Below are 72,089 nucleotides of genomic sequence, written 5' to 3'. Positions count from 1 at the left end.
CAGGTTTTTATATCGCTAGGTACCCCGATATACTACCCAATAATGGTTTTAACCCCCTGATTTCCGCTAGTTAACCCTTTCACCCCTTTTGCCAGTGTCACTAAGCGATCGTTTTTCTGATCGCTGCATTAGTGTCGCTACAGTCGCTAGGTAGCTAGTTATTTTTTTAGGTTCACCGCCAGGTTTTTATAGCGCTAGGTACCCAGATATACTACCCAATAATGGTTTTAACCCCCTGATTTCCGCTAGTTAACCCTTTCACCCCCTTTTGCCAGTGTCACTAAGCGATAATTTTTCTGATCGCTGCATCAGTGTCGCTAGTGTCGCTAGGTAGCTAGTTATTTTTTTAGGTTCACCGCCAGGTTTTTATAGCGCTAGGTACCCCGATATACTACCCAATAATGGTTTTAACCCCCTGATTGCTGCTAGTTAACCCTTTCACCCCCTTTCACCAGCGATCACAGTATAAGTGTCACTGGTGACGCTGGTTAGCCAGTTAGTTATTTAGGTTCCCCGTCAGGTTTTTATATAGCGCCAGGGACCCCCATATACTACCTAATAAAAATTTGAACCCCCTGATTGCCCCTAGTTAACCCTTTCACCACTGATCACCGTATAAGTGTTACGGGTGACTCTGGTTAGTTTGTTTTTTATAGCATCAGGGCACCCACCATTTATTACCCAATAAAGGTTTAACCCCCTGATCACCCGGCGGGTGATATCAATTAGGTTTTAGGGTCAGGGTCTGCGTCGCCCCAGGCAGCGCTAGGTTAGTGCCAGTACCGCTAACACCCACACGCAAAGCATACACCTCCCGTAGTGGTATAGAATCTGAACAGATCAATATCTGATCTGATCAGATCTATACTAGCGTCCCCAGCAGTTTAGGGTTCCAAAAAAACGCATTGTTAGCGGGATCAGCCCAGATACCTGCTAGCACCTGCGTTTTGCCCCTCTGCCCAGCCCACCCAAGTGCAGTATCGATCGATCACTGTCACTTACAAAACACTAAACACATAACTGCAGCGATCGCAGAGTCAGGCCTGATCCCTGCCATCGCTAACAGGTTTTTTGGTAGCATTTTATATTTAAATCCGGAAGGCAGTGCTTGGTTTTCGGGGTCCCGTACGTGGCTAGGCTCCCAAAAAGTCCCCCACATGTGGTATCCCCGTACTCGGGAGAAGCAGCAGAATTTATTTTGGGGCGTAATTTGACTTCTGCCCATAGCATGTGTGAGCAATATATCATTTAGTGACAACTTTGTGCAAAAAAAAAAAAGGTTTGTAATATTCCCGCAACTTCTGGCAAAATATAAAATATTCCATGGACTCAACATGCCTCTCAGTAAATAGCTTGGGGTGTCTACTTTCCAAAATGGGGTAATTTGGGGGGGTTTTGTGCTATTTTGGCATTTTATGGCCTTCGAAACTGTGATAGGTAGTGAGGAGTTAAATCAAAAATTTGCACCCTTAGAAATCCTGAAGGTGGTGATTGGTTTTTGGGGTGCCGTGCGCGACTAGACTCCCAAAAAGTCCCACACATGTGGTATCCCCGTACTCAGGAGAAGCAGCAGAATGTATTTTGGGGTGTCATTTCACATATGCCCATAGCATGTGTGAGCAATATATCATTTAGTGACAACTTGGTGCAAAAAAAAAAAAGTTTGTAATATTCCCGCAACTTGTGGCAAAATATAAAATATTCCATGGACTCAACATGCCTCTCAGTAAATAGCTTGGGGTGTCTACTTTCCAAAATGGGGTCATTTTGGGGGGTTTTGTGCTATTTTGGCATTTTATGGCCTTCGAAATTGTGATAGGTAGTGAGGAGTTAAATCAAAAATTTGCACCCTTAGAAATCCTGAAGGTGGTGATTGGTTTTCGGGGTGCCGTGCGCGACTAGACTCCCAAAAAGTCCCACACATGTGGTATCCCCATACTCGGGAGAAGTAGCGGAATATATTTTGGGGTGCAATTCCACATATAACCATGGCATGTGTGAGCAATATATCATTTAGTGACAACTTTTTGTAAAAAAAATTTTTTTTTTTTTTTTTTTGTCATTATTCAATCCCTTAGGACAAAAAAAATAAATATTCAATGGGCTCAACATACCCATCAGCAATTTCCTTGGGGTGTCTACTTTCCAAAATGGGGTCATTTGGGGGGGATTCGTACTGCCCTGCCATTTTAGCACCTCAAGAAATGAGATCGGCAGTCATAAATTAAAAGCTGTGTAAATTCCAGAAAATGTACTCTAGTTTGTAGACGCTATAACTTTTGCGCAAACCAAAAAATGTACGCTTATTGACATTTTTTTTACTAAAGACATGTGGCTGAATAAATTTTGCCCTCAATGTATGACTAAAATTTAGTTTATTCGATTTTTCTTATAACAAAAGGAAGAAAATATCTTTTTTTTTCAAAATTTTCGCTCTTTTTCCATTTATATCGCAAAAAAAAAAAATCGCAGAGGCAATCAAATACCATCAAAAGAAAGCTCTATTTGTGGGAAGAAAAGGACGCAAATTTCGTTTGGGTGCAATATTGCATGACCGCGCAATTACCAGTTAAAGCAGCGCAGTGCGAAATTGCAAAAAGACCTCTGGTCCTTAAGGTGTTTATTGGTCCGGGGGTGAAGTGGTTAAACAAAATATATACATATAGTAGTAAACGCACTACAGAGCCGGCTGTAGCATACGTTATATCAGAATGAATCCGGCCTCTATAGATTAAATATACATATTGAAATCCATCAAAAAAATAAAATAAAAAAATATATAAATATTCAAGTCCATAAATAAACAACAGTCTCCTTTAAGTGCAAGTGCTTTGTGCAAACTTGTGTAAATTCAACTGAGGTGTGGATCTCCCAGTGCTTAATCCCGCTGTGATCACACTTTAGTGGGCAGTGGCCCCTTACCTATAGCAAGGAGGGATTCGCATAGAAGTATATAGATTTCTTTATATGTCTTCTCTCCTGGTAAATTCGGTCACCTTCTCCTTTAAATTTTATTCTTATTGCTCCAGAGGACCCAATAGCTTAATAGAGAGGGAATACCATAGTGTAGTATTTCACAAATAGCATTTATTAAAATTTTTCATACACAGGGTACTCACACATTAATAGATAGAAAAAAGCCTTTTTCTAGTAATCAGCAGAAAGTGCATCCACAGTCAGCTTCCTTCCCATCCCTACGCGTGCTATCACATCGCGTGACTTCATCAGGGGAAAGATCCTGCAACCTCTCCCAGATACTCTAGTTCGAGTGCAAGAATGAGCCCTGCTGCAAAGCAGTGCATTAAAAATTGTAATTATATGTCCCTGCTAAACAGGGGCTGAAAAATTGGGCCTTAGCCACTGGTGACGTCACCCAGAACCAAAAATGTTCTTCCAAGCTATCAGCAGGATCATTGAGGAGGAAGAGGATAGTCACTCAACATACCAGGACAGTCACTCAGCATCAGCATAGGCAGTCTTGAAGGGATGTGACATTTCAAAAAAAAAATCTTCGGTTACATCAGCTTCAGGTGCTTGGTAGCTGGTGGTGATCCAAGACTGATTTATCTTTATTAAGGTCAGTCGATCAACTGAGTCGGTGGATAGACGCACCCTGTGATTAGAAAGGTTACAAAGCCTCCAGCAGCACTGAAGGTACGTTCCGAAAGAACGCTGGATGCAGGACAGGCCAGTAGCTCAATTGCATACTGTGCAAGCTCTGGCCAGTGATTCATCCTCAAGACCCAGTAAGCCAGAGGATTTTTGGTGGGAAAGGTGTCCAAGTCTGACCTTGCCCCTAGGTATTCCTGCACCATGTAAATCAGACGCTGGCGATGGTTGCTGGAACCGATTTTACCTTGGGGCTGCGGACTAAAAAATTGTCTGAACGCATCGGTTAGACGGCCACCTTCTCCACCGCTCCTTCTGTGACTGACCGAAGCCTCAGCAACACGTTGTCCAGGACCAGGAGTTTGTAACCTCCCAGTCTCTGGGAACGCGTTGCACAGACCTTTCTCATCCTCTACTCCCTCTGTGACAGAAAGATAAGGTCCGCAACCTTACCCTTGTACCGTGGATCAAGGAGAGTGGCTAGCCAGTAATGGTCCCTCTCCTTGATCCGAAGACTAAGAAGATCCTTCCACAGGCTTTGCAGGATCAGGGAGGCCATGCAGCGTAGGTTAGCTGAGGCATTCGGTCCGGAGTCCTCTGGGTCACTAAGGACAACATGATCCACAGCCACCTCCTCCCAGCCACGTACAAGTCCACGGGTTTCTTGGGACTGTAAATCATCCCTAAATGACTGCTAATACTGAGTGCCAGGCTCCACCTCCATGCTGACACAAGCCTCCTCCTCGTCCTTCATCCTTCACAGCTGCCAGAAGAGTGATCCAATGGGCCATGAAAAATAGGTAACGTCCCTGTCCATGCCTGCTGAACCACGAGTCAGCGGTAATATGCACCTTACCACTGACCGCCCTGTCCAGCAAGGCAAGGACATTACCTTCCACATGCCGGTAGAGAGCCGGAATCGCCTTCCGTGAGAAAAAGTGGCGTTTGGGGACCTGCCACTGAGGAACCGCACATTGCACAAACTCACGGAAGGAGGCTGAGTCTACCAACTGAAAAGGCAGCAGCTGAAGTTCTAGCAATTTAGCCAAGCTAGCATTCAACCGCAGGGCATGTGGATGGCTGGGTGTGAACTTCTTTCGACGGTCCAGCAGCTGGGGCAGGGAAATTTCCCTGGTACAATCGGAAGTCGGTGTACTGCTGGCAGAGTGCCCGCAAGTACTTGGCTGTGACACACCTAATTCTACACCTTCATTCCTCTCAGTGCAGGTTTCAGAGAGGACTGAAGGTCTAGTGGGGTTGGAGATCCCAGCTGATGAGGAGCAAGGGGAAGTCCACTTTGTTTGGTGTGGGTCTTTAAGGTACGCTTGCCAACGAGCTGCATGGCAGGTCAACATATGTCTGGTGAAGCATGTGGTGCCCAAGCGGCTGATGTTTTGGCCATGCGAGATACGCTTGAGACATATGTTGCCGATAGCAGCGGTGCGATCTGATGCACTCGTCTCAAAAAAGGCCCACACCAAAGAACTTTTGGAATAACGCGCAGAGGCAGCGCCCTGCACAGGCGAAGCTCTGCGGTGTGATTCAGTCGGTGTGCTGCCCCTAAGCTGGCCCCCGGAGGGCATCCCGCCTCGTTGGAGATGTGCCTCCTCCTCCTCTCTCCTATCAGGCACCCACGTGGAGTCAGTGACCTCATCATCCCCTCCCTCTTCATCACTGGAGCTGATGGAACATGACTGCCAGATTGCTGTCCTTCTTGAGCATCCCCTCTCTCTGCGCTCACGCTAATGCCTTCCTCTAGCTGGGTATCATCATCAGAGCCTTCAAAACATTGGGCATCCTCCTGGAGCATGTACCCAACACTGTGCTCAAACAGTTCGGGGGACTCCTCAGGAGGACATGGTGGGTCTAGGGAAGGATTGACAGATGACATTGAGATGAGGGAAGAGGATGCGTTGGCAGCTGCTTTGCTAGTACCCTGAGCCTGGACGAGAGAGGATGAGGAGTCTACAAAGTCTTCGGCATGATGCGGTTCAACACGTCCAGCTGCCAAAAATAAGGACAAGCATGTCCTATGGCCACGTGCTGATGACGATGCACCGTGTCCATGACCAGCACTGTTGTCTCTAGACACAGAGCCTGCTTGCCCTCGTGACTGTCTGTCTCTCCTTGTTGGCCTTCCAGACATAGTAATGGCCTGCAGGGAGATGGGAAAACCAGCAATTGGGTAGCTTTAGGTGCACACTGAGCAGATGAAACAGTAATTACTGCAGCTGCCTGCCTGTGTTACAGAAACCGAAAAACACCAGCAATAAGTTGTAGCTTCAGGTGTATACTGTGTAGGAGGCACACAACACCCACTGTAAATGCTGCAGATGCCTGTATTACAGAACAACAGTAATAAAGGTTATCTTCAGGTGTATACTGTGCTGGAGGCACACAACACCCACTTTAACTGCTGCAGATGCCTGTATTACAGAACACCAGCAATGAGGGGTATCTTCAGGTGTATACTGTGCTGGAGGCACACAACACCCACTTTAACTGCTGCAGATGCCTGTATTACAGAACACCAGCAATAAAGGGTAGCATCAGGTGTATATTGTGCTGGAGGCACACAACACCCAATTTAACTGCTGTAGCTGCCTGTATTACAGAACATCAGCAATAAGGGGTATCTTCAGGTGTATACTGTGCAGGAGGCACACAACACCCACTTTAACTGCTGTAGATGCCTGTATTACAGAACATCAGCAATAAGGGGTATCTTCAGGTGTATACTGTGCAGGAGGCACACAACACCCACTTTAACAGCTCTAGGTTCACAAGAAAAGAACACACTGTCCCTGCCTATCCTGCTCTCTCCCTGAACGCCGCAACACACTACTCAAGGCCACCGAGCTGGCGGCCTTATATAGTGTTGGGCGTGTACTAAACCCCCTGAACTATAATTGGCCACAGGGATCCTGCCTGTGGCCAATTATGGCTCTCCTCGCTGCCGGCGCTGTGATTGGCCAAGCATGCGGGGTCACAGTGCATGCTTGGCCAATCATGAGCCAGCAATGCACTGCGATGGTGCAGTGCATTGTGGGCCGTGAGCGCCACACAAATATGGTGCGAACGGTCAACAGAGTTCTGGCTTCACCAAACGGGTGAACAGCCGGTCGAACACTGAGCTCATCCATACTCATCAAAATTAAAAGAAAGAAATGCTTGAAATATATCACTCGGTGTGTAATGAATTTATATAATATATGAGTTTCACGTTTTTAATTGAATTACTGAAATAAATAATCTTTTTTGATGATTTTCAATTTTTTTTAGATGCACCTTTATATGAATGGTTATCATTGGAAAACATGGGGACCGACCTGTCAAGCAACTTTGATGTCCTTTAATTTGTCAACAACTGTTTTCAAGGATGAAGCACACAAAAGGCAAACTTAGAACCAAAATATCTGATGACCTTGAGAATTAATTTAGAATTTCTACTACATCCATCAAACCAAAAATTGATGCATTCAATTATTAAAAACAGTGTCAAATATCATACTAGTTTTATGTTGCCCTCTTTTACTTTTATAATAAAAAAATATTACAAAATAATAAATAAAGTTTTATTGTTTAGAACTTGTGATCTGCTCATCAGCTATCCTTATTGTTAGTTCATTTTATGTGTGACCCAAGACAATTTCTCTTCTTTCAATGTGGCCCACAAAGGGCAAAAGGTTGGACACTCCTGCTCAAGATAAATGCCAGCTTGATTGGCTGGGGAGGGATCCTAAACACCTTGACTGCAGGAGATTTTGTTGCCAGCAGAAGTTCGTCTCCCCATTAACCTAATGGAGCTCCAAGAAATTTGTCAGCACCTTCACCAATGGATTTCTTTACTGCATTGTCATCCAATCATGATATTGTTGGACAATGTAACAGCAGTGGCATGCATCAATCGGCAGGGAGAATCCGGAAGTCTTTCTGTGGAAAAATAAGTGGAACTGATACTCTACTTGGGTGAAACTTCACATTTCAGCTTGATCCATCATCCATCATCCAAATTCTAGGCGTGGACAATGGACAAATGGATTACCTCAGCTGTCAGTGCCTGGAATCAAGGGAATGATCTCTTCACCTAGAGATGTTCCAGAAGCTCTGTCTTTGGTGGGGGGCACTGGATGTGGACCTCTAGGCCTGGTTCAACAACAGACTGAACGGGTTAGTCTCCAGATGCTAGGATTCCATGGCTGAAGTAACCTATACAGTGATGGATCCATGGGATCAGTACAACCTGATCTATGACTTTCTCCTCTTAAACTCCTTCCTGGTCTTCTCCACCAGATCGGAAAATGTTTAGATTTACAATATGCTTTCACAGGGTGACACTATGAATGCACAGGATACTAATGTGCCAATGTCCCGATATTCCTTATGAAAGGAAAATGACTTAATTGTTTGGACTTTTAGAGGCACATGGATAAATACACTAAAAATGATCTAAAAAATAGTTGAATTTATTTAGACAAATGTATATAAAAACAGTTACAAATAAACAATCAATAAAATTGATATTGGTACACCCTTGCACAACAGGTTTGACACTATAGAATAATGACAATAACACAATACAAAACCAAATCCACAGAGAGTGGTGAGAATGGATTTAGCGGTATGGTCTCCAGATAGAGGTATAAGTATTATGAGGATATTGGGTCAGAGATGTGAGTCTGGAGCGTAAATAGTTCAGTCAGACTCCCAGATCGAAATAGAGGGCATTCTGGAGATTCTCAATGTCCTAACTGTAGTATGTAATATTCTGACCTTATCAGGCTCCTAGCAGCCACTTCATAGATGCTTCCAGATTGCCCAGATTTTCTATCCCAAAGTTCAGTTTACCACCCTGCTTCACATTTGCTGGTACTGCTGAACAGGGCCGGGACAAGGAGTGGGCAGGAGGGGCGGCTGCCCCTGGCGCAATGGTTTATTGCAGGGGTAGGGGGCACCCTGACCCTAACCCTAAGGGAAAGGGGGGGTGCAATTTGGCATCTTTGCCCTGGGCGCTGAATGACCTTGTCCCGGCACTGCTGCTGAAGCACTGGTCCTAAGTGATAGGGATCTATCTGACTTGGCCACACACACAGACACACACAAGATCTGCCATCTCAGATGGAAGACTTAGTTTGTCTGGTGTGGGGCAGGGAAATTTCATCCCAGGAATTACTCTGTTGGACTAATAGTGACTTTTCTACAATCCAGACTAAATCAACATCTGGATGAGTACCATCAAAAGACAAATTCCAGCTCTCTCAATTTTGTTCCACAGACCTATCGCTTCTCATTTCATTGTCAAAGCCTTTGTGCAGATTTCTGTCCCAGTGACAGCAGAAATAGGAACAGGCAGGAAAGTTCTGACCACAATAAATCACTGTCATATGTTGTAACCCTTGTTCGCTAAACTAAAAAATACACTCACCGGCCACTTTATTAGGTACACCTTGCTAGGACCCCCTTTTGCCTTCAGAACTGTCTTAATTCTTCGTGGCATAGATTCAACAACGTACATATTGACCTGATAGCGTCACGCAGTTGCTGCAGATTTGTCGTCTGCACATCGATGATGCAAACCTCCAGTTCCACCACATCTCAAAGTTGCTCTATTGGATTGAGATCTGGTGACTGTGGATGCCATTGAAGTATAATGAGCTCATTGTCATGTTAAAGAAACCAGTTTGAGATGATTTGAGCTTTATGACATGGTGCATTATGCTGCTGGAAGTAGCCATCAGAAGATGAATACACTGTAGTCATAAAGGGATGGACATGGTCAGCAACAATACTCATGTAGGCCGCGGCATTTAAACAATGCTCAATCGATACTAAGGTGATGAAGCTCTCCTCCCTTACAGAGAAATAATGTGCTTCAGTAGTTTTATTTTACTTAAAATACTCTCATTCCTCAATCAACTCCCTGTTGTCTTCTAATTCAACAATAGAAGTGGTGCATTCAGATCGGAGCAACCTTTAGGCATTGGATCCTACTTGGGCGCTCACCTCAGCACTTGGTGCAATGTGTATCGTGTGCTATACAGATCCAGGGCTGTGGTCCATTTTTATAAAACCCAGACCCTGAAGATCTCTTTGGGGGTATGTCCACTGTGATGGGCAAGGCCTGGACCCTGATTAGGGGCCAGAAACATGAACAGGAGAGACTGGAGTACCATGCACTGGACCGCTACTGTAACCTCCCCATTCATAGGTTTCCAAAATAGTATTTGTTCTACCATAAAACTGTAAGGAAACCAGAAATTGTATTTGAAATGTATTCATTGTATAGTATTAAACTTTTCAGACTTCAGCGTTGGAGAGATTTCCCACCACTTCCTGATCTCCCAGGAAGTAAGGGAATCTCCCTAATGGGTTGGCAGAAGAACCTGCCAAGAGCCCTACTCTACACTATCAAGAAGGGTTGAAATGTGCATATTATGATACCCCTGGATCTGAGACATTAAATAAGGTACAGTATGCGCAAACACCAGTAGGGGCCTGCATTGTAGGACTGTGACTTTTACAGTACTATTAGAGTATGGTAGGGTTTCTATAAGGTATGCTAAAGTGAAAAAATTGCTAATTGGTCATTTTAACAAACCTTATGTGCTATTAAGGGTAAAGTGACCCGAACAATGTTGGAACTTACAGAGAGCAATGCTGTCACCCTCTCCATCATGTGTTTGGGCCTAGCAATTTCAGCTAGGCCCAAGCTCTGCATTAGGGATGAAGCCGTATGGTTGCCACCTCATCCCTTTAAAACCGAACACAAATTAAGTACATAGGTTCTGTGGCTGATTAAGGCGGTAATTAAACTCACTCAGTGCCTTATCTAAAATAAATTGGCCTCAGAACCCGTGTAATTCATATGTGCTTGGGTTTAAAGGGGAATAGGTGGCAACCCTGGGTTAAGGTCACATTCTTCCACTTACCTAGACTGGGTATTTTGCAGCAGCTGTGGCAAGGGAGCACAGTGAAAGTAAATATAACTGGGAGAGGAGACCCTTTTAAAGAGAACCTGTCACTTTACACTGAATAGCAAAACAACAATCTCGATTGATTTGTTTTTTTATAAATAATTTGTTTTTTTAAATATAGCACTCTACTTTTAGCAGTCTGGCTGAATAATATGCTGAGTCCCTCCATTTACTTTTATTATAATGCTCAGTCAATATATTTTCATTAACTCTGCACACCAGCTGACATTTTACATCACGATAACAATGGGAATGACTGCTTAAAAATAAATTACTCAGTAATTTAGAAGCAGCAGCAGGGAGATTCTTCTTGGACACTTTGGTAGGAAAGAGTGAACAACATGCAACTCAGCGGAATAACGTTGGCAGGCTGTCTTACAGCGTTAACCCCTTCCACAGCATAGCGGTGGAAAATGGGCGAAATGTGGTGCCCTGTGGCAAATAAAAAAATTAGGGGTGTCCTGGTGCGTGGTTCCAATTTCCTATTCACTGAGTCTTCAGAGACAGGGCAGCGCAACACAATACTAGTGGCTTTGGACCCGAAGAGCACTCCACAGCCAACTTAACCATTAGCACTGGTTCATTTAGCTTTGGAGCTCTTGCACAGAGGAACCCAGTGCATGAAGGTCACCTTTAGGCTCATCCTGTCCAAAAGGCAGACTGAGGATGACTGCCAGATAGCTGTGAGTTTGTGGGAAAACCACTTGCAGCTGTCCCAAGAAGAGTCTTGATTGAATAGAGAAGACAATTTCTGGGAAAAATAATCACAGGTTACTCTTTAAAACAGCAGGGCTGAATAAAAGATGTCCATCCTCCCAGGACACTAGAAAAACAACTCAAGGCATTTGGTTAACAGGAGGGGGTTATACCCATGGCTGGCCTACATTTTTTTTGTCATTGTGCCATCCTCCTGTAGGTGACAGTAACCTCAAGGTTTAAGACTTCCTGTGCCCCTCATTGGATTTTTCAGAGTACAAAAATTCAATTTGCTATGCTCTCAGGTTTGTCAGTTTTAAGTACACTTGTATAGTTTATACCCATTTTTATTTTTTCACCTTTTTGGTGGATAAGGGTTTCAACATCTGTTTTATTTTTTCTTTTGATTCCCATTCACTTTTCTTTTTTTTAACACGAGTACAATGGCTTTTTGTATCTTAACTGGACACACTAAGATGTTTAATAAGTATAAGCTTTTATTTGTAAAAACTGTTTTCATAATTGACATGAATTCACATGAACCTCAAAAAACCTTAAATAGTGCAAAGCTCCACACTCATACATTACTCACATATTGCACATTGATGCATACAGCTTGTTCCTGCTGTTCTATATGGTTTCACAGTGCACCTTACAGGTGGAGCTCAAGCCCTGCATATTTGCTATGCTTCTTATAGGTGGAGCTCCTACCCTAAACATTCATTCATCACAATGCTCCGCAAGGGTGGGGCTTGTCAGTGGAATGTTTCCACCTCCACTACTGTCCAGTCGCCTTGTGAGGACACATCACCTTCAGGAGAAAAGCTGGTGACAGATGTGATGCTAGCACGTGATTCATCCAGGGGAGACAACAGTTCTGCCCACTTTCCCAGTTCAACCTGACCCTTGATTCCTCCCTTTAACCCTCCTTCTGAGGCAGCCAGGAACAAAGTTCTTCCAATGATATGCTCCACCAGCCCCAGTTCCGCCCCTCTGGGACTGCGCTCCTGAGGTCCTTGGTCGGTCTCGTAGATAGTGTATAACCCGTCTGCAGGAGAGGGAATAGGGATGGGTTCACCTAGAAAAAATGGTCGTGAAAGCCAAACATCACTTGTAGTATTTTGTATGCGATTGTATTTGTAAAAATGGTAATGAAAGCTAAATATCGCTAGTAGTATTTTGTATGTGATTGTATTTGTAAAGAGCATTTTGTATTTGTTATAGTATGCAGTGCATTGTAAGTTCCTACAAGGTTGCCAGGCACAAGGAGCTCTCTATCAAGCAATGCAGGAAGAGGTCATTGATACAGGAGAATAGAAAAACTGAAGAAAGGTGCTGGGAAAGTTCACAAATCGTTGATCCTGGGCAGAACGGGATTCAATCGGATCAAATTATTCATCCCTGCCACCAGGAGAGCTATCTCTGTAAATGTCATTATCCCATGTGATGTGATATTGTTAAGTTTTGTCCTTTTTACTTCTGTATATTAGTAATTTGCAACTTTTATGTTTAATAATCCATCTGCAGATCCAGTGATGTCATCTATTACACCAATTATATCAATGCTAATCTAAAACAATTATGCCAAATCTAAATAGGCAAGTAACCTCCTGCCACGGAGCTATTTAGCTTTTTGTTGCCATTCGCCTAACTTTCAGCACATTGATTTCAGTGTTCCAGCTAATGAGGTGTTTACCAACAAAAGGTTGAATTGATCACAAGGATGACATTGAAGTGAGGCTCTTTCGCCATCAAATAATAGTAAGGGCTCATGCACATATACAGCATTTGCTAGTCTGTGCTCTGAAGGGAGTAGTGTCAATGCAGTGTAAATAATCACTTTTTTTTTTAACTTTGAAAACATTTGAACTATCTTTATTCACCACATTGAGAATTTCCTACTTTTTTTCCATGCACAAGGTAGCGCAGTGGTGTTCTCTGAAGTCTTAGGACTCAATGCAGATTGACTTGTCTGTGTGTTGGGACTTTGTTGAGCAGGGCTACCCAATGCAAATGTTGTGAATGTGCCCTTAAAGTAGAACTATAGGCAAAACTTTTTTTTTTTCATTTTGGATAGAACAAGGGAGGGTTATAATCCCTGTCAGATTTTTCTTTCGCCGTCTGTGTCCCATTGCAGAGATTTTCCTTCACTTCCTGTCCCATAGCCAAACAGGAAGTGAGAGGAAATCCCTGTAAATTAAGGAAATTCCTTGGGAACCCCCGGGTCACCAGAACTAGTGTCCCCAATGGAAGATTTCCACTCTCACTTTTCTGGGGACAACCCAAAATTTGGGATTTTCATTTACTTTCACTTTCAACGATAATGGTAAACAGGACAAATAGGGAGAGTAAATCTCCCTAACGACAAGTGTTCTAATCCCTCTCCCTTCTATCCAAAATAATAAAAAAAAAGTTTTGCCTTTAGTTATACTTTAAGTATATAGAGGACTGTGTCTGTACAGCTGGCACCATACCAGGCACATCATACTTCATCCCTAAGGCTGGATTCACACTAAAGATTGCAGCGGTTCACAGCAGTCCAGTGCATCTCCGTTCACCATTTCAGCCTGAATTTTGGGCTGAATTCGGACCTGAAACAAACCAAAAGATGCACAGGGCTCCTAGGCAATTCGCACCAGAGCCGCTGCAGAGATGTGTGAACTGGCTCCATAGAGAGTCGGGAACAATCTCCTGCTATGCAACTTGGATGCAGAGAAATCCACATCCAGTTTGCATAGGTGTGAACCCAGCCTTAAGGGAAGGTCAGCTTGTCTGCCTCCTCCCCCTTCCTCTTCAACTTTTGGACAATTTTTCTTTTCAGGGGGAGGAGCAAGTTAAGCCTCCCCCTCTTTGCCCACAGCCTCTTGGGGCACATTACATGTCCTAGACAGCTGTGGAACCATTCACAGGGCACAACGCAGTTTGCACATGTGCAATGGGGTGCCAGCTGTGATGCCGCAAGGAGTCACAGCCAGCTTCTCACAGTTAGCATGGAGGTGGCAGGTACCCAAAGAACTGGCCCGGGTGAGGACACTACTGGTTCCCTGGACAGGTAAGCGTCTTTTATAAAAATTCAGCAGCAACAGTATTTGTAGCCCACCAAAACCAGCGTTGCTCTGTAATAACTCCTGTTTTACAGTTGCTCACCCTGTCTCGTCCCACCATCTTCCTCTGTTACATCATCAGAGGACTGGCTGTCTCTTCCTGCGTGTGGAACCAGAGAGAGAGACAGACTCCCCTTCCTCACGATGTACCACTGTGCATGTGCTATAGATTGCCCCTAAGCCTTCTGGCATGTGTGATGTGGTATCTGAGGAGGCTGCCGGAAGTACGGAGCCAGGTCCCTCCAAAAAGTTATTTTAAAAGCTGATTTTCTCTTTTACTGTCACCTGTAACTAGTTTTTTGGCCAAACTGGCCCAAACAATTTTTTACACTAACAGGTGCGCTCGCTGGATGCGCTGTATAAACTGTAGCCTCACCTACACACAGTATACAGCAGTGAGATGGAAACTTCATCCCACACCGGAACAAAATTGCAGGGCTAAGTGCTGCTCCAAATGAATACAAAGCTTCCTCTGATTGGTTTAGGCAGAGACGTGATGGTACTTGCCTGCCTCTCTACTTCAGCCAATTAGAGGAAGCTTTGGATTTATTCAGAGAATACAAAGCTGCCTATGAATGGCTGAGCAGCACTTAGCCCAATTCAATTTTGTTCCGGGTGTGGGACAGTTCCCATGTGACAGTAGGAACACAGATCTTTATACTGTATATAGCTGAGGCTGCATAAAGTTTATACAATGTGCCCAGTGGGTGCACCTTTTAGTGTAGAAAAAGTTTCTTTGGGGCTAGTTAAAGTGAAAGTAAACCTGGAGACAGGCTTTAAATAATAAGGCAATGCTGCCTGCTTTCATTTTGTCTGTTACCCTGCCGCATATTTTCCTCCTATTCCTGTTTGGAAAACAGTTGTCCTCCAGAACAGAAGGTGGGGGGGGGGATCTCTCTAATGGAGCCCTGGATAGCCAAAAAACCTGACAAGAGTTCTAATCCTTTCTAACCCATTCTATCTATTCTATCAAAATAAAAATACATGTTTTGGTTATAGACACACTTTAGCAGGTTGAATCTGACTGGATAGTTCTTTATGATGACACTAGTGTCATTTCAGACTTCTGAGCTGCAGTGAAACACACATTAACTATTGCTGTTTTGCAGTTGCCATTTTAGTCCCCAATCGTCAATTCATATTTTTTTGAATATTGTATATACTGTAATTACTGCAAAAAAAAAATGGCTCAGGGAAACCAATTACCATCTTTATGGAGAGCGTGAATGCAGACCAGTGAGTGGCTACTGCGAATAGAAGCCTATGAATCACAATTGGTTGGCCACTAATGGGGGCATAGAGTACCAGGTGTGAAAGTGAGAGGGTCATGGGTGACTTGGGTGAATGCTTTCTGTAGAAGCAAATGATTGGTAAAAAAATAAATTGCTGTGAGGAAGACTGACCCCCCTCGGGGTTCTTTGAAGGTTTATCCATGTTTGGAAAATGGCTAAAGATAATCCCTGTTACTTTTTGTGTATGTGCAAAAAGCACACACTAAAAGGCATTTGCACATAAATGCAGTGTGCCAAAATTTATGCAACTGAAGTTCCCCTCCCAGAAATGGGATTCTTATTTTTATAAAGACTAAAACAACCCTGTACACACTTAGGGGCTGATTTACTACAGTAAAATCAGGACTTTACACTTAGCAAGGGGAATGTACACCGAGTTTAGTGTGCTGTGTTTATTTCAATCAACAAACGGTGCACATTGTAGCATGCATTACTGCGACACACAGTAACACATGACCCATGGTGTGTTGCTGTGCCTTTTACAGTGGGCCGCCTTTCACTAAATTGACTCAAAGCTAGCCTTACATGGCCAACTCCTGCTGTATTGACCAAAGTTCAATCCATGGGTTGCCCTGTCAGCACCATCGGGCTCGACAGTAGTTGGGTGAAAAATTCTCGAACGGTGAGTGCATCCTATCAGATGCAGTCACTGCTTTGGTATTTAGGCTGCTCTGGGTGTTTTGCGGCTACAAAAGCCAGCAGGGGAGATTTCTCAAGCCATGCTGTTTAATGTGGATGGGGAAATCAAGTGATTGAGAAAAATCTATGGGGGTTATTTACTAAAACGGCAGAGTGCAAAATCTGGTGAAGCTCTGTATAGAAACCAATCAGCTTCCAGGTTTTCTTGCCAAATCTTAATTGAACAAGCTGAAGTTAGATGCCGATTGGCTACCATGCACAGCTGCACCAGATTCTAAGTGCTCCAGTTTTAGTAAATCTCCCCCTATATGTCTACACGTTGTCTAAGAACCCATATGTACCCCAATAAGAAGGATATCCAGAACATTAAACTAGGGATGGCTATTCACATACAGACTTGGTGGTTTAGCCTTATCAGATATGGGCATACATTGTGATGGTTAAAGGATATTTAGTTTCTAACTAAAGACCCCCTAAACTACCCTAAGCTGAAACTATAAGACCCAGATGCCTACTTGCCTATTCCTCCAATGGCAGCATACAAGCACTTGGGTAAGGGAGAGGGGTTCAGCATAGGACAGTTTAGTGGGCTGGGGAGTTTAGTTAAAGTATAACTGGATGGATTTAATGTTCTGGATAGAGAGGGGAGGGATTAGAACACCTGTCAGGTTATTATTGCTGTCTGTGTCCCCTTTGGGTTGGGTCATCTTTCCTATTTGTCCTGGGGACCAATATCACTGAAAATTAAAGAAAACCACAACATTTTGAGTGGGTACCAGAACAGGAATAGAGGGGGAGATTTTCCATATGGGCACACTAGTTCAAGAGGGACTAGCTACATTTTGATCCATGTATGGGCAGGCTGGTTGTACAGAAGGCAATCTACTGATCAACCAACAAAAATGTTGTGTTTTTCCGAATCAATCTATGCTGCTGGCTCGGTGTTTACAATGGATAAGTCTCCCAACTGTCAGAATACAACAGCTCAATGGGAGTGATTCCCCATCTACATACAGTGTGTGGATGGGGGAATCAGGTCTTTTTATTTTTTTGTTCAACCCCCTGATTGGACGGGGAAAAAAGGTAGCATGTATGGGCTGCATTACTCCTAGTGATCCTAATCACTGAAACTGAAAAAAAAGGGGGAAATCCAAAATTTTTGAATTGTCCATTCTGGTTGGGTCTTGAAAATTGTGAATTTCAGTTTATGGTGTTATTTCCCTCTCCGTTGATGTAAGTTGGTGTCCTTGAATTGTATTAATGTCACAATGAAGTAAAAAAAGAAAAGAAAAAACAATGGCAAGCAAACTTAGGTAGAATGATGCAGAAAAACTTAAAAAGGAGAGACAGGATGGAAAAACGATAAAAATATGAACACGTTTTCAGGGAACAATGGGGAAGGGGTGGGGATTGTTGAACTTATTTTACTTACAGAGACTCTACTATAAGGTTACACTTCTAATTGTAAACCCCTTTATTAATTACTGTAACAATACATACTTGTGTACCCAACTGTTTTATATGCTCTATTTGGGAGCACTGCAGAGCTAATCGAGATCCGACAATTCTGGGAATGGTGGATCCTTGTATATGCCGCAGCCGGCCCCAAACTCTTGAAGACAGCTGTAATGAAAGTACTGCCATCCTACAGCCCGACATCTTCAGAGAGACTTTTTTCCAGAGCGGTCAAGTTGCAGAACACAAAGCTTTTGCTCCCACTGTCAGAAGCTTCTGCTTCCTGTCATCTCATTGCTCTACTACTACTGAGGCTCCATCCCATTCCCACTAAATTACTCTGAAAAGCAGACATTGAGTGGCTCAACTTAATCAAATTTTAATGACTTTTGCAGAGTCCATCACTTGACCACAGAGCCCCAGAGAGACTCTTGGTCACTGTAGAAACTTTAGCTCACAGTTGATACTGGTGCAGCTTAGGGCTGACAGTGGGACCTTGTTGATTATAGCTGTAATGGTTCTCTCTGAAGCTGTCAGAGCTGCATAATGACAGTCACTTTCATTACAGCTGTCTACAAATTGCCTCCCACTATTCGCCTTAAGCTGACTATATATCATACAATGTTCTTGTACAATCTTCCTTTAGATTTACCAAAACCATATAATACAAAGTCAAACCCAGGCCCTTGCACTACATAGTTGAAGGTAATTCTAAAGGAAATTGAATAGGAAAATTGCGTATGGCATGGCCAGCTTTAAAGTGGTAATAAACACATTTTCTTAATTTGTATCTATCGGAAAGCTTATAATAAAGCTTCCCGGTGGATACAAGGAATACCTCCTAAATGTGCATTGTTTAGAAGTTATTCAATAGCTCTGCTGTGTCACCAGCGCATGCTCACTGCGTTCTGAAAGGATGGCATATTGAGTATGTTGTCCCTTCAGAGCGTTGTGCTGTGATCGTGGCTCCCTTGTGCGGTAGTCATTTCGGCTCAACCATTTAAACGGCCACAGCCTGAGAACCCAGAGGGAAGACAAGGTGAAGATGGAAGCTCTGACAGCAGTGACAAGGGTCATTTTGGGGTTAGTCTTTCACAATGTGCTAGTATGCATACTATCACATTTTTTTTTTTTTAAATCAGCCTTTACTATCGCTTTAATACTTTGCTGGAAGCTGTGAAATGACGCTAGGGCATATAGTAGGATCCTACATTTTGGGAAGTGTCAGATGCCTTTTTACCTTTGCATTGCTCCTAGGAATGCTCAAATAATAAAAATGTGTACGCAAGTATGTTTATTAAAGTATTGAGATTTACAACATCTTAGATTTAGAAGTTTAACCTGGTCGCAGGTCTGCATACAAAAATGCATGAGGAACATTCAGGCCATAAAATAATAAACGCAAACAGAAGATTTACAGTACACATACCACATTACTGCACAGCACTCCAGTTACACACAAGGGACACATTAATTAAACAAGTCACGGCACTGAAATAAAGGACACACAAATGGCACATGCTTAAATAAAAACAGGTCACCGATTGTACAAAATAAATCAATGTTTATTATAAAATTTTTAGATAAAAAAAAAAAGAAAAACAGATAAACTGTGTACTGAATGAAAACATTAAGAGCTAATGGGGATAAGTTATGAAAGGTACTGGAAGGAAAGAGAAAAGGGATTCTGGGGAATGGGAAAAAGAGACACCAGGCAACAGACAGATGACGTGATATGTGGCTTTATTGATCTATTATACTGGATGCTTGGTTGCTAGACTGAAACCACCCTCTTGTCAGATTTATGGTATCCCACCCTCCTACAATCACCCCCTGGTCTTCTTAGAATTGTAGTAGATCGTTACTCCACACATTACACAGTCAGTCATCATTACCTCTCAGGGGACCTCTTTCTTCTGCTCTCTCTTCATATCCTTGTTCTCTGGAAACTGATGAAACCTGGGGGCACGTAAAACAAGTCATATCCATTTTATGGGCTATAGTGTTATCCTCTGAGGGTTTAATGACACTAGAGAGAGAAGTCCCTTCAGAGAGCTCCTCAAGGCTGGCATTCTGGAGAGGATGGGGTGCCCGATTGCTCTTTGAGGCTGGAGTTCCTGCCGGTGTGTCTGAACCTTCTTCCTGGCCCATGTGGATTCCTAGATCTGGGTCAGGTGTTAGTGTGATTTGTGGTGATGTGGCCACATCATCTGAGTGGGATTCCACTCCAGAACTAGAATCTTCATAAGTTCTAAGTTCTTCAGGGGTACTGGTCTCACTACTACTTTTTCCTGCCAGTTGTGGGTCACTCAAAGTGCTGCACACCGAAGCCCTTTCTCCTGCTTCCTCCTCTGCCTTAGGTTCCTCTTGGTTATCTCCCTCTTGATTTAGGCTGGCTGGCCTTTGTGGCTTATCATCTTCCTCTTCTTTGAAATCAGCAAGTTCCTCTTTCTCCACAAGCTCCCACTGTTCTTTTGCTGACTCCTGACAGGATAACCAGGAATCTACTGTCTTTATAGGGCTTGTAAGCAAATCAGGTTTGTCATTAACCTCACATTGGTTTTCGCTTGATAAAGGCTGAATGGTTCCTTTGATTCCTTCATCTGAAAATGTTATTGCCTCTGCAGTAATTCCTGTGGCTTCTGCTGTGTTCACAGTTTGCTCTGAAAGATAATCAGCAATGACATTCTTGTGTTGTAGATGATCATCAGCTGGCAATGAAAGAGGCTTAGTTGATGCTTCTGTAATGGCTGTTGAAGAATTGTCAAATTCGGTGTTATTTGTAGAGAGGCTCCATGTTGTTTCTGTTGGATGTGAAACACCTGGGGACTCTGTCTCAGCCAATGGTATAAGTGGTAATTGTTCTGACTCTATAGTATGAGAGATTGGCTCCACTTCTAGTGTCTGCTGTTTTTCTATGCCCAGGTCTACTAAAGTTGCTAGTGGTTTTTCTGTTAGATCTAATGGGTAACACTTTTCCATTTGTGTTGCCGGAAGACCAGTTATTAAATCATCAGGTTTGTTTTGCTCTACCAGAGGCATCGTTTTTAAATCAATAGGTTCCTTTTGCTCAACCACAGGCACAGGTACTACATTGTTGAGTTTCTTTCCCTCTTCCATAGACATTGGTATATCAATAGGTTCCATTTCCACAGCCATAGTTATATCAATAGGTTCCTTTTCCTCTTCCATAGGCATAGTTATCATGTCAGTAGGTTCCCTTTCCTCTTCCACAGGTAGAGTTAATAAATCATTGGGTTCCTTTTCCTCTTCCACAGGCATAGTTATATCAATAGGTTCCTTTTCTTCTTCCACAGGCATAGTTATATCAATAGGTTCCTTTTCTTCTTCCACAGGCATAGTTATATCAATAGGTTCCTTTTCTTCTTCCACAGGCATAGTTATATCAATAGGTTCCTTTTCTTCTTCCACAGACATAGTTATTACGTCAGTAGGTTCACTTTCTTCTTCCAAAGGCACAGTTAAATCATTGGGTTCCTTTTCCGCTTCCACAGTCATAAATATATCAATAGGTTCCCTTATCTCTTCCACAGGCACAGTTATTATATCATTGGGTTCCTCTTCCTCCTCTACAGGCAAAGTTATTAAATCAGCAGATTCCTTTTGCTCTATCACAGGCATAGTTATTAAATTGATAGGCTCATTTTGTTCTTCCACAGGTATGGTTATTAAATCATTAGGTTCCTTTTCCTCTTCCACAGGCATAGTTATTAAATGCATAAGTTGCTTCTGCCCTGCAAAGTCTAGAGAGTTTGTTGTTTCTCCTGAGGGCTGTATTGTGGCGGTATCCGCAGCTTCCTGCATACTGATATCTGGTTCCTTCCCTGATGGCTTTGATTTCTTTGCAGTCTCCATGATGGTAATTAGCTCAGCAGATTCCAATAGAACATCACTTGGGTGACTTGGCAAAGTATTTGTTGTAGAGATGCTATGTACTGGCCCTGTTTCTGCACATTCTGAATATTCTGCGAATTGAGATGCTGTTTTGTCTGCCGCTTGCCACACTGCTGTAACTGGTACAGTTACTAGATCCTCAGGTGATCCCATTAATTCACATATTGATGAAGCCATAGCCTCTACTGCATGATTTGCATGTTTCAGTGGCTCTAATGAAGATTTTGGTGTTTCCACTAAATAGCTAGCTGTTTCCAATAAGGCAATTTCAGACTGCTTTAGACATGTTAATGGTTCCTCTGGGAACAATACAATGTTGAGGTCAGGTTTCTCTGGATTTATTGGAGAATGCACATAGTCCATTTCAGTCTCTGCTGAGTCTAGTTGTTTTTCCTCTGTAATGAGAGGCTTTGTTGGCTCTTTTGCTGATGTGTCTGTCAAATTTTCTTGTTTTTCAAACACGTTCAAGTCAGTTGAGTTGTTATCTGTTTCTGCTTCACTCTTTATGGTTTCAAACAATGTCTCCCCTGAAAGTTGTTCGAAATCCTGGATGGTTGTATTACCTTGTTCTAAGCGTTCCTCTAATTCCACCACAAAGTCACTGGCACGTTCTGATTCATACCCAACTGGCTCTGTTAAAGAATTAGACTGATCAACTGGATAGTTTGTCATGGATGATTTGAAAATTGTTGTCTCCTCGTGCTCCTTTGTAGACTCAAATGATTGAATGAGTTCTGCTTCTGTGTCTTCTATGGGACTTTCTGATATTAATTGTCCCTTTGTAAGCTGTTGTGTATCATCTTTAGAGCCATCTGTACCCTCTAGATATGTAACTGGCTCTGGTAACATTAAAATAGAGTTTGACACTTCTGGAAATGTTGTGTTGCCTGTTACACATTTTACACTTTCACATTTTTTTTCAACATTATCTGCCGGTTCAGCTGGAGATTGTAGCCGTTCATCTAATGATTTGTCAGATTCTCCTGGAAGGGTCACAATTATCTGTTCAGGTTCTCCTGCTGTTTTTATCTCTTCCTGTATGTCTTCATCTGCTTCTACTGAATCAGTCATTACTTCTTCTGTTGCCTTATATAGGTCAGTTGAACATTTACTGTCTTCTATATCTGGTTTTTCTGAGCTTTTATTTTTTTCCTGTAAAGTTGCATCTTCTGCCCTTGAAAGTTCAATTTCTTCATCTGATGGAGTAACCTCCTCCATGGATGAGGTCTCCTGGATTTCTATTGGTTTGCAGAAATCTGCGGGTAATGTTACAGATTCTTCTGCGTGTCTTAGCGAAATGCTACCTATTTCTTTTAAAGTATTTGGTTCATCTACAAATACTACTTCATCCTCTGATAGCTCTACTCCTTCCTCTAAAGGTGTGACCTGCTCCAAGGATGATGTCTGAACTTCCTCTGATGGTTCAGCTTGCTCCACTGGGGAATATATTTCTTCCTCTGAAGCAGAAGAGGTGTGTCTGCAAAAACCTTTAAAGGCTTTGTCTTCATGCACATGAGGTGTTGCTTTTTCTAGAAGCTCCACTTCTTCATTTGAGTGATGGGAAAGCTCCACTGGGTCATTCAATTCTTCTTTTAAAAGGATAGCTCTTTCACATAAAGATGTTTGTTGAATATGTAAAGGTTCAGTCAATTCGACTGGGGATGGCACTTCTTCTGGAATCAACACCTTGTCACAGAAATTACTGCCCGACTCAGCTGGGCTCTTTACAGTTTGCTCAAAAGGTCTCACTGGTGTTTCTACCATTTCATCTAATGGTGCATTTGATTCTCCTTGTGATAACTCTACAGGGATTTTCACATTAACCTCTGACAATTTATTCTGATCCATCAACATTTCTGAAAATTCCAAAGGAGAACTCAATTCATTCTCTACAGGTTCAACTGGAGGTATCACTTCTTCCTCTAAAGGGCTCGTTGTTTCTATAAGTGTTTTTGTTAGTTCCAGAGGAGCTGATATTTCTTCTAGAAGACAACTGAGTGTAGAACTGATCCCTACTTCTAGGGAGTTGATTGGTTCCTCTGTTGGTTCTAGAGATGGTTTCAGAGCTCCATGTGAAATTTCAGTTGTTGAAGTAGTCGTTTGTTCTGCTGATGCTACCCTCTCTTCACCTTCATTTGTTTTTATGTGGTTATTGAGATCCCCCAGAGACTTTTCACATTGATCCAACGATCCTGACTGTTGCATTTCTGAATCTACAGGACATGATTCAGTTGATAATTCAGTAGACACAATGCAAGGCTGAGGCTCTAATGCTGATTGAGCATCACATAATAGTCCATCTGCAGATTCAACAATATTTTCTGGGGCCATGCTCTCATTAACTGGCTCTGGACATGTATTTGTTTGTTCTGTATGAGAATGGACCACTTCAACAGCCTCAGCCTTTACATTCATTTCAGAACTGTCCAGCTTTTGTTGATTAATGATTTGCTTGGACTCCCCACTCTTTACTGGCTTGGGTACAGGACGCTTTTCATTCATAGCTTTACCAGTCACTGGGACTGATTTAGATGTTACAGGAGAGTGGTTTGTTGGTTTATTTAGAACAGAAGACTGTTTAGACGTTGCACCTGTTTGTTTTGCCAGTTTAACTTGGTTAGATGTAGATATGGTGTTCATCGGTTTAACCAGCGGGCTCTTGCCTGACTTTGCTGGAGATGATGCGGCATTAATTTGATTGACTGCTGAAGTAGGAGTTGATGCTTTGGTTGGCACTGAAGTCAGTCTTGGGGTCTTAACTAAGGGAGAGGCCGTTTTAAATGTTTTAGTAGTAGATGAGGTTGTGTTAGTTAATTTGGGCGATGAAGATGGGATTTTAGCAGCTTTAGCTGGTAATGGTGAAGTGTTAGCAGGCTTATTTGGTGCAGGCACGCTCTTCGCTGGTTTATTCAGGGTTAATGGCATCTTTACAGGCTTGGCTGGGCTGGATGAAGATGCTAGAGGTTTTGTTGGCCCAGACCCACTAATTCCTGGTTGAAGGCACAATGTCTTATCTTTTGGCACTATCCCATGCTGCGTCAGTCTTCCCACATCCTTTTTAGCAGCTCCATTCTGCTTTGTGGGTGTAGAGTTTCCTCCTTCAGCTTTAGGTTTGGAGGACTGAGCACCCGCAACACACTTCTTGACAGCTTCAGCTTTTGACACCGCTAGCAATGAAGACGGCTGAGTCCCCTTGTCCCTGGTCTGCTGGCGAGTTATTTGGCTGGCAGGAGGTTTGACTGGAGATGCTGGATCTGAAAGAAAATAAGAGCACTTACAAAGGGGATTTGCAATGCAGTAAGAAAGAAAAGGCCAAGTATTAAGCTGGGCTCTGAAACAATAAATTTGCACTGCCTATAGTTAGCAGAATTCCCTTTTCCATCTCGTCTTGTAATAGAAAAATTGCATGAGCTGATACCTATGGTAATTATAAAATCTGATGAATACAGTAGTTTAACATCTGCACCAAAGCCTTTCAAATTGTAGGGGTACATTATCATTTATCTTCCTTTGTTACAATATTTTGGCTCAATACAAGGAGTGTGAAGGCCCTGTCACTCCAATGTGACCCATAGCCAAGTAGGCGAGAAACCCTTGTTTTCTGGTGCTTGGCTGCAAAAATGAAACATAGGGGTACTGCAGGCCAGAAGTGTTTTTGAATCCTCATGTGTTCCCAGCATTTTTGAAAAATGTTATCAAATGGTAGGAGAGCATGTGCTACAGGATCAGCAGCTGGCATGGTCATGACCCCACCATTACCCCACTATTACCCAGCGTATCGGGGAAGATAAAGGAAAGCAGAAATGATAAATGCTTACCTTTTTGTGTTACTGATTTGAGTTTGTTGGGGGAGGCAGCTGCTGTCCTGTAAAAGAAATACACATTACACAATAAATAAAAATAAAAAAATAACCAGAGAATTGGCCTACAAAAGAATCATTTTTGTACAGCCTAATGCAAAGGAGTAGCTACACAATCGGCTGTAGGTAAATCTCACTTTTGGAGTTTCTGCTACATAAATAAAGCCCATCCAATGGTAAGATATTAATTTGAGGTGCGGTTTTAACTCTTTTTAATGGCAATTTTGCACATTGGTGCAAATATAACAAATTATTACTACATTCTTAGTAACGTTTTTTTACCATATTTCCCAGCAGACTTACCTGACCATGCTATTCTTTGCATTAGTTACTTCTTTTGCTCCAGAGGTCACTTTGGCACTTGCAGATTTGGAAGGCGGCCCTTTATGTGCAATAAAAAAAGTTGAAAGTCACAGAATAATACAATCATGTTGTACATATGGTGTGGTGTTTGATTTCTTGATGGAAAAAAAAGAAATGTGAGTGTACATAGAAGGGGGTCTTTTGCTGACCTAGTGTAACCTCTGAAAGCCATCCCTGCATGACACCAAAAAAATCAATTACATCCAATAAAATGTCACAGATTATTAATGTCCTCGTGTCATACACTGTATTTCACATAGCCATAGAAGACTTTGGCAAGTAAGAAGGATTATAAGGTAAGCAAAATAATTAAAGGTAAGAATGTACTCAGGATGTTATAGAGTCCATAGGATATACAGGAGCTGTGTTGCAATAATATGCTGCAGTGGAAAGCTGGGTAACCCATATGATTTTACTGGAGTAATAATACCCACAGGGGTTGGGTTAATGTAATATAATGCTACAGGGGTAATAGAACTCATAGGAGATGGGTTACTGTAATTTGATGTTACTAGGGTAACATCAAAAACTAGGGTAACATCAAAAACTAGGGTAACATCAAACATACTACTAATATATGAATTTACAGGGGCAATAAAACACTCAAGAATTGAGTTTCTGTGATGTGATATCAAAAAGATAGAGGGTTGCCTGGTCAGAGAAGACACCACATCCCATTTTTTTATGAAGAATACATGAAAAAAAAACAGCCAACTGTGGGACTTTAAAGGTGTCAGTAAATAAAGACGATATTATTTTTAATTATGAAAATATTTTATTAATGTCATTAAAAATATTTCATTAAAAAAATCCCTCATTTGCATGTCAAGTTCAAATCATATATCTATACAGACACTACCACTCTACATGTTTCGCTTCAAATGAGCTTCTTCAGGTGATTCTAGAGTGCTGTACGAAATGATTACTAAAAAAGTAAAGCAACAAACAATATTGGGATTAATTACTACAAAAATTCATAATGTGATAATCAATAGAGGTACACAAAAAATACACACACTTGATTACAAATAAGTATATCATGAACACAAACATTTTTTTTAACAATCAAACATTATTTATTGAAGCATTATAAATGTGTATTTTTTTGTGCACCTCTATTGATTAATTATCAAATTATGATTTTTTGTGGTAATTAATCCTAATTTTGTTTGTTGCTTTACTTTTTTTTAGTAATGGTTTCATACAGCACTCTATAATCTCCCGAAGAAGCTAATTTGAAGCAAAACATGTAGAGTGGTAGTGTCTGTACAGATATATAATTTGAACTTGACATGCAAATGAGGGATTTTTTTATGAAATGTTTTTAATCACATTAATAAAATATTTTTATAATTAAAAATAAGATATTCTTTATTTACTGACACATTTAAAGTCCCATAGTTGACTGTTTTTTCATGTATTCTACTGTGATATGATGTTACAAAGTAATAAGACACTTGGGAGTTGGGTTACTGAAATACAATGTTACATGAGTAATAGGACACTTGGAAGCCGGGGTAACTGTAATATGACCCTGGAAAGCTTTCTTACTGTAATATATTTTTACAGGAGAAATAAAGCATTACTGTGATATGATGTTACAAAATAATAAGACACTTGGGAGTTGGGTTACTGAAATAGAATATTACAGGGTAAATAGGACCCTTGGAAGCCTGGTTACCACAATATGACACTGGAAAACTTTGTTACTGTAATATGATTTTACAGGAGTAATAAAGCATTACTGTGATATGATGTTACAATAGTAATAAGACATCTTGGGAGTTGGGTTGTTGTAATTTGAACTTAACGCTCATAGAAGCTGTGTTTCTGTTATAGGATATCAAAGGGGTATGACACCTTTGAAGATGGATTACTGTACAGTAATGAGACACTCAGGAGCTGTTTTACTGTTGTATGATATCACAGTGGTAGGTCACTTTGAAGCTGAATTACTATAAGTATTAAGACATTCAGGATCTGGGTTTCTGTTATGTGATATTAAAGAGGCGTTATGCTATGGTGATGACTTTCTGCAGAGTAATAGGACAATTAGGAGCTAGGACAAGTCCATGATTTGAAAGAATGTGGACCGCTCAAGAGCTGAACCCTCACCCTGCTCCTCCAACCTCTATCTTGTGTAGTGGATGCGGCCCTTGCTGCAAGCAGAAAGCTATGACTAAGCACCCGATTGGTGTGAAACGCGTCAGTTGATTATTGTAGTTCACCGTGTGCTGTATTTGCAACCTGAAATAAAGTTATTTGCACAGGAGTGTGGCCATTAATTCCTCCTTTGTCTTTCGTAGGAATAAGGACACTTGGGAGCTGGGTTGTTATATGATATCGCAGGAGTATGTTCCTTTGTAACTGAATTACTATAGTGTAATAGGTTATATGGGAGCTGTGTTACTGTTATATGATATCACAGACATTTCTGGGCCCTTTACAAAGCTTTAGGTCTGCCCCCCAGGCATGACCACCAACATTCTCCAGAATCTGCCCACTGCCTGTCCCATCCCATGTCCTCCTCCATCTCCATCCCATGTCCTCCTCCTCCTCCAGCCCCATCTCCAACATTCCATTTCCTCCTCTTCCAGTCTCATCTCCCCCATCCCATGTCTTCTTTCTCCTGCATCCCATGTTGTCTTCCTTCTCCAGTCCCATCGACTGCATCCCATGTCTTCTTCCCCCTTCCAGTCCCATCTCCTCCATCCCATGTCCTCCTCCAGTCCCATCTCCTCCATCCTACATCCTCCTCCTCCTTCAGTCTCATCTTCTCCATCCCACATCCTCCTCCTCCTCCTCCAGTGCCATCTTCTCCATTCCACCTCCTCCTTCTGCAATCCCATCTCTTCCATCCTGTGTCATCCTCCTCCAGTCCCATCTGTTTTATCCCATGTCCTCTTCCTCCTCCAGTCCCATCTCCTCCCCCCACAGGAGAGGGGCAGGGGGAGAAAAGGGTGGGGGTGTCACAGGAGTTTGGCAGTGTTACTCTGATAAACACACCTTGGGAAGCACCAGTCCTTCCAGCTATCACCTGTCCTTCAGCAGCTCGTCCAAATGGCGTCAGTGAAGAAAATCTGGTGCTAAGAGGGATAGCTGAAGCTGTGTCCCATTTCCATCAGGATCTCTGGTGGCAGTCTCCTCCTCTTCCTCCACGGAGCCCTCTGCTCGCACCCCTTGGCCTGCCCCAGCCCATACAGCCGAGAGCACACTGCTGTTTCTGACTGGAGCCTGCCTGACAGTGGGCCCCAACCGTGCCCTGCACAAACCCAGGATCCGTCCACCACGACACCCTCCTCTGCCTCTTGGCAGGCCCCCTCTGACAGCAGCTGCCCCATGTTAAAGGCCCTAGTTGGAGCCTGGGCTGTGTATGGGCTGTCCTCCCCCCTGATGGCAGCCCTGCAGCAGTATATTGATTTGGACGTAAATTACTATGGGGCAGCTTTTCTCAACCTTTTTATCCCAGAGGAACTCCTATAATAACTTTCAGGTCTCAGAGAAGCCTTGCTACAATTAATTCATGGGGGTCAGTGACAATATTGCCCCCTACATTGGTGGTCAGGGAAGAATGTCCCTCTTGTATTGACAGTGAGTAAACCACCCTTACAGGCCACTCAAAGTTTTTGTGCTCTGCCAAGTGTCATTGGTTCTAGAATTATCCAGCTGCCATCAGATGGGAGGTAAATCAGCCACAGCTGATGGAACCCCTGGCAACCTCTGGAGCAACCCTAGAGTTCCACGGAACCCTGGTTGGGAATGACTGCATTAGACATTTGGGAGCTGTGTTAGTGCTAAATATCACAGTGTAATATCACTTTGTAGTTGAATTTCTGTGGGGTAATAAGGCACTTGGGATCTATGTTACTGTTACATTATATTGCAGTGATATGTTGCTTTGGAACTGAATTACTATAGGGTAATAAGACTCCTGAGGGCTCGGTTACAGACATGTGATATCACAACAGTATGACGCTCAAGCTGTGTTACTGTTATATGATATTGCAGTAGTATGTGTTATATTGCTTTGGAGCTGTATTTTTGGGGGGGTAAGTCAACAGTTAAGAGCCAGTGATATGATTTTGTAATAAGACACTCGGGGCCAGGTCTCTAATATACATGAATAAACCATACCATTATGACCACGCACAGATAAAGTGAATAACACTGATTATCTTATTACAATGGCATCTGAAAATGTGTGGGATAGATTAGGCACCAAATGAACATATTGTCCCTGAAGTTGATGCGTTGAAAGCAGAAATAATAGCCAAGCCGAAGGATTTGAATGACTTTGAAAAAGGGCCAACTTGTAATGGCTAGACGACCTGGTCAGCGCAACTCTAAAACTGCAGCTCTTGTGGGATTCTCCTAGTTCGCAGTGGTCAGGACCTACCAAAAGTGGTCCAAGGAAGGAAAACCGGTGACCCGCCGACAGGGTCATGGGTGGCTAAAGCTCACTGGTGCACATGGGGAGCGAAAGCTGGCCCATGTAGTCTGACATAATAAGAAAGCTATTGTAGCTCAAATTACTGAAAAAGTTAATACTAGTCCGATAGAAAGGTGTCAGAACACACAGTGCATCGCAATTTGTTGTGTATGAGGTTGCAGACCAGTCAGGGTACCCATGCTGACCCGTGTCCACAGCCAAAAGCACCTACAATGCGCACATGAGCATTAGAACTGGACCACAGAGCAATGAAAGAAGGTGACCTGGTCTGATGAATTCAAAAGTGGTTTGAGAAACACAATAAGTTCAAGGTGTTGACTTGGCCTCCACAATCTCCAGATTGAGCATCTGTGGGATTTGCTGGAAAAACAAGTTTGATCACAATTTACAGGACTTAAAGGATCTGCTACTGAAGGCTTGGTGCCATATACCACAGCATACCTTTAGAGGTCTAGTGGTGTCCATGCCTCAATGGGTTAGGATAGATGGTCATAATGTTATGGCTGATTGGTGTATAAATATGACATTACATTAACAAGACATTCAGTAAATCATTTGTTCAACGGGGGTGATGAAACTTCAATGGCACACTATAATGTATCTACAGTAAGCTCTAATGAACGGATTTGCTGATACTGGCCATCAAATCTTGTCCTTTCATTATATTACAAAAAATGCCTCAAGGAGAATTCTATCTTTTCTGTGTGCAGCTTATGCCGCGTACACACGATCAAACAATCCGGTGGAAAAGTCCGGCAAACTCAAGTCCGCCAAACAATCCCCCCGTGTGTAGCCTCCGGCATACTTTTTTGACCCGACAGTACGGCGGACTTAGAATTTCGGTTTGCACAACAATCTGCCCGCCGTACTCGCATTTCGGCGGACAATCCGGCCGTGTGTATGCCAGTCCGCCGTACTTTTGAAATGAGCGGACTTTTCCCGCCCGGAGAAAAGTCCGCTCATTTCGAGCGCGTCTCCAGGTAGGCGGGGCCCGCGAAGGAGACGTTGCTGGCCCCGCCGCCTGGTATGGACTTAAAGGGGAACCCCAACGCCGAAAAAATCGGCGTGGGGGTCCCCCCCAAGTCAACGACAGACCCTTGTCCGAGCACGCTACCCGGCCGGCCAGGAAAGGGGGGCGAGCGAGCGCCCCCCCCCCCTCCTGAGCCGTACCAGGCTGCGTGCCCTCAACATGGGGGGTGCCTTGGGGAAGGGGGGGGCGCGCGGCCCCCCCACCCCAAAGCACCTTGTCCCCATGGCTTTATGTCACATGGGTTGGTGTCACATGGTGACCCCGCCCCCTTACGATGTCACAGTCCCCATGTGACATCAACCCGTGTGACCAACCCATGTGACATAAAGCCATGTGACACCGCCCCTTGTCCCTATATAAGTGGGCGCGCAGCGCGTCCCTGGCATTGTGGCCGGAGAGAGCGTCGAGTCAACATCTCCAGGAGAAGAAGGAGAAGAAGAAGAAGAAGAAGAAGAACGGAAGGCGGCGGCGGCGGCGACAGAAGACCGGGCCACCGCCTGTAAAAGAGCTATAAGAAAGCGCGGTGGCCCGGCAGAAGAACCGAAGAGGGGGACAAGACCCCCGAAGTCGGGAGAAGAGGCTGGCGGCGAGGAAGAAAGCCGGACTCCTCCGCTAGCAAAAGAGCTACAAGAAGATAGCGGAGGAGTCCGGCGAGAAGACCCCCGAAGACGGAAGACCCCCGGAGCTGTGCAATAAAGTATTTTATCTCGTGTGTTGTGTTTTTTTTTGTACTTTTATTTTACAGGTGAATGGGTAGGGGTACATTGTACCCCATACTCATTCACATAGGGTGGGGGGCCGGTATCCGGGGGCCCCCTTATTAAAGGGGGCTCCCGGATTCCGATAAGCCCCCCGCCCGCAGACCCCGACAACCAACGGCCAGGGTTGTCGGGAAGAGGCCCTTGTCCTCATCAACATGGGGACAAGGTGCTTTGGGGTGGGGGGGCCGCGCGGCCCCCCCTTCCCCAAGGCACCCCCATTGTTGAGGGCATGCAGCCTGGTACGGCTAAGGAGGGGGGGGGGGCGCTCGCTCGCCCCCCTTTCCTGGCCGGCCGGGCAGCGTGCTCGGACAAGGGTCTGTTGTAGACTTGGGGGGGACCCCCACGCCGATTTTTTTCGGCGTTGGGGTTCCCCTTTAAGTCCATACCAGGCGGCGGGGCCAGCGACGTCTCCTTCGTGGGCCCCGCCTACCTGGAGATGCGCTCAAAATGAGCGGACTTTCCTCCGCGTGTGTGGGCGAGTCCGTTCATTTCGAAAGTACGTCGGACTTAGTACGGCGGACTTAGTACGCCGTATTAGTCCGCTGAAAAAGTGCCGTGTGTGGGCAAGTAGCCAGTTAGAAAATTCCGACGGACAGTTTGGCGGGACGTCCGCCAGACTAAGTACGTCGGACAGACGGCTACGTGTGTACGCGGCTTTACTTAAACTTATTTAAGTCTATCCTAAGCCAAAATATATTTTATTTTTGGTTAGAGTAATGAGGTTTGATGACCTGTTATGTTCATGGTAATCTCTATTCCTGGGGAAATTCACGCTCTCTTAATTGTCCTGGTGACCATCATCAGAACAGAAAGTGGTGGAAAGATTTGAATTGTCATTGAAACAGGAAAATCTTTCATTTGGGACACTTGTTCTGATGACAACTATCAGAGAGAAGATTTCCCTTACATTGGAGAGAAATCCTCTCACTTCCTGTTGTGTCTTGGAACAGGAAGTGAAGGAAAAAGCTCCCCAATGGGACACACACACGTCTGTGGGAATTCTAAACATGCTTGAAGCAGATCAGAAGGAGGTCAACTGCAGTATAATTGTACCAGTCAATGAATTTTGAATGATCTCAGAAACGTCTTAAATGAATGCCTTTAGCAGAAGCCAAGAGTCTGTCAACACATCTACAGGCTAAAAAAAAACAGAAACAAACAGAAATCTAGTCCTCTATAGAATGGGTAATAATGGAGCAAAAAGGGTACTTACCTGCATTTCTAGAGGTTGCTGGTCGGGGACTATCTGTAGCTGTTTTAGGAGACTGAGATGGGCTTGCAGTTTTCATGTTTCTGGTTGCAATGGGTCTAGAATTCACAGGTTTATTTGTAGGCACCACCTTGACATGTCCATTGGTGGAGGAGTCCATTTTGACTGAACCTATGGTGATGAAGAACACGGCATTAGCAAATGATCCAGATAACCCAGATTCTGCAGCTTCCTCTCAGGTTTACCCCGATCTTACTCCTTTCCTCCTTAAGCTGGATATACACTTATAATTTTTTTTTTTTTTTAAGCATGGGGATGTACCAATCCTCCATGCTAATCAATGACAGCCAGAACTCACAGCTTTTAGAATGGCCAAATAGTGCCTGAATCTTCTTGGGTGCAGGAGCTGTTTGCCCGACATTTTTCCACCCCTAGAAGGGGTGCTTAAATTTCTTACGATTCATAATGAAGAAGTTGCGCCATGTATGGTGGCTTTAACAGCTCTGTCCATGTATGGAGCCCTTAACAGCTCTGTCCATGTATGGAGCCCTTAACAGCTCTGTCCATGTATGGTGGCCTTAACAGCTCTGTCCATGTATGGTGGCCTTAACAGCTCTGTCCATGTATGGTGGCCTTAACAGCTCTGTCCATGTATGGTGCCCTTAACAGCTCTGTCCATGTATGGTGGCCTTAACAGCTCTGTCCATGTATGGTGGCCTTAACAGCTCTGTCCATGTATGGTGGCCTTAACAGCTCTGTCCATGTATGGTGCCCTTAACAGCTCTGTCCATGTATGGTGCCCTTAACAGCTCTGTCCATGTATGGTGGCCTTAACAGCTCTGTCCATGTATGGTGGCCTTAACAGCTCTGTCCATGTATGGAGCCCTTAACAGCTCTGTCCATGTATGGTGCCCTTAACAGCTCTGTCCATGTATGGTGCCCTTAACAGCTCTGTCCATGTATGGAGCCCTTAACAGCTCTGTCCATGTATGGTGCCCTTAACAGCTCTGTCCATGTATGGTGCCCTTAACAGCTCTGTCCTTAGTCATAAGCTTCTGATAGAATCAGTTGGATGTGCCCAAAAAGCCTGAATGCTTTTGTCTAATCATCCCCATCCTCACCTGCAATGCTCTGTACAGTAGAACTATGATCAAAGGAAAAACTGACCTTTTATGATAGAGTTTGTCAATAGTAATAACAAAAATATTGTTTATCTGTGTTCCCTTTAACATACAGTATGGTGTTACAATATCCGTTAACTCGGGTAGGAATGCCTGTACCCCCTGCTGTAGTCAGTAGTGCAGATGCACTTTCTCTGTGTAAAAGTGCAGCCTGGTTGTCAGTTTTGCCACATACACTACAATTATTGTTTGACTAGCTCAAAATCAACATAATCTACCATATAGACATACAGTACACTATATTACCAAAAGTATTGGGACACCTGCCTTTACACGCACATGAACTTTAATGACATCCCAGTCTTAGTCCGTAGGGTTCAATATTGAGGTGGCCCACCCTTTGCAGCTATAACAGCTTCAGCTCTTCTGGGAAGGCTGTCCACAAGGTTTAGGAGTGTGTCTATGGGAATGTTTGACCATTCTTCCAGAATTGCATTTGTGAGGTTAGGCACTGATGTGGATAAGAAGGCCTGGCTCGCAGTCTCTGCTCGAATTCATCCCAAAGGTGTTTTATCGGGTTGATGTCAAGACTCTGTGCAGGCCAGTCAAGTTCCTCCACCCCAAACTTGCTCATCCATGTCTTTATGGACCGTGCTTTGTGCACTGGTCCTAATCATTTGGTGGAGGGGGGATTATGGTGTGGAGCTGTTTTTCAGGGGTTGGGCTTGGCCTCCTAGTTCCAGTGAATGGAACTCTTAAGGCATCAGCATACCAAGACATTTCAGACAATTTCATGTTCCCAACTTTGTGAGAACAGTTTGGGGATGGCCCCTTCCTGTTCCAACATGACTACGCACCAGTGCACAAAGCAAGGCCCATAAAGACATTGATGAGCGAGTTTGAGGTGGAGGAACTTGACTGGCCTGCAGAAAGTCCTGACATCAACCCGCTAAAACACCTTTGGGATGAATTAGAGTGGAGACTGTGAGCCAGGCCTTCTTGTTCAAATTAGACTGACCTCACAAATGTGCTCTTTGAAAAATGGTCAAACATTCCCATAGACACACTCCTAAACCTTGTGGACAGCCTTCCCAGAAGAGCTGAAGCTGTTATAGCTGCAAAGGGTGGGCCAACTCAATATTGAACCCTACAGACTAAGGCTGGGCATTCACTATACAATCTGCTTGTTCAACTTTCCTTTAGATTTACCAAAACCATACAATATGAGGTCAAACCTAAAGCCTTTCAATTTGTATGCAATCAGGCAGGCCCTTGCTCTACATATTTGAAGAAAAATTTTAAAGAAATTGAATAAGAAAATTGCATAGTGTAGGGCCAGGCTAAGACTGCCATTAAAAGTCATGAGCGTGTAAAGGCAGGCATCCCAATACTTTTGGTAATATAGTGTGTATATGTATATATATATATATATATATATATATATATATATATATATATAAAACTAAACTGAGGGAAAACATTTTTTTGTTTTATTTTTATTGGGATATTTATTATAGCAAAAAAGTAATAAATATATATGTATATATATATTTTTTTTTTTTCTAAATTGTCGCTCTTTTTTTGTTTATAGCGCAAAAAATAAAAAACCACAGAGGTTATCAAATACCAGCAAAAGAAAGCTCTATTTGTGGGGGGGAAAAAATGATCAAAATTAATTTGAGTACAATGTTGCATGACCGCACAATTCTCATTCAAAATGTGACAGCGCTGAAAGCTGAATATTGGCCTGGGCAGGAAGGGGGTGAAAATGGCCAGTATGGAATTGGTTAATAGTCAATGTTTAAAATCAGCTATTTAAAATATATATATATGAAAAATAGACTCTACAATTTGCTAAAAAAAAAAATCTGTCATTTTACAGATCACATCTGCATACATTGAAGTACATATACTTGATTCAAATGAGTCATTTTGACTTCAAAGAGATTTATGTACAATCCAGGCTTGCAATATACGTCTATCAGAATGTTGTATTTGTTGTTCTCTCACTAAATGGATAAAGCAGTATAGTGGTGGGGTATCCCCTCTCCTTTGTTTTATAAATGATGTGATCTCTTTGAATGGTAATGGAAATGTTGGTACCATTTGTACTATACATGCAGAGTTCAAATTCATGGAAGCAAGACTGGTGAGCCCCAATGTATTTTATTCCTTGCAAGCTGGTATGCAGTTTTTATGTGATAAATATTCCTTAACCGTGAAGTAGATGAAAAATTATATGAAGGCATGATATAAAAATAAAAAATAAAATATAAAAATGTGTATACAATTTTCCAAAAAAAAATACCAGCTGCTGTGCACCATAGGATACTTATACATATCATTACCCAAGTAAATATTAAAACAACGTGCTGTGCTAGTATCTATATAAATGTCCTTTCATCAAACATACATGAGTCTCTGGTCACCTTCAATTGTGAAGTTTCATAAATAAATATAAAATTCTATATACACATGCATGCAATATATTAATGTCCTTAAATCAGAAATAAACATTCAAAAACAGTCTTTTGTGAATCCTGAAAATATATCCCTAGATATGTTATCCCCAGGGTAGAGCCCGATGAGCCCCGTTCACACGTGAGCGTTTTGTAGCTTTAGCTCAAAGCTGAAGAATGCTCAACAAGCAAAAACCTATTGTTTCCAGTAGCCCTTGTTCACATGTGAGCGTCAAAATGCCTGTCCTTCAAAAAAGTACATGAGCTACTCGGCAGAACTTTTTTTTGTCCCCACAGACTTCAATGGAACACCTCAGGAGTTTTGTCATGCATTTTCTGCCTAAACAGCAGCTTTCCATCCCTTCCTCAGCAGCCCTCCACATCTTTTAGTTGAAAAACACCTAAAAAAAACGTCTGACAAAAGCTGCAAAAATGAGCAATTCTGCTCCAAAACATGCTTAAAAATAAAACACTTGAAAACGTGACACTTAGGTGTGAATGTAGAAGACTCTTTTTTTGTTCCATGCAACGTTTAAAAAAAATTCATTTGGATGGTGACAGAACTCGTTAAAGGGTACATAAACCCTAACAATGATCTCCTGTTTGGTACTATTTGGGCTGATAAATTTACACTAAAAATGTTTGCTAGGTCTGCGTACCTGGGAACTACTGAGTAGAGGGCAGGACTATTAGTGGAGCGACAAATGATAGGTGTGGGAAAATTGCACTAACAGTGTGAGATGCTTAAAATTTGAGCCTACGTACAGAGTCCAGGAGTCAGAATTATATAACATATACTGAATAGTGCAGGGGTGTGGGGTAAGTAACATGCAAGGGTCTGGGGTGGGTAAAGTACACAGTGCAGGGGTCTGGGTGGGTAACGTACATTGTTCAAGGGCCTGGGGTGGGTAACGTAAATAGTGCAGGGGTCATGGGTGGGTAACGTACATAGTTCGGGGGTCTGGGGTGGGTAACGTACATAGTGCAGGGGTCTGGGGTGGGTAACGTACATAGTGCGGGGTCTGGGTTGGGTAACAAACATAGTGCAGGGGTCTGGGGTGGGTAGAGTACATAGTGAAGGGGTCTGGGTGGGTAATGTACATAGTGAAGGGGTGTGGGGTCGGTAACATGCCAGGGTCTGGGGTGGGTAAAGTACACAGTGCAGGGGTCTGGGTGGGTAATGTACATTGTTCAAGGGTCTGGGGTGGGTAACGTAAATAGTGCGGGGGTCAGGGGTGGGTAATGTGCATAGTTCGGGAGTCTGGGGTAGGTAATGTACATAGTTCGGGGGTCTGGGGTGGGTAACGTACATAGTGTGGGGGTCAGGGGTGGGTAATGTACATAGTTCGGGGGTCTGGGGTGGGTAATGTACATAGTGCGGGGGTCTGGGGTGGATAACATACATAGTTCAGGGGTCTGGGTTAAGTAACGTGCATAGTGCAAGGGTCGGGGGTGGGTAACTACATAGTGCGGGGTGTAGGGTGGACAACATACATATTGCGGGGGTCTGTGGTGGGTAACGTACATAGTTCGGGGGTCTGGGGTGGGTAGCGTACATACTGTAGTGAAAGGGTCTGGGGTGGGTAACGTACATAGTGCAGGGGTCTGGGGTGGGTAACGTACATAGTGCAGGTGTCTGGGGTGAGTAGCGTACATACTGTAGTGCAAGGGTCTGCGTTGGGTAATGTACATAGTGCAGGGGTCTGGGTTGGGTAACATACATAGTGCAGGGGTCTGGGGTGGGTAGAGTACATAGTGAAGGGGTCTGGGTGGGTAATGTACATAGTGAAGGGGTGTGGGGTCGGTAACATGCCAGGGTCTGGGGTGGGTAAAGTACACAGTGCAGGGGTCTGGGTGGGTAATGTACATTGTTCAAGGGTCTGGGGTGGGTAACGTAAATAGTGCGGGGGTCAGGGGTGGGTAATGTGCATAGTTCGGGAGTCTGGGGTGGGTAATGTACATATTTCGGGGGTCTGGGGTGGGTAACATACATAGTGTGGGGGTCAGGGGTGGGTAATGTACATAGTTTGGGGGTCTGGGGTGGGTAATGTACATAGTGCGGGGGTCTGGGGTGGATAACATACATAGTTCAGGGGTCTGGGTTAAGTAACGTGCATAGTGCAAGGGTCGGGGGTGGGTAACTACATAGTGCGGGGTGTAGGGTGGACAACATACATATTGCGGGGGTCTGTGGTGGGTAACGTACATAGTTCGGGGGTCTGGGGTGGGTAGCGTACATACTGTAGTGAAAGGGTCTGGGGTGGGTAACGTACATAATGCAGGGGTCTGGGGTGGGTAACGTACATAGTGCAGGGGTCTGGGGTGAGTAGCGTACATACTGTAGTGCAAGGGTCTGCGTTGGGTAATGTACATAGTGCAGGGGTCTGGGGTGGGTAATGTACATAGTGCAGGGGTCTGGGGTGGGTAACGTACATAGTGCAGGGGTCTGGGGTGGGTAATGTACATAGTGCAGGGGCCTGGGGTTTAAGATGCCCTGCATTTAGGATGCCATTGAGAAACAATGACATTGCAAACACATTATGCATTTTGCCACGATTCTGAATCGCATGCTGATACTAGGCGATTCCGCTTGTGATTCAAATCGCCCAGGTGTTAATGGACCCTTAGAATGATTAAAGTTCTGGAATAAAGGTTCACTTTAAGTTCAGCAAAGATCGACTGCAACATCATCTGTATGGGCAAGTATTATAAATTTACTTTGAGAAACTCTTTGCATAATGTTTTATCATAAATAGGAAAACACTCATCTAAATCTGAACACGTAGTCTTAAACAAATCCTCTAATACACAAAATCTAGGCATACAGGAATTTATTTGATAACTTCATTTTTATTCCTATTAATTTAGGTAAATAATTGTGATGCCCCTTGGCCTCTGTCCATTGTCCTTAGTTTGGCTGCCTTTTTGATTAGCGCTAGACATGCCAGCTGTATGTGGTGTCCAGTATATGGGCCCCTCTCTTCCATAGACAGCTCCTTTGTGGTGGCCCAGCCAAGCCCTCCTCCCCATTTCCTGAGGCTTTACAGCCAAAGCCGAGACAAGCGTGAATCCAGAAAATGGTGATCTCATTTGTCTGAATAGCCCAGGTTTCTGTATTTTGGGCTCTGTGGTCCTTGAGGTATTAATTATGCAAAGAACGCCAGCTGCTGCCTACACCTCCTACCCACCACCCACACCGTGATTCCTTCACAAATGTGCCGTGCCTCGCCTCCACTCCTACATGCTCATCGCCACGGAGGTACAAGGAGACACAAGATGTACAAAGACACAAGACAAAACAATGGCAAACACAGAAAGCCTTATATACTGTAAGTGAGAAGAGAACATTGGGTGTGGGCATGCACCTGATGCTCCTCTGTTGGCGAATGTTTTAACAATGAACCCAGTAGAAGGCCAACTAAGGAGCTAATGAAAGAATAGATCGCTGTAGTGTTGATGTGAGTCATCTACAAAACAGCAAAAATTTTATAATTTGTTGAAGATCTGTCCATATTAAAGGGTTAGTTCACATTTTCCAATGCAAGTAAGGAACGCCTGTAGATAAAAACAAACTGTGCAACTTTGACCAAGGTTGGGTAATGCCCTTGCTATAGGTGTAGGACATGTATGTACCTCCTTAAAGAGATTGTACCTATAAGTAAGCCTAGAATAAGGTAACGTACTAGCACATTATGCCTTTACTTTGCAGAGAAAAAGAAAGGAAGGAAAACCTATCAGGTATGGTTTACTTCCTCTTTAAGCCCGGCTAAAAAAAACTCCCGAAGATGGCGCCATCCCATCCTGCCTTGTTATTAGAATGTTGCTAAGACACTGGCAGCCATTACTGCTCACCCTCAAACTCACACTAGGTGTAGGCCATTTATGTAGCTCAAAGCATGGCTGAAAAACTCCCAGAGATTACATCATTTCTTCTTGCCTTGTTGCTAGGACAATGCTAAGACACTCCCAGCCATTACTGTTCACCTCCATCATCATAGGAGTGAGCTATCAACCCCCTCCCCCCCCATGTGTGTGGTTCACGGTCTCCTCCATTGCAGCATCACTGAGCTTAGAGCTACTGCGAAAGGGAAAAGAGAGTGCATGCAAGGGGGGGGCTAGGAGTGCAACAAGGCAGGACAGGAACTTGCTTTGAGTTTTTCAACCAGGCTTCATTAGGTACCTAAATAGCCTACCCCTATAGCAAGGGCATTATTTAAAGGGGTTTGTAAACCCTTGTGTTTTTTCACCTTACTGCATCCTATGCAGTAAGGTGAAAAAACACCTGGCAGTGACCGGCCGCCCAGCCCCTCCGTTTTACTTACCTGAGCCCTGGAACTTCATCCGGCGGGCACGCGCTCTTCCTCTGCCCGGGGTTCTCAGCTGTTGATTGGATAGATTGATAGAAGCACAGCCATTGGCTCCCGCTGCTGTCAATCAAATCCAATGACGTGGGCACCGGGGCTGGCTGAGTCCGGAATTCATATCTGTGGACGCAAATGCTGGACTCGGGAGAGCGCTTCTCCTAGGGGGTTATCTGATGCAGGGAGGAGCCGCGAGAGCCGCCGGGGGGGACCCCAGAAGATGATGTTCGGAGAGATAAGTATATGTTTGTTATTTAAAAGAAAACAAAAAACTATCTTTACAATCACTTTAAGTTTGGTCAAGGCTGCGCAGTTTGTGTTTATCTATAGGCTACCTTTGCCTCTATAAGCATTTTTTTGGTAAAGATGATCTTGCCATTTAAGCTGCTGGTGCAGGAGCAGGGTTTAAAGCAAATGCAACCAATGGGTATGAGGGGGAGAGGGGGTTCTAGCCACCCTATCGGTGCCGGGACAAGGTCATCTAAAGCCCAGGGCGAACATGCCAAACTGTGCCCCCCCCCCCCAAGTTGTAGCAGTATTATGTGTCAGCAAAAATCTCCAACAAAAACACTGAGCACTAATCTGCATGCTTACCCCCTGAGTTTAAATTCCCCCTCCTCCCTGTACAAATCTGCCCTCCTGCTGAAATCCGCCATCTCAGCACAAATCTTTGTTCCCCCTCCCCCCAAAAAATTCACCCCCTCCTAGCACAAATTCTCTACCCCTAAAAGTTCCCCTTCTAGTACAAATCTTCTCTCCCACTTCAACCCCGCCAGCACAAATTGCCCCCAAATCCCCCACCTAGCACAAATCTTCTTCCCCCACCCCCCTCCCAACACAAATCTCCCTAAATCACCACTGTTAGCACCTTCTCCAAATTTCCTCTCCTAGAAGAATGCTTGCCCCCTGCAGTCCCCCAAATTCCCCCTCCTAACACAAATCCCCTCTCCCTCAATGTTATTGTGGTGCCCCCCCACCTCACATGATACTACAGTGCCCAGGGCAGCCTCCCCCTGCCCACCCCTTGTCCCAGGCCTTCACCTTATACCGACAGAGCATCAAACAGTTATCATCAGCAGGGGCAGCCCGCCAATTAAGGGCACATGGGCGCCGCCCCTTCTCTCCAGCTACCCCCTATATGCATAATGGATAGATTCATGCATTGCATGAATCTATCCATGGCTGTCGCTGCCACCCCATATTCAGGCGTTCGGACCCTTTTCCGATCCCGGGTGACTGAATTACAGCAGTGGGGGTATTTTTAAGCACATGATTAGAGCCATAGGCTCTAAAAGGCTTTAAAAAAGTTGGAATTAGAGCGCAAAGCATTGCGCTCGAAGTCCACCTGGATGTGTTAGAAAAGCAAATGACTATTTGCATTTCTAACACTGAACCGCCTCTCCGCCAATCAGGAAGCGCGGGCCTGTTACCCATTTCCCAAGTGGCTGAAAGGTCAGGTGCTCCCATTGGACGCCTAGGAGGAGGGGTGGAGATACATGGCAGAAGCCGCCGTGTCATCAGAATGGAAGAGGAAAAGAAGAAAAGATTGATTGCACAGTTGGATCCAAAAGATGCTGTAAAAATGTCTTTATTGTCATGAGTCAGAGAAAACGGCAATGATAATCAGTTGACGCGTTTCACACGAAAAGAACCATGCCCGTTCACAAATGGAAGAGGACACGGAGCCTGCCACAGCCTGTACCCTGCTATCTGCTGCAGCCTGTATCCCTGCAACCTCCAGATACCCCCCCAAACAAAAACCACCAGCCGCCACTGATCGCCAGTAGACAGGTGCTAGTTACAGTAAGGAAGCTGCTGATGCAGTCAAACTTCCCTATCTGTTCCTTGTGCATGGCATCTGCAATGTCACATGGCCAAGCACAAAAGATGCCACCAGGAGATTCCCCAGTTATCTTGCAGTTGTCCTCTGCGTTTAAGATGATCCAGAGAAGGCAATCAAAGTGGGGCCAGTAAAGTGGCAGGGCACAGTCAGCGGTGTGTCCAAAATGTGGCCCCTGACTCTCCCAATACGTCACTGCATTCACCATATTATGTAACGTGTAGAAAAGTTTTTTTTTGCAAGCTGTAGTGTAGGTAAATTTGGCCTGGATTGAATCTGGATCAGGGCTGAGTCAGAAGCAGCACCTCTGGCAACTCCCCCTGCTCTCCGGAACCTTGGAGATGTTTCCAGAAGTAGAGTGTGGAGTCTAGGAGGAGCTGCTTGAAGTATTGAGGAGGGCCCCAGCCAATCCGTAGCAAGTGGGCTGGCAGGGGGCGGGCAGCTCTCAAATACTCTGGGGTCAAGTCAGCAGTGTTAGTTGGGAGCAAGATGGAGATGGAGTGCTGAGGAGGCTGTCAGCGGCCATTGAGGTCACACCCTAGTCTGGGGGGGGGGGGGTGACCTTGGTAATGGCGCTGGGACCAGCGACCACAGGAGGAAGTGCAGCAAATATGTTAGTTCTGTCACTCTACATCCTACAAGTATAGGGGCTGCGAGTCCCTACTTGTAATGGGCCAGTGCTACAGATTTTTACATAGTGACACCACTGGTGATTCTGCAAGCAAGTGAAGTGCTGGAGGAAGGAAATGAGCTGTATATAGGACTGTATATACTAGGAGTTGTCCCTGAAGATGTTTCAAAGACAAGTGGGCATCCCGAAACACCCCTACCCCCATCCAAGTTTTATTCCCCCAATAAAACAAAAAAAACTAAGTGCTGGACTGTTTCCTGACTCAAATGGGCCTGTGGAAATTCGGTTTGCCTGGCTGTGCAGGGTGGGGGATTGCAGTTCATCAGCGGCTCTTACGTGGGGTGCGCTACAGGGGGAATTTCAAATCCCCGGACCACTGGGCCAGCTGCAGGAGGTAAATACAGTGATGACTGGGGAGTGGGGAGGGTACATGATGTTAATTCATTTTTTTATGTTTTCCTTAAAGAGGGATTTCACTGGAAAAAATATATTAAAAGCCAACAGCTATAAATACTACAGCTACTGACTTTTAATAAATGGACACTCACCTGTCCCAGGGTCCAGAGATGTCAGCAGCTGAGGCAGATCGATCGCCCGGCTCTCGGCTGCTGCCGCCGCCTTTCTGGGTGAGGGAATCAGGAAGTGAAGCATTGCGGCTTCACTTCCCGGTTCCCTACTGCACATGCGCGAGTCGCGCAGCGCAATAGGAATGGTCTACGCTGTCTCTGGGACCCGTGTGTGCCCCAGCAGACAGCGCGCCAGGACAGGAAGAGGCATAGACTCCCGTGGGAGTATATGCCCGGAAGTGGGTGTAAATACCTGTCTTAGACAGGTATCTGCACCCCCCCCCCCCTGAAAGGTGCCAACTGTGGCACCGGAGGGGGGGGAGGATTCCGATGAGCGTAAGTTCCACTTTAGGGTGGAACCCCGCTTTTAGGTGAATCAACTCTAAAAAGGAACTTCACTTGCCTTTATTTGTTTTTTCCCCCCAGTCCTCTCTTTCCTTGTCACAAAAAAACATAGTGCTGCCTATCAGTGCCATCTATCAGTGCCCATCAGAGCCACCCATCGGTGCCCACCAGTGCACATCAGTGATGCCTATAAGTGCCCATCAGTGCAGCCATTCAGTTTCCATCAGTGTTGTCTATCAGTGCCCATCAGTGCCATCTATGAGTGCCCATCAGTGATGCCTATAAGTGACCATCAGTGCCACCTATAAGTGACCATCAGTGCAGCCTTTCAGTGTCATCTATGAGTGCCCATCAGTGCTGCCTATCGGTACCACCTATCAGTGCCACCTATCAATGCCCATCAGTACTGCCCATCAGTGTCGCCTATCAGTGCCCATCAGTGCTGCATATTAGTGCCACTTCATTAGTGCCTATCAGTGAAGGAGAAAACTTACTTATTTACAACATTTTATAAACAGAAACAAAGAAAAACTTTTTTTTCCAAAAATGTTGGTATTTTTTTATTTGTTTAGCAAAAAATAAAAACCCCAGTGGTGATCAAATACTACCAAAAGAAAGCTCTATTTGTGGGAACAAATTGCCAAAAAAATTGTTTGTGGACAGTGCAATTGTTATTTAAAATGCAACAGCGCTGAAAGCTGAAAATTGGCCTGGGCAGGAAGGGGGGGGGGGGGAAGTGCCTGGTATGGAAGTGGTTAAATATATATCACTCCTAGGTAAGTGCTGCAAAAATGTGCAAGTAAAAAACACCTCCACCACAGTGAATCCCTTTTGGGCAAACTCTCACCTCACTGTATTGACCACAAGACAAAGGTCAATATGTACTCAAACACTAAACGGAGGGACTCCTTTCCTGCAAGGATACTCAGTGCCTCAGGTGGGAGGACAGATAGAAGATACAAGTTACAAGACAATGAGAACCTATATAGTGCTATACACACACTGGCCACATTATTGGTACACCTGTTCAATTGTTTGGTAACACAAATTGCTAATCAGCCAATCACATGCCAGAAACTCAATGCATTTAGGCATCTAGATGTGGTGAAGACGACTTGCTGAAGTTTAAACTGAGTATCAGAATGGGGAAGAATGGGGATTTAAGTGACTTTGAATGTGGTATGGTTGTTGCTGCCAGGTGGCCCGGTCTGAGTATTTCAAAAACTGCTGATCTACTGGGATTTTCACGTGGGGGGTATTTACTTGGCACAGTTTGGGCCCCTTAGTACCAATTGAGCATCATTTAAATGCCACGGCCTACCTGAATATTGTTGCTGACCATGTCCATCCCTTTATGACTACAGTGTACCATCTTCTGATGGCTCTTTCCAGCAGGATAATGCACCATGTCACAAAGCTCAAATCATCTCATTACTGGTTTCTTGAACATGACAATGAGGTCACTGTACTCCAATGGCCTCTACAGTCACCAGATCTCATCCAATAGAACACCTTTGGGATATGGTGGAACGGGAGATTCCCATCATTTATGTGCGCCTGACAAATCTGAAGCAACTGTGTGATGCCATCATGTCAAAATGGACCAAAATCTCTAAGAAATGTTTCCAGCACCTTGTTGAATCTCTACAATGAAGAATTAAGGCAGTTCTGAAGGCAAAAGGAGGACCAACCCGGTACTAGCAAGGTTTACCTAATAAAGTGGCCGGTGAGTGTATATTACAAGTTGTATTGGACTACCACATTCACAATTCAATGGACTTTTATTGTTCATGAGTCATTGATTGTTTTTTACTGATTATTTGATGATTGCTGAAAACGCATACAACATCAGTTCACAGATAAACTATTGGTGATAGCGCAGCATTCATCTATTATTTATACACTGCCCACATCAGCATGTTTCTGCAGCAGGTACAGCCGAGGAATTTACATTCAGCTGCAGACATTTCTCCTGTACAGATCAATGACAGGCTGACACTGTCCACAGCTGTTCCCAAGTAATCAAGGAACAACTATACTGTATCTCACAAAAGTCAGTACACCCCTCACATTTCTGTAAATATTTTATTACATCTTTTCATGTGACAACACTGAAGAAATGACACTTTGCTACAATGTAAAGTAGTGAGTGTACAGCTTGTATAACAGTGACAATTTGCTGTCCCCTCAAAATAACTCAACACACAGCCATTAATGTCTAAACCGCTGGCAACAAAAGTGAGTACACCCCTAAGTGAAAATGTCCAAGTTGGGCCTGTTAGCCATTTTCCCTCCCAGGTGTCCTGTGACTCCTTAGTGTTACAAGTTCTCAGGTGTGAATGGGGAGCAGGTGTGTTAAATTTGGTGTTATCACTCTCACTCTCTAATACTGGTCACTGGAAGTTCAACATGGCACCTTGTGGCAAAGAACTCTCTCAGGATCTGAAAAAAAGAATTGTTGCTCTACATAAAGATGGCCTAGGCTATAACAAGATTGGCAAGACCCTGAAACTGAGCTGCAGCTCGGTGGTTTAACAGGACAGGTTCCACTCAGAACAGGCCTCGCCATGGTCCACCAAAGAAGTTGAGTGCACATGCTCAGTGTCATATCCATCGGTTGTCTTTGGGAAATAGATGTATGAGTGCTGCCAGCATTGCTGAAGAGGTTGAAGGGGCGATGGGTCAGCCTGTCAGTGCTCAGACCATACGGCGCACACTGCGTCAAATTGGTCTGCATGGCTGTCATCCCAGAAGGAAGCCTCTTTTAAAGATGATGCACAAGAAAGCCACAAACAGTTTTCTGTAGATAAGCAGACTAAGGACATGGATTACTGGAACCATGTCCTGTGGTCTGATGAGACCAAGATAAACTTATTAGGTTCAGATGGTGTCAAGTGTGTGTGGCGGCAACCAGGTGAGGAGTACAAAGACAAGTGTGTCTTGCCTACAGTCAAGCATGGTGGTGGAGTGTCATGGTCTGGGGCTGCATGAGTGCTGCCGACACTGGGGAGCTACAGTTCATTGAGGGAACCATGAATGCCAACATGTACGGTGACATACTGAAGCAGAGCATGATCCTCTCCCTTCAGAGACTGGGCCGCAGGGCAGTATTTCAACATGATAAAGACCCCAAACACACCTCCGAGATGACCACTGCCTTGCTAAAGAAGCTGAGGGTAAAGGAGATGGACTGGCCAAGCATGTCTCCAGACCTAAACCCTATTGAGCATCTGTGGGGTATCCTTAAACGGAAGGTGGAGGAGCGCAAGGTCTCCAACATCCACCAACTCTATGATGTCATCATGGAGGAGTGGAAGAGGACTCCAGTGGCAACCTGTGAAGCTCTTGTGAACTCCATGCCCAAGAGGGTTAAGGCGGTGCTGGAAAGTAATGGTGGCCACACAAAATATTGACACTTTGGGCCCAATTTGGACATTTTCTCTTAGGGTTGTACTCATTTTTGTTGCCAGCGGTTTAGACATTAATGGCTGTGTGTTGAGTTATTTTGAGGGGACAGCAAATTTACCGTTATACAAGCTGTACACTCACTAATTTACATTGTAGCAAAGTGTCATTTCTTCAGTGTTGTCACAAGAAAACATAGAATAAAATATTTACAAAAATGTGAGGGGTGTACTCACTTTTGTGACATACTGTATGTGGCTAGATACAGATGATCAGCTATGTAAGTAGACTGTTTGTGTCCAGGAAAACTCATCTGTCCCTAAGTCCCTAAGTTCACACCACTGCACTGCAATGCAAATCACATGTGACACATGTCTGTGTGAGGCTATTTCAGTCATACAGATAGTATGCCTGAATTTGCATCTCATTCGGACCAAACTTGCACAGAACCCTTTTATTTGGGGGTGTAATTAACTTTCTATTGACACTCCCAGAATAGTGCAGTGTGAGCTGCTTGGCGAGTCAAGTGCGATGCGGGAACCTGCAGTGGATTTGCAAGGTTCCCGCATGGCACTAGTGTAAAATGAGCCTAACTACAGGTAATCGCTCTATATGCAACTACATGCAGACAGCTGCAGAGCCTCTCAGCCTGTCACGGATTGGTACTGCAGGTAAATTTTAACACCTGGCTGTACCTGCCTCGCTGCCTCACTGCCTCGCTGCCTCGCTGCCTCGCTGCCTCACTAAGTACCTGCAGCTAGAGAGGTCATTTGGGGCTTGCTTTAGGGCTCATATAGATATGTGATAGGAAGAAATTGGATTGGTTTTAGAGACGTTTGGCAGGCGGTGAGGAGGCAATATGTTGCCTTCGCACCACCTGTTTCAACCCCCTAAATGCCACATTTGTGGCTCCATAACCATGAATGGGTCACATTTGGCAGTAATGCCCAATGATAACAACAGGAGGTTGTGCCATCGCTGTGAAGTAGAGATGGGCAAAACACTCCCAGGTCAGTTTGCCCCAGAACTCTCGAACATCGCAAAAGTTCGGACCCAAACCATAAACCCCATTGAAGTCTATGGGACCCGAATGTGAAAAATCAAAAGTCCCCATTTTGAAGGATTATATTCAAGTTATTGGCCATAAAAAGGGTATGGGGGCCCGGGTACTGCCCCAGGGGACATGTATCAATGCAAAAAAAACTTTGAAAAATCTGTTTTTTAAAGCTGGGTTCACACTTATGCGAATTGGATGCCGATTTTCTCTGCATCCAATTTGCATAGCAGGAGATTGTGATCGGCTCTCTATGGAGCCGGTTCGCACATCTCCGCAGAGGCTCCGGTGCAAATTGCACAGGACTCCTGTGCGTCTTTTGGTCCATTTCAGGTCCGAATTCAGCCCAAAATCCAGACCTGAAACGTTGAATGGAGATACAGCAGAATCCGATGCGTGTTCCAGTGTGAACCCAGAGTAAAGGGGCAGTGATTTTAATGATGCGCAAAGTGAAACAATAAAAATGAAAAATTCCTTTAAAGATAGTGCCTGGGGGGTCCCCCTAGTCTGCATGTAAAGTGGTGCATCTGTATAGAACATGCTGCAACAAAACTGAAATTTATAAAGAAAATAAAAACATTTAAATAGATTTTCCCTGCAAGAACAAAGTAGTATTTAGAGGTACTTCAAAATGTGTTGAATACTGGAATGATTTGGCTTTCTCGTATAAAAACCACCTACAAACATTTTCCATCCGGCTCTTTCAATTTTCTTGTCACTGTAGTCAAAAAAACCATTGATTTGACCCCACTAATGATTAGAAAATTGAATAAATATTCTTAAAATAGAACATTTTGAACAAAATATTACTAGCACATGGCCAGTTTATGCAGCAAAGCTTATGCCAGAATAGGGGATGGCCGCGGCGGCCATGGATAGATTCACGTTATGCATGAATCTATCCATTATTCATATAGGGGGTGGCGAGGATAGAGGGGAGGGCGCCCCTAATGGACGGGCTGCCACTGGTCCATACTGTCACCAGCTCTTCTATCTTCCATCTTCTTCCAGATTCAATGTCTTCAGAGCATTAGAAGAATGAGAGTACCACAGCTAGATTCAGTCCAGTAAGAATTTATATTAACAAAATACCAACGCATTTCAGGGCTCAAAACTCCTCCTTCATCAGGGTTTGTGTGCTGGCAATAGAGTCAGGGTTGTACATGACAACAACTGTAAACTGATATCATGAGATCTGAGTTGCCAGCTGACAGCCAGCTGGGGTTCGGAGTCTTCAGCCTCTCTACACCTGGTACAGATCTATGCCAAGATTATACACTGGGCCTCGTATGCGCTGCTCAGTGTATGCAAATAAATGCTGACAGTTAGAGAGAAGCAGTTATGATGTAAAAAATGATAGAGTTTCTTCATTCTGTTTTTTTTTTTTTTAAAGATGACGTGACTTCTGCTTTAAGCCATACACTGGCCATTCACCAAACCTTGCGTTGTAGGAGGTAGGGAAGTGTGCTTGTGCCCAAAGCTCATATATTTCACGTTAGGTAGACAGCTCTGTAACAGTAGAAGCATGCATCATTATATGGTGTAGGTTGTATACCGCCAATGTGACTTTGCTGCCTATAATCACAAATTTACCAGCATGCTGGGAAATTTTACAATAACCCCCTGTAACCTGTTCATATATTTTGGTTTGTGTTATTTTTATGCGTTCTTTAAAAATATCCAGTATGTATGAATAAGATATGTATGTGGACTTTGTGGGCCATTGCCTAGAGAAGCGGGATTAGAGGCGGCCAAAGCCTCAAAATATACAGATTTTTTTTCACTCTTCTCTTCATCTCTGGGCGTTTGTGGTTAGGGTAAGTTCACCTTTTTACAAAAAAATAAAATTTCAAATATTCTGGACCCTGCTCTACATAGCAGCCATGGTGGCCCATGCTGTCGGTGGACCGTACACTGTACACCACAATATACAACCCCCAGAATTAATATCCATCATAATGCTTACAATGGTAAGTGTTCGTTGATCAGCGCAACCATGTGACCATGCTGATCAATGAAAAGTGCTTCTTTCTTCTGAGACACCTTATTGAAGGAAGGCTCCTTAGATATGCTTCTCATTGGTCATCAGATTTATGTTGCTGTGTTGACCAATGAGTACATTAACCATTTCCCGACCTGCGAGCGCCGATGTACGTCGGCAGAATGGCACGGACAGAAAAATGGGCATACCTGTACCTTTAAATTTGCCGCCGCGCCATCGCGTGCGTGTCAGTCGGGACTCGATCGCCGTGGGGATACCCGCGATTGTCTCGCGGAGAGGTAGAACGGGGAGATGCTAATGTAAACAAGCTTCTCCCCGTTCTGCCTAGTGACAGTGTCGCTGATCTCTGCTCCCTGTCATCAGGAGCAGAGATCAGTGACGTGTCACACACAGCCACGCCCCCCACAGTTAGAAACATGCTCCAGGACACACTTAACCCCTCTTCGCCCCCTAGTGGTAACCCCATTCGCTGCCAGTGTCATTTACACAAGAATCAATGCATTTGTATAGCACTGATTGCTGTATAAATGTCATGATCCCCAAAATGTGTCAAAAATGGCTGATGTGTCCGCCATAATGTCGCAAGTCACAATAAAAATCGCTGATCGCCAGCATTACCAGTAAAAAAAAATAATTATTAATAAAAATGCCATAAAACTATCCCCTATTTTGTAAACACTATAACTTTTGCGCAAACCAATCAATAAAAGCTTATTGCGATTTTTTTTTTTTTTACCAAAAATATTTCGAAGAATACGTATCGGCCTAAACTGAGGAAAAATTTTTTTTTTATATATTTTTGGGGGATATTTATTATAGCAAAATGTAAAAAATAATTTGTTTTTTTCAAAATTGTCGCTCTTTTTTTGTTTATAGCGCAAAAAATAAGCTCTGATTTGTGGGAAAAAAAGGACATCAATTTTGTTTAGGAGCCACATCGCATGGCCATTGTCAGTTAAAGCGACGTAGTGCCGAATCGCAAAAAGTGCTCTGGTCTTTGGCCAGCAAAATGGTCCAGGGCGTTAAGTGGTTAAGGAGGAACTATACCCACAGATTTGAAAAGTTTACAAAAACAGTTACAACCTGGCATGCAAGGGATGCCAACTGTCACATTGGTTGTGCTCTCAACCAAACTGTCAAATTATCAAATAGCTGGTGTCATAACTGATCACATTTGCAGCCCCATGGCAGTTAAAGTGGAAGTAAACCCATCAATTTAATAGTTTCAAAAACAGTTACAATTCCTGGCATGACGGAAATGCTAGCTGTTGTGCTCTCAACCAAACTGTTAAACCATCCAATGATTGGAGTCATAATGAATCACATGTGCAGCATCATGGTAATTGAAAATTAAACAAAGGCCAAGATGTCAGCTTCCTTGGCTGAAAACAATAGGAGGGTTTAGTTCCGCTTTAAGATATATACTCACACTGGGGCTGTGTGCTATGATGTACAGTGTAAAGACCGCTACGCCAGCAGCACAGGGCATCATGGCCACTATATGCAGCGCGGTCCAGAGGGATGGCCAGGATACTTGGAAATTGGAGCAGAGCTCCAGCTAAAAGGGGAAGCTCTGCTTATTTGCCTCCTCCCCCACCCTGAAAATGTGCAAAATGTGGCAGCGGGGGGGGGGGGGGGCAAACAAGCAGAGCTTCCTTTTTTCCAGCTGACTTCGCCACTGCAAACTTGGCCCTTTCCCGCCACCAGGCTTCGCACATGCACAGTAGGGGACTGGCTGGCTTCCCTTAGTCGAGATGGCGGCGGCAGCCCCCGAGGGCCGATTTAAAAGAAAACGAATCACTGATTGGCTGCTCTGGGTAGCAGCACTCTGCTTCAGGCATTATTCCAAACAAAGCATTGGGAACTCTAAAGCGAAACGCGTTTGATGGAGCTTGACACATGACGTTACGCTGCCACATTGTAAGCCCCGGTGACGGCGTTAGATGTGAGTGCTAGCGCCTCTTTTTATATGTCGATATGCTGTTTTATGACACTTCTGTTTTATCTGCTTACATCCGCTGTACAATAAATACTACACTATATGCCACCTTTTTATTCATGGTCCATGGTAGGGGTAGGCAACCTGGGGCCCACCGGCTGTTGTGGAACTACATTTCCCATGAGGCATTGCAAGGCCAGCAGTTACAATTACTCCCAAAGGCATGATAGTCTACAACAGCTGGAGGGCCCCAGGTTGCCTACCCCTGGTCTATGGCGTGTTATGGATTTTTAACTGGAGTGTTGCCCCCTGGAGGATTTTAAAGGAGATTAAAGATGTTCTGTACTGATACCTGTACCTGCGCTCCCATCCACACAAGCTCTGTTGCTGCACAGTCACCTGGCAGCATTTACGGCAGTGAGCGCGCATTGCAGGTGGATGGAGGCTGGTGATTGGTGGTTACAGTTTCTCTCGCGAAGTAGCACTATACACACATGGATGTTGTATTATTTATAGATTTATAGAAATATTACACTCTATGGTCTACTTTCCTTTCTAACAGACTTCCAGTTAACAATCTCTTGAAGTGCTGCCTGTTTCCAGAGGAGATCGCAAGTTTAAAGTGTTGAGACAAACCATTTACCACTGACAGGGGTGCTTACAATGATCAGCTTTTATTTATTCATGTAAAACCTTTACCCCCCCCCCAAAAAAAATAATCTAGCGTGGAGCGCTAGTACAGGAGGTGTGTTACAGGTCAGATGACCAGGTGAAAAAGCCTAAAAAAAGAAAACTAATGCAGCCACCACATCTAATGACTGGTAAGCTGCAATATATTACTAGAAGGGGGAGAAGTTGGGAGGGGATTATCGCGTTGCAATGCAATATATTAAATTTATGGTTTTGGGTTTATTAAGACCTTAACTACTTAACAACCAGCCGCTGCAGTCATACTGCGACAGGTTGGCTCTCCTGCGCGAATAACCGTCATTGTACGTCGGGTGCGTACACGGCGATCTGTGGCTGTGCATGCGTGCCCATTCGCTTGCAGGGGGACCAATCAGCGGGCTCGGCAGACTTGATGTCCACCTGCCACCCACGATTGCGGAGAGGCAGAGCAGTGATCTGCTAGTGTAAACAAACAGATCCCCGTTCTGTCATGGGAGTAGAGTGAGATTGTCTGTTCCTAGTAATTAGCAACAGCGATCTCTCTGTACTCCCTGTCAGTCCCCTTCCCCCACAGTTAGAATCACTCCCTAGGGAACATTTAACCCCTTGATCGCCCCCTAGTGTTAACCCCTTCCCTGCCAGTGTCATGTATACAGTAATCAGTGCATTTTTATAGTTCTGATCACTGTATAAATATCACTGGTCCCAAAAAAAGTGTCAAAAGTGTCAGATTTGTCCGCCGCAATGTTGCAGTCCCGCTAAAAATTGCAGATCACCGCCATTACTAGTCAAAAAATATAAAATGCCATAAATGTATCCCCTATTTTTTAGACAGAATACATTTTGCGCAAACCAGTCAATATACGCTATTTGGGATCTTTTTTTTTACCACAAATATGCAGAAGAATGCATATTGGCCTAAACTGAGGGTAGACATTTTTTTTTTTTTTGGATATTTATTATAGCAAAAAGTAAAAAATATAGTTTTTTTTTTAAATTGTCGCTCTTTTTTTGTTTATAGCGCAAAAAATAAAAACCGCAGAGGTGATCAAATACCACCAAAAGAAAGCTCTATTTGTGGGGAAAAAAAGGGACATGAATTTGGTTTGGGTACAGCATCGCACGACCGTGCATTTGTCAGTTAAAGTGATGCAGTGCCGTATCGCAAAAAAAAAAAAGGGCTTGGTCAGGAAGGGGTAAATGCTTCTGGGGCTGAAGTGGTTAAATAAAACTTAATACAGAGAAATTGGTTGTAAAATATACAAGCACATCACACGCATCTTTGTATCAACGTACAATATGAATTTAATCAACTCTCCCCAGAAATGGCAGCCAGAGTCACAAGCGTCCACCAGAAGCTCTTTCCATTCAGATTTGGGGTAGTTAGCATTTGAAAAGGAGCGCCCTTCCCCCCTCCCCAATGGCAGCACAATGCACTGGGACAGAGGTCCTCCAGACAAGCACTTCTATCACACATTAGAAGAACACATCCTGCCTTGTATCCTCACCCATATCCCCCCAGCAACCAATCAGCAGTCCTCCTCGCTTGTTCTGACAGCTAGAAAACGATGATTTATGGGTTTGCGCACTTTGCGCTCTTCTCCTGCTCGGTTGGCGAACCCTCGTTGGGGGTTTAATAAAGCTGGGCAATGAGGTATGCCAAGATCGGTAACCCATATCCAACCAGATCACGCCTTTCCAGAACAAGTGGTGCAAGGGATGAGCCCCTGCTGGTGTTCAGCGCCCGATCTTCCAAAGGGGGTGGGGGGGGAGCCCGATTTTGGGCTTGGGGGCAGCGGACCCTCATACTTTCCCCCACATTACATCTTTTGTTGGTCTGGAGCAGCCGAGAACGCTGATTGGCTGCATTTGGTTATGGTACAAAAGACCGCTGCAAAGCTTCCTACAGAAATACGCCAAACGCGCCGCTATTATCCTCTAGAATTACTAAGGCAAGGCCAGGATGTGCGAGGACATCCTGGGAATTCAAGCACAGAGCCATAGACATAATGCAGGATAATATTACAGGTAGATGAGACAATGGTAAACCTCGGCACTCACCTCCTCGTAGCTCTTCACTCCCTGTGTCCCTCCTCTCTCCTCGCACACAGACAAGTGTCAGGGGAAGAAGAGGAGATGGATGGGGACAGGGTACCAGGGAGGAGGAAGCCACCAATAGGAGGAGAGAACACAGAGCATTTGGAAACTAGCTCTCCCCCCCCTCCTCCTCCTCCTCCTCCTCCTCCCCCTCCTCCTCGCTCCCCAGGCTAAGGGGTGATGTGAATATTCATACCCTCCCAGGGGAAGATTAACGCTTTCTATTATCCGTCACAAGTAGACGGCAGAGCAGATCAATAGAACTCCCCCCAACTACACAACAATACACTGTGCACTCATTGAGAGGACCAGCAGCAGCCGGAGCTGCCTCCCTGGCACACTGTGTACAGCACAGAGAGGGGGCTTATTTCACCACCCACAGGGGCCCGTGTATGAAGACTGGGGCAGTGTCTTCCGAGTTCATAGCGACCGGTTGCATGGCAGGTGTCGGATTGGTAGGACTGGTTACCAAGTTCAAGCTGAGCCCTAGACAGTGCTGTAATCCCTAAAACCACTTGAAGACCAGGCTTTTTCTGGCACTTTTTGTTACCGGGCACTTAAACCCCCCTCCTGCCCAGACCAATTTTTAGCTTTCGTCGCTGCCACTCTTTGAATGACAATTGCGCAGTCATGCTACACTGTACTCAAATTACATTTTTATAATTTTTTTCACACAAATGGAGTTTTCTTTTGGTGGTATTTAATCACCACTTGGGTTTTTATTTTTTGCTAAACATACAAAAAAAAAAGACAATACTTTTTGAAAAACAAAAACAAAAAAATGTTTCATAGTTTGTTATACAATTTTGCAAACGGGTAATTTTTCTCCTTCATTGATATTCGCTGATGAGGCTGCACTGATGGGCTGCATTAATAGGCACAGAGAAGGCGACACTGATGGGCACTGATAACATGGCACTAACAGGCCCTGATGAGTGGTACTAATGGGTGGTACTGGTAGGTGGTACTGATGGACACTGGTAGGTGGCAATGATGGGCGCTGGTAGGTGGTACTGATAGGCAGCACTGGTGATGAGGCACTGATTGGTGACATTTATGGGTGGCACTGTGAGCACTGATAGGTGGCACCATGAGCACTGATAGGTGACACTGTGGGCACTGATAGGTGACACTGTGGGCACTGATAGGTGGCGCTGGTGGCACTGGTAGGTGGCACTGTTGTGCACTGGTAGGTGGCACTGGTGTGCACAGAAGTCTCTGCAGAGGCTCTCCACGCTCAGGACTGATGTCCCTCTCACAGCCGCCGGTGCTACCAGCGTGAGGAGAAAAAATAGCTGATTACCGGCTCTGTTTACATCACATGATCATCTGTCATTGGCTGACAGCTGACCACGTGGAAAGGGGTTGGGATCGACCCCTAACTTCGATCTGTGATCAGCCGAGTCTCATAGATTCGCTGATCACAGGGCGCGCAGGGCGCTCAAGCACAGGAGGACGTCTATGGATGCCCTCCCAGCAAGGTAGGTCCACGCGGCAGCCGCCTTTCAGGCTATAGCATGGACGGGAAGAGGTTAAGGCTGGGTTTACATATGTGCGGCCGCGGGTTGGTGCCCAGGGGTCCGAAGCGTGTCTGTTCACTGGTTCAAGTGCTACTCGGGTCCGAATTTTTTCCTGATTTTGCACCTGAACCAGACCCAAACACACACAGGACCCTTTTGCAATCCGCATTGCGGCTGCCCGGGACTTGTGTGATTCGGCTCCATTGAGAGCCGGTCACATTCGCCTCTCATGCGAATTGAATGGGGGGGAACCCCCATCCAATTTGCACATATGTGAACCCGGCCTAAATCAGTATTTTTACTAGAAAATGACTTCTAACCCCCAAACAGTATACATTTTTTACCAGAGACCCTAGGAAATAAAATGGTGATCGTTGCAATTTGGTATTTGTGCAGCGGTTTTTCAAACGCCTTTTTTTTTGTTGTTGTTGAAAAGATTAACAAAAAAAGACAAAATGCAATATATACAACAGTTTTTTTGTCAAATGTGAACAATGATGTTATGCTGTGTATATAGATACCTAACATGTCACGCTTTGAAATTATACACGCTCATGGAACGTCGGCAAACTACGGTACTTAAAAATCTCCATAGGCGGCGCTTTAAATGCCCTTATAGGTTACCTGTTTACAGTTACAGAGGAGATCTAGCACTAGAATTATTTCTCTCGCTCTAATGTTCAGGGTGTTGCATCACATGTGTGGTGCAAAAACCATTTACATATGTGTGCACGACTTACGTATACGCTTGCTTCTGCGCGCGAGCAGGGAGAGATGGGGCGCTTTACTTTTTTTTTTATTTATTTTGTTTAAATTTTTTACAGTCCCTTTAATTTTATTTTTTTTGATCAATTTTATTCCTATTACAATGAATTTAAACATCCCTTGTAATAGAAATAAGGATGACAGGTCCCCCCTTATGGACAGACATGGGGTTTGAAGAGGTTTTACCTTTGAAAAGCAAAAGTAAAAAAAAAAAAAAATCGGGTTTAGGTGGCTTTAAATGTTTTTTTATAAATACAAGCATTGTAAGCACCTGAATTTGACCCAGTATCAGCCTCTTGAAATTTCTGTACAGCATGACTGAAATGTAAGAGAAAGAAGCAGCACAAGGAGCCCATCAGTTCATGTGTTGACAAGAAGCAAGCTGATAGAAGGAGAAAGCAGAGAGATGGGCTCACCACTGTGCTGCTTCTCCTTTCACTACTCAGTCAAAGGCTTTCGTGGGTTGAGGACAACCTAGGTTCAGAGCAAGTGAGTTAAAACGGTAGTAAACCCGCAATTTTTTATTTATTTTTTTAAACCTGCAAAGCAAAAGGCATAATGAGCTAGTATGCACCGCATACTAGCTCATTATGAAATACTTACCTTAGAACGAGGCCCCGACATCTGGCCCGATCCACGCCGAGGGAGCTGACATGCTCCCTCGGTGTTTCCTCCGGGTATCGCGGCTCCGGCGCTGTGAGTGGCCGGAGCCGCGATATCGTCACTCCCGCGCATGCGCGCGGGAGATTTAAGTCCGGCCGGTCGGCCGCTGCCGGATTTTCACGGCGAGAACCCCCTTGTTCGCATGCGCCGCTGCAGTCAGCGGCGCATACCGAGGGGAATATCTCCTAAACCGTACAGGTTTAGGAGATATTTTTTTTACCTACAGGTAAGCCTTATTATAGGCTTTCCTGTAGGTAAAAGTTAAAAAATTCAGCATACAACCACTTTAAAGCGGGAGTCCACCGGGACTCCGCGTTTTTTTTTTTTTTTTAAAGCCAGCAGCTACAAATACTGCAGCTGCTGACTTTTAAAATAGTGACACTTACCTGTCCAGCGCGCCCGCGATGTCGGCACCCGAAGCCGATCTCTAGGTCGTCTGTCGGGTCCTGCCGCCGCCATCTTGGGTATGGGAATCAGGAAATGGAGCCTTTCGGCTTCATTTCCCGGTTCCCTACTGCGCATGCGCGAATCGCGCTGCGCAATAAGGACGCTCCCCGCTGCCTCTGGGATCTGTGTGTTTCCCAGCAGGCAGCGGGGCACTTGCGGGAAGGGGCGGGCACTTGCGGAAAGGGGCGCCCCTTTCCGCAGAGGGCTATCCCGGAAGTGGGTGCAGTTACCTGGATTATCCAGGTAACTGCACCCCCCCCCCCCCCTGAAAGGTGCCGATTGTGGCACCGGAGGGTTCCGATGAGCGGAAGGTCCACTTTAGGGTGGACCTCCGCTTTAAATTATGCTGGCCATCAGACTGAGGACATCTAGCAACAGAAAGAAGTACTGCAGGGAAAATTTTTGGATTGAAGGTGAATATTGCTATTTTGTCAATTAATGGGCTATTAAGTTTTATCTTGTTATTTTTGTTTGGAGATCTTCTGTGCTAGAACTTATTGGTTGTCATAGGCAGAGGAAGCACACTGTATTGCTCAATAAGCTACTTAGTACAAGAACTGTGCTGAAAATTGGACTGTACATGGAAGGACAACTGACTTTGACTTGATTTTAGTAAGATTATTAGTTATCAATAGAAGGGTGGCCAGAATGGGGAAGGAGGTCCTGATTTCCCTACATAGATCTTTGGTTATCAATAGAGGGGTCACTAACAGGAAGAAGGAGGTCCTGATTCCCCTATATAGATCTTTAGTTATCTTATCATCACTATAAGAGTTACCAGCAGGAGGAAGGAGGTCCTGATTTCCCTATAATAGTGCTTTAGTTAGACCTCATTTAGAATACTGTGTCCAGTTCTGGAGATCTCACTTACAGAAAGATATTGAGTCCAGAGACGGGTAACAAAAATGATGAAAGGGATAAAACATACCAATAGAGACGGCTGGAAATTAATGGAAAGGGTAGACATGGTTGAATCCTTTAAATACATAGAAGGTGTGCATGGGGCTCAGGAGGGCAGTATTTTCAATATGTAGCTGAGATCAAGAACACGGGAGAATGACCTAAAACTATCAGGAGGAAAGTTCACAACTAATCTTAGAAAGAAGGGGCGGACTGACCATTTGGCTACTCGGGCACTGCCCGAGGGCCCCGGGCCACTAGGGGGCCCCATCAAGGTTGCCAGCCTCAGTAAAACCAGGGACAGTATGTAAAAATCTATGTTTTTTTACATCTATCTCTGAAATGTCCCTTACCGACATCCTTTTGGTCTAAAAATCCTGAGATTATAGCTGCCCCACCTCTGCAGTACCTTCTCAGCTAACATGTATGTGTATATTGTGTGGTTGTATACTGTGTGTGTGTATACTGTGTGGCCCCATAATCTCCTATTGCCCGGGGGCCCCATGAATTGTCAGTCCGCCCCTGTTAGAAAGTATTACTCTACAGAAAAAGAGAAAATATCACTTTACAGAAAGAGTAGTGGATGCATGGAATAGACTTTCAGTAGAGGTACTGCGTCGGTCAATAGTAAGTGTGTGGGCAGGGCGCACCCAAGATAGCGTAATGGTACACCAAGGCTAAGGGAGGTGGCACAATTATTATTTGGATATGTAGAGATAACAAATGACACGTGGACAGCAGTAGCAAATGTTGCTCACATTACAGTTCCAGACAATGTGGCAATGGAACCTTAATATCACAGGCAACCTGGATACAATAGTTCTTAACAATGTTGGTGGTACTTTAACAGTCTCTGCACTTTGATAGGCTTACGTTACAAGAGCAGCATATGATGAAGGGGTGACTGATAGGAAAAACAGCAGTCCAGGATCCTTAGTAAACGGAGAGGAAGGTCATGACCCAGCTCCCTGCAGATCCCAGATAGCGGAGCCAGGCATGCTATACTTCCTTAACCCAAACCTCTCCCTTGTGCTAAATGCACTATCCCTAGCCAGTGGGGATCCGTCCCAAGTAGGGTTGCCACCTCATCCCTTTAAACCAGGGATCTTCAATTAGCGGACCTCCAGCTGTTGTAAAACTACAAGTCCTATCATGCCTCTGCCTCTGGGTGTCATGCTTGTGGCTATCAGAGTCTTGCTATGCCTCATGGGACTTATAGTTCTGCAACAGCTGGAGGTCCGCTAATTGTATATCCCTGCTTTAAACCCAAACACAAGTTCTGAGGCAAAATTTATAAATTTATTACAGATAAGGCACCAAGTCAGTTTAATTACCATCTTAATCAGCCACAGAACCTGTGTAATTAATATGTGTTTGGGTTTAAAGGGATGAGGTGGCAACTCTAGTCCCAAGTCCAACACTATCCACCAACCACTGTGAAAAAGTGCTGTATATTAGCATTGCCCTCACAAAAGATGGCCAGGGCAGCAGTCTCTTATCAGACCACTGCTGCCCTGATGACATCTAAGGAGGCTTCAGAGGAACAAAGCTCCTCCCAACCTCCATTCCCTTCTGCACAGCGGCTAAACAGTGCCACCAGCAGTGGGGAGGACAAACTGCGCCTGCCTGCAAGTGAATTTAAACTTGCTTGGCATAATTATAGATCTACATGCAGACAAAAAGCTTAACCGTATTTCCCCCTCTACAAGAAAAAAAAAGGATAGACTCAATTGACCTCATGGTCTATTTCTGTTGTCCCTCTTCTATGTTTATACGTTTCCATAGGCAATGAGTGATAGACTGCTGCCTGGGTGACAACAGCCAATCCAGAAGGCTAACATCTATGGAGCACCAACAGTCTCCTACAACTGTTCTCGGAGATTAGGAGATTAGGTAGGCCATAAAACCATGTCGAATTGTCTTTGATTGCCCTGAAACATGCTAGCTCTGGTATTATTCTAATTACCGGTATTTAAATGGCAATGTGTTATTTTATTTATTGTAATATTATGCCTTTCCTTATATGAAAAAAAACTAGATGCTATTTTCTGTTGCTGGTATTCTTCATATCTACAATAAATAAAACATAAAATATGTTTTATCTGTAATGTTTAGTTTGTCTTTTTTATTTAAATCTGAATTAAATCACAATTACCATTTCATGTCTTAAAAAACATAGTGTTTAATACCATATCACACTGCTATTGTACGTGCTTGATATCTGTCTTTATATTATAATTGTGTCATCCCTACATAGCGGGGAGGGACATCAATATGAGCCAAACAATACAAGGAGCAGAATGGTGACCTTACTTAACATGCGTTTGTTGTCCAGTTAGTAGGGTTGGGTCTGTCTGTACTGTCTAGTAGGAGTGCTTGGATCATAAGACTGGCTGAACAGAAAAATCTTTCAGCAGGTAAGGAAATGCACATACTGTATATATTTTTCAACTGCATATTCAGTTGTTTGCTTAGTGTTCAACTTTTATTCTGGTTATTCTTTTTTTTTTTTTAAATGAGTCCATTGTGCATGATACAGAGAAGTTATTTCTACATGAGTTTTCAGGGCTATGCGTGCAATCAGAACGCAGCCACCCTCCATGTGTAGGTAGTCGTCCACAGCCCTCCTCCTTGGGTTGGCTGCTTGGCAACGGTGTCTGGTCTGTCTTAAATAAGAGGATTTGAAGGATGAATGTAATAGTGTGAAATAGGAGCAGCGTTTATCAGTGGCAGCTTTCATTTTCTTTTATGTTGGACAGTTCTACACAAGCCCTCCATGCATCCTCAGGGTGGGGAGGCGGGGAGCAGCTGTCTCATTATACCAAGCCCCCCCTGTGACTTCTAATCTGGCAACAAAGTTGAGCTACCCATAACTGGCATGATAAAAGCAAGTGGAAGAAATAGTGCCCCATGTTTGGTGTCAGTGGAAGGAATAGTGCCTTATCGTTGGTGTCAATGGAAAGAATGGTGCCTCATTGTTGGTGTCAGTTGAAGGAATAAGGCCTCAAATTAATGACAGGAAATTATAGTGTCCCAAGGGCCATATAAAGGTAGCCCTCGGGCAGCAGTTTGGAAGCCGCTGGCAGACCCAGCATTCAGAGGGGGGGCGAATGTCCACCTTTATTTATCCTACGTCGTCTCCCACCCACTGCCATGCTGCCATTGGCACACCGTGGTAAAGATTGGGAAGAAGGACTCATTAGGTAGGCCAGGACTCCCTCATGAAAAAGAGGGATGGGAGTCTTATGACGTGAAAGCAGAGGGAACGAGGACTCTATGTGAAAGGAGGTAGGGGACTGAGGGCTCTGATGTCAAGGGGGGTTTGGAGAGTGAGGACTCTCATATGAAAGGGGGGGGGGGTGGGGATTGAAGATTGTGATGTGAAAGGGGAGGCTTCTGATGTGATAGACTTTAGATTTTAGACTGAGGTGCCTCAAGATTTTGCATATTCTCAAAGGGTGCCATGAATGCAAACATTGGGGCACCCGCTCTACCACTGACACCCAAGATGGGGCACTATGTCATTTTTTTTACTTTCACACAAGCCTAAGACATTTTCTGCTCCTACTGGCCACAGTCCGGCCCTCCTGTAGTCTGGAGGACAACAAACTAGTCCTTTGCTTTTGAAAGTTTGGGGACCCCTGGTCTTTACTAAAGCTGGCCATACATGTATAGAATTCTTTTGTTCCACCTGCAAATACCTGCATTCATGCTAAACAGTGCTGGCTGACAGAATACCAGTGTTGTTTCAGTGCGCATTGATACCCAATGCCTCCTCTGTGGTTCCGGCTCCTGTGAACTCAGAGTGAGGCGCTGGGAGTACTACAGCAACGGCAGGTATATAAGGAGGGGACTTCAATGGCAGCACTGATCACAGATTGTGGGAGGGAGCACTGAGCTCGAGCACATGGCTGGATAAGGTATTGAGATCCAATGATGAGTCTGTGTAAGGCAGCAGTGTGACGCAGAGTGTGCGGCGATGGGGGTAGAGAGCCGGAGCATTGTATGTATAATAAGGCATATAAAATTCATGTTAGTGGTCCGCTAGTTTCAAAATTGGGAATTTAGTGGTCTGTGAGGTCCAAAAGGTTGGCGACAGGTTTGCTGATCTACAGTGTATATTCCTTACTTTCTTCCTGAACAGGGTAGTTTTAAACTGGCATAAAATTTCATCTGATTCCTGCTGAATCACCTAATATTTGCTCTGTGAATGGCTCCACCAGCAACACCTGGATGAAAACAATTTTACATTTTTCATTTAGCCGAGTAGAAAATTGTCTGCTGAATAGCGTATGCATTCTTATAGATGTGGGCACTGTTTGGGCATTTTGACAGCTGACAATACCAGCTGTCAGTATACAATAGCCCACAAGGGAAGATGTATCCATCCACGCTGTTTAGGATGAATAGAGAGACCTGTTAAGATTAGCAAACTAAATCTATAGCTATATGGCCAGCTTTAAAAGAAACTATTAAGCTTGCCATAGACAGTTCCATTTTTTTTGATCGGCCAGCAGGATTCTTCCATCCACACCAGCAAGGTAGATGGAGGAATTCTCAGAGGCAACACCAAAGCATTGTAAGCTTTGTCTCAATCCAGGCAATCACTGGTACTCAAGCAGGAAAGCCGCAAACAGTCACTAGTACTCTAGTCTCAGGTCTGTGCTCTCAATGTCCCTGGATATTTGGTTGTGCCCTTCCAATTTCAGTCAGACTTTCACCCATACGTTTCCCCAGACCAGATTCTTAGTGAAATCCATTGAACAGCTCCAAGGACTCTCAGAAAAGTTAGCCCCCCCCCAGTACTGTCCTAGCTGGGACCTCAATGAAAGCATGTAGAACTTCAGCTGTGCTGCCCAGAAGGGCAGCAGCCCTTTAGGCTATGGCCTCCTGGACAAGACACCACTGCTCCAAACCTCAGACTATTTATCTGCTCTTCAGCCACCTATTCGGCACACCTCTCCAGGGATTAGCTGATTCCCCATGTATAATCAGGCTGCTCACTTGACTTGCTCCACTTCTATGTTCTGGAGCCTTCCAGAAGGCAGGGGGAAGCAATCAAACCTGCAGCCCATGGGACCCAAATCTGACCAAAACAATCAACTGCTTCACTACATTACAGAGGAGCCCAAAAAGAACCAAATTTACCTAACATCCTAGAACCTAGCTATGAGGGTGCTACAGAGATCACTGGAGGAGCGGGGTCTACTATAGTGATTTCCAGCTTCTAGAGGGATCCCACAAGTATGGTATATACACAATGGACCAATGGAACTATGGAAAAATGCCACACCTAAAACTTCAGCTTTAACCACTAGAGATCCGCGCTATAGCCGAATGACGGCTACAGCGCGGACCTGCTTTGCTGGGACAACGTCTATTGATGTCGTCCCGTGCATGAGTGGCCTGCGCGCCCCCTGAGGGGCGCGCGCGGCGCGCTCTGTGATCAGTGAGTCTATGAGACTCGCCTGATCACAGATCGGAGCAAGGGGTCGATCCCGACCCCTTACCACGTGATCAGCTGTCAGCCATGACAGCTGATCATGTGACACAACAGAGCCGGTAATCGGCTATTTAATAAAAGCCGATCACCGGCGGCTGTGATCGGGACATCAGTCCCGATCACGGCCAGCTTATCAGTGCCCACCTGCCCCCTGCCAGTGCCACCTAACTAATAAAAAAGCGCACCCCATCAGTGCCACCCATCAGTGCCCATAGTGCCACCCATCAGTGCCCACAGTGCCACCTATCAGTGCCAAAAATCTGCCTCAACAACAGTGCTGCACCCCAGTGCCACATATCTGTGCCCATCAGTGTCATCTACCAGTGCCCATCAGTGCCGCCCATCAGTGCCACCTATCAGAGCCACCTATCAGTGCCACCTATCAGTGCCCATCAGTCCCATCTATCAGTGGTACCTATCAGTGCCCCTTAGTGCCACCCATCCGTGCCACCCATCAGTGCCACCCATCAGTGCCCATCTTTGCCCATCAGTGCCGCCTTATCTGTGCCCATCAGTACTGCTTTATCTGTGCCTATCAGTGCCACCTTATGTGTGCCTATTAGTGCCGCCTTAACTGTGCCTATCAGTGCCCACCAGTACAGCCTATCAGTGCCCACCAGTGCAGCCTATCAGTGCCCACCAGTGCCGCCTCATCAGCGCATTTCAATGAAGGAGAAAAATGACCTGTTTGCAAAATTTTATAACAAACTAAGAATTTTTATTTATTTTTTGCATTTTTTTTTGTTTGTTTTGCAAAAAATAAAACTCCCAGGTGTAATTAAATACCACCAAAAGAAAGCTCTATTTGTGGGAAAAAAATGATAAAAATGTCATTTGGGTACAGTGTTGTATGCCCGCGCAATTGTCATTCAAAGTGCATCAGCGCTGAAAGCTGAAAATTGGTCTGGGCAGGAGGGGGGTTTAAGTGCCCAGTAAGTAAGTGGTTAAGAGGATGTATGATAATTGTACAGAATATATAATTGCAGCACAAATTGTTTGTCATTTTAAAACTCTCCTTCCATTTTAGACTACAGTTCATCTAGCCGTGATTTCCTAGTCAAATAGTGCTATTTTTCCTGCCTGAGACAACAGTATTCATTCTGCGGCACTTTCACCCACTACTGAATTTTACCGATCTTCACTTCTCATGCTTCTAAAATGATGAACTCATATCGCTGTTACTGGCTCTTTAAGATGAAGGATTTTGACTTGCTTTTTGGAAGCTACATTGCAAATCCTCACTCTGCTATGCAAATCCCCCTTCTTATCGCGCTCTGTTATGGCGGACACATGTAAAGCAGTCTATAATGAGCTCATTCACAGTGCAGGTGCAGGAACTTTAGAAGAGTAAACATACAAAGACGGGGATGGTGGAAGGTATTAAAATGACTTCCATTGTCTACCAGCCCTAGAGTTCCCAGCTTTTGGTCCAAGGACAACTGAACGCAATGGAGGGAAGTGTGATTAACCACTTGCTTACTGGGCACCTAAATCCCCCTCCTGCCCAGACCAATTTTCAGCTTGTAGAGCTGTCACTCTTTGAATGACAATTGCGCGGTCATACAACACTGTACACAAATGACATTTTTATAATTTTTTCCCACAAATAGAGCTTTCCTTTGGTGGCTTTTGATCACTGCTGGGTTTTTTAATAAAAAAATAACGAAATGTAAAAAGAAAAATACAAAACTGTTTTATATTTTGTTAATAAATTAATTCATTGATGTACGCTGATGAGGTTACACTAATGGGCACTGATAGGCTGCATTGATGGGCACTGATAAGGCGACACTGATGGGCACTAATAGAAAGCAATGATGAGATGGCACTGTTGGGCACTGATAGGTGGCATTGGTGGGCATTGAGAGGTGGCACTGATGGGCAACACTGAAGGGCATTGATAGGTGGCACTAATAGGTAGCACTGATAGGTGGCATTGATGGGCTGCAGTGATGGGCACTGGTAGGTGACACTGATAGGCAGCACTGCTGGGTGGCACTGATTGGCACCACTGGTGGGCACTGATAGGTGGCCCTTGTGGGCATTGATAGGTGGCACTGATTGCTGGCACTTATGTACTGGTGGGCGTTAATTCGTGGCACTGTGGGCACTGATTTGTGGCACTGGCAATTGGTACTGGTGGGCACATATGAGGCGACTTCGCCTCTTCCTCTTCGGGACAGATGTCCCTTCAACAGAAGAGAGTGATCGGCTTTTTCTTCTTCTCACGCTGAAAAAAAAAAAGATTTCCGATCTTCTGTTTACATCATGTGATCAGCTGTCATTGGCAGACAGCTGATCACGTGGTAAGGGGCCGGGATCCACCCCTTACTCCGATCTGTGATCACCCGAGTCTCATTGATCACACCGCCGCAACTTGAAAGTCGTGCGATTTTGAGGCTGTGGTTTTGCCGCAATTTCAAGGAATGCCTGTGTAAACTTAAGGGCTATGGACCTCAACTCACATCAAAGTCAGACCAAAGTAGTGCAGGGACTGCTTTGAAGTCGGTGAGACTTGAAGTCGCACATGTATGAATGCTTATCATTGGGAATCATTAGAATGACTGCTCTCACTCTGATGTGTGCTGTGTTCACTGTTTACATGGGGCACAGGGGGGAAGGAGGCATGTTAATTTTTCTTTTTTATTATTCAATTTTTTTACACTGTCTCTAATTTTTTTTTCAACTTTATTGCTATCCCAAAGGATGAACAACATTCCTTCTGACAGTATGGGCTGAGACACTCTTTATGGAGAGATCTGGGATCTATTAGACCCCCCCCCCCCCATGCTCTCAAAAGCATCTGACCACATTGAGATCGGTTTGATCATCTGACCACATTGAGATCGGTTTGATCATCTGACCACACTGAGATCAGTTTGATCATCTGACCACACTGAGATCGGTTTGATCATCTGACCACACTGAGATCGGTTTGATCATCTGACCACACTGAGATCGGTTTGATCATCTGACCACACTGAGATCGGTTTGATCATCTGACCACACTGAGATCGGTTTGATCATCTGACCACACTGAGATTGGTTTGATCGGATGCTTGCCTAGCCGGTAACAGCTTATAAACCACAAACTGAAAACCTAGGTGGCATTATTCAGGATTTTGCTTTACTGTGTTTCATTTACATGTGTGTTCAGAGCATTCCAGCATGCTGCACTTTTTTTTTTTTTTTTAACGTACATGAAAACACCGAAACGGTGCGATCTAGGTTCATTAAGATACATTTTTCTTTTTTTTTGTTTATAAACAGTTTTTATTATAGGTAAGGTCATAGTACAAAAAGTTGACAGTAGGATGAGTTGTACAAGTAAAAGATACAATTTGATAATCCAATATAACTTAGGAAATGACAGATCTAATGACAGAGTTCACACAGTGGACTTGAAATCACTGAGATATTAGTAAAAAAGGATCTGTGAATATGCTGTAGTGAGTAAGATGACAGTGGTGAAAATTACATTAATAGTGAAGTTTCCCATAGAGTCCATTTATTTTGGTAAGTATGCATAGAAGATACATTTTTCTTAAAGTGTTACAAAACCTACGACAGTAAAATCAGTCTGTATATGCAGTAAAACATGCTTGTTATACTCACTGTGGAACCTAATGGGGTTAACCCTCTGCATTGTGTAAAAAGGCTGTGTGATCCTGTCTTTTCTGGTCCTCTCCTTCTTCCACAATCCCCAATCCATCTCCTGATAGTACAGAGCCTTGCAGACACTCTGCACATGCTCAGTTTGCTGTGTATTTCTAGGGGGGGGGGGGGGGGGAATAAAAACTGCTCCTACAAGCCTTAACCAGGCACTGATAGACGTCATAAGACTGCTTTATATTGCTGATGAGAAAAGGTATTTAGCAGTTTATATTTACTAAAATAATTGTATTTCCACATTCTGTGTACTGTGGGAGACCAGATACAGTGGAACCTTGGATTACGAGCATAATCCGTTCCAGGAGAATGCTTGTAATCCAAAACACTCGCATATCAAAGCGAGTTTCCCCATAGAATTCAATGGAAACTCAGATAATTTGTTCCGCAATGACTTCTGTTGCATGCAATACCGGAAATCGTCGGGGACAGCTCGGCAAAACTCTGAAAGGCTCGGAAACACTTGGGAATGGAGTATTTCTGAGTGTTTCTGAGTATTTCTGAGTAATTCTGAGTATTTCTGAACAGCTCCGAACCGTTCCGAGTGTCCCCGGCGCCCCCGCACCTCTGGCCAAATGCAGTACTGCACTGCCCATCAGCTTAAATTCTGCTCGTTTTGGGAGACAATACTCGCAAACCGAGTCAGAATAAAAAAAAAAAAAGTTGCTCGTCTTTCAAAAAGCTTGTTAAATGCATTACTTGTGAACCAAGGTTCCACTGTACAACTATATAGAGCAGACCAAAATGAGGGACAAATGAGGAGGAATGAGGGGCAGAGGGACTTTGCTCCAAATCAGGCACAGTTGGGAGCTATGGGCATGTGAGTAAAATCTGCACATCTACAAATGTAAAATCTGCAGCTACATCTTCCTTTTTTGTGTGCAACTAAACGCAGCGCACATTTTCATGTAGACGCAGCTGTGTGTGTGGGTTCATTAATAGTGCTGTGTTTGGATGCGTACAAAACTATCTGCTGTATGCACCAAAACGCAGCGTTATTTCTGCCTGTGTGAATGAGCCCTAAGGCCCGGTTCACACCGCCGCAACATCAAAGTCACACGACTTTAAAGCCGACATCCCAACACAACTTCGGCATGACAGAAGTCAACCCAAGTCGTGCCAAAAGTAGCCCAGAAACCTTTTTCTAAGTCGGAGTGACTCATTAGAACTCCTATAAGATCGGTTCCCATGCACTTAATGGGGAACGACTTGTCATGCGACATGCGCACAACGTCAGAGCGCATGTCGCACCAGTGTGAACAGGTTTAGGCACATTCAGAGCCCTTTCACACTGCCAGTGCTCGGACGTTGGCGGTAAAGCGCCGGCAGTTTTAGCGGTGCTTTAACAACGTTTTTGTGGCGCTTTTAACCTCCGCTAGCGGCCAAATAAAGGGTTAAAAGCGCCTGCAAAGTGCTGCTGCAGAGGTTAAGAAACTTAAGAGCCCTTTCACACTGCCAGTGCCCGGACGTCAGCATTAAAGCAGCTGTAGTTTTAGCGGAGCTTTACCGTCCTTTTTGCTGCGCTTTTTCGGGGCTCCTTTAACCCCCGCTAACGGCCGAATAAAGGGTTAAAAGTACCCGCAAAGCGCCACTGCTGAGGGGCTTTGCAGGTGCTTTGGCAGTGCTGCCCATTGATTTCAAAGAAGCTGCTTGCTGGACTTTTTTTGACGTTCTGCCAGCGCACCGCCCCAGTGTGAAAGCACTTGGACTTTCACACTGGGATTGCAGATGAGGCTTTTTTCAGGTGCCGTTTTTAGCGCTAAAACGTCAGGAAAACACGCCTCCAGTGTGAAAGGAGTCTAAGTAGCACTTACATCGTGTAGAGTTTCTAATCAAAACCCGGATGCACAGAAATCTCTTTTCTGAGTGTGAAAGGCAGCTAATCATTCCATGCATTCATATGCGTTTAGAAATAGAAACGCAGGTTTGGCAGTGCTGGTATGAATGAGGCCCAAGTGAGTCAGTCCACTAAGCTCTGCGATTTCTCCCAAGACCCCGTCCTAGGATGTTGTTGATATACTCCATGTGAACTAGGAGCTTGCAATCACTCAGCATTATTTGCTATGCCAGCCTCTCACAGCGGCCCCCGGCATGACTCATCTGATAAAGGAACACGCCGCCTGAGAACACAGCATGGGCAAACGCTCTGCCTGGCAACCAAAATGCTCAAACCCTCAGAGCTCGGCACAAAGGCGGCTCACCTCCCTCCTAGTCGCATTACTCAGCACTATAGTGTGTTATACAGGGTGTGCATTGTGTTCCTCTATATACACACACATGGAAACACGAACCCTGAAACCGCCATGGAGCAGCAACGCTACGTTCCCCTTACAAGGAGGCTCGCTCTACTGCGATTAAAGGGTCATCATGGTCAAAAATGAACATTCTGGATACGGGTGGATGCTTTGGGATTGAAAGTCTAGCCTAAAGCAGTATTAGGAGCAGTTCACACCATAGAAAATGCAGTCCGGATGCGTTCCACATTCTTTTCTGCCTACGCATTATTGTTTATGGATTTTTTGTGCGTTTTAGATGCAGCACAGTGCATTCCCCCCCCCCCCCTCTTTTTTTCTTAACCTGCTAACACTGGTGCGATGCGGAAAACCCTGCAAATGCTGTTCGGATTCCCGCATCGCACCTGAATCGCAGATAGTTCGCACTGACATCTGCAAACCGCTGCGGGGATTGATGTAAAGTTAATGACACCCCCAGATCGGTTTGCAGAGCGCAGTGTGAACTGTGAAATGGTCCAGGAATCGGATCGCATGGAAGGTG

At 44.4% G+C, this 72,089-nt stretch overlaps 1 protein-coding gene across 1 annotated transcript; it reads right to left on the bottom strand.

The window, feature by feature from the left end:
• Positions 1 to 11,758: 11,758 nt before the first annotated feature.
• On the bottom strand, positions 11,759 to 55,954 carry PRR36 (proline rich 36). Its single transcript, XM_077470065.1, has 6 exons — positions 55,812 to 55,954; positions 33,362 to 33,529; positions 25,848 to 25,926; positions 25,503 to 25,549; positions 19,665 to 24,938; positions 11,759 to 12,357 (listed from the first exon to the last, which is right to left on the bottom strand). The coding sequence occupies exons 2-6, from the start codon at positions 33,516 to 33,518 to the stop codon at positions 12,035 to 12,037; spliced, it is 5,880 nt and encodes a 1,959-aa protein (XP_077326191.1). The 5' UTR covers positions 33,519 to 33,529; positions 55,812 to 55,954; the 3' UTR covers positions 11,759 to 12,034.
• Between the last annotated feature and the right edge of the window lie 16,135 nt (positions 55,955 to 72,089).

The sequence above is a fragment of the Lithobates pipiens genome, unplaced genomic scaffold (assembly GCF_037356315.1).
Source record: "Lithobates pipiens isolate NorthernLeopardFrog02 unplaced genomic scaffold, aLitPip1_a1.2 Scaffold_8, whole genome shotgun sequence".
Taxonomy (NCBI): domain Eukaryota; kingdom Metazoa; phylum Chordata; class Amphibia; order Anura; family Ranidae; genus Lithobates; species Lithobates pipiens.
This window is presented reverse-complemented; position numbering and strand designations above follow the sequence as displayed.

Excerpts from the sequence above, each read along its gene's own strand:
- PRR36 (XM_077470065.1), bottom strand. The coding sequence starts at position 33,518 with ATGGACTCCTCCACCAATGGACATGTCAAGGTGGTGCCTACAAATAAA. Across the intron at positions 25,550-25,847 it reads GCAAAGAATAGCATGGTCAG|GACAGCAGCTGCCTCCCCCA; the intron begins GTAAGTCTGCTG and ends TTTCTTTTACAG. Across the intron at positions 12,358-19,664 it reads AGAAAGAGGTCCCCTGAGAG|GTGAACCCATCCCTATTCCC; the intron begins GTAATGATGACT and ends CATTTTTTCTAG.